Source organism: Gymnogyps californianus, chromosome 3 (genome assembly GCF_018139145.2).
Source record: "Gymnogyps californianus isolate 813 chromosome 3, ASM1813914v2, whole genome shotgun sequence".
NCBI lineage: Eukaryota > Metazoa > Chordata > Aves > Accipitriformes > Cathartidae > Gymnogyps > Gymnogyps californianus.
The window spans coordinates 118,145,464-118,217,552 of record NC_059473.1 but is presented as its reverse complement, the minus strand read 5'-3'; positions in this window follow the sequence as shown (position 1 = coordinate 118,217,552).

Here is a 72,089-nt window from a genome sequence, read left to right as displayed (position 1 = left end):
TGTACTGTTCAGGTTATTTGTCTGAATATTGACAAATTCTTGCTATGGTAGGAATTGGCATCTGAAGATTACCAAGGACAAAAACATCCAAGAACTTTTTTTTTTTTTAATTTGTAGTGGCCAATGAGGGAAGCTACTAAGAATAAAAAATAGACCTTGCACTTCTGAGGTAGTTTTTTATTGTCATTAATTATTGACTTGTCTATTTGCCATTTACGCATTGCCCTACCTTTCATGCATGCCTTTATTTGTATCTCTTTATTTTATCTCCTCAATTTTTCATTAACTCATGTCAAGTTTTTCTCCTCTATTTTGCATTCCAAGAATCACATCCCTATTCCAGATCATTAAGCTGTATGATCCTTTCTTAATCCAATTGCTACATGGAGACACAGTACCAGGAGCCTAGTGGCAACCAGGGGATGCAATAGGTTGTAAAATGACCTTTCAGTCACACCATGTAGCACAATGAGGCCAAAACCACTTAAATTGGAAAGAAGAAGCCACAAAGAAGAGCAGAACGAATAAGTAATTCATGAGTATCAATATATATCTGGAGTTTGTTTCACTATGCAAGTGGCAAGCTTTCAAGTGCCATGACTAGCTACAGAATATGTTTCTGTGTATCCAAATACTTAATAATTACCTCCTACTAAATAATGATAAGGAATATGCTACATGGTCTCTGTATTTGGCTGAAACAAATAGCTTTTGCCATTCTTGTGTGGCATATGGCTTGTGATGATTGTACTATCACCTGAACTCTTCATAACATATTTTCTATTTTAATTTTTTGTGATGCTAAGCAAAACCACTGAGTTACTCATCACAAGTGATGACCGACACTCCATCTGCAATGCAAATGTATGAGGATATCTATGAAAGAGAGCTTTTTCACAGCTTCATGAGCAAGCAAAGAAGCAACTGAACAACTGGAGACATACACTAACAGAAGGCATGGGCAGCAGCCAGGACAGCATCTCCAGACACTCCATATGTGGACTCTCTGTTGCCTACAGCAAATAAACTTTTGAAGCCAGCAGTGGTAGGAAAGCTGACAGAACGAATTAAAAAGTGGCAGCGGGGAGCCAAATACTGCTGTAACAGAGGTAACAGGGAACTCCCTGAACTCTGGGTAGGACAGGCAGTAAGAGGGTTGCCAGTGACAGAGAAAAGCAGCGGAGGACAGGGATGGGTATACAAAAGGTACTTTCAAGGTCAGACAAGGCAGAAGTAGAGGACAACTGTAATTACTACAACTGCCATTTCCAGGAAGCCATGAAGGAACAGCTTCCCTTCAGGGATGATGGAAATACAAATTCCTGCATGGAAGTAGGTCTGGAACGTTCAGGAGCTATCGAAGAACTGCCAGAAAATACATCAGAAGAGAAATCTCCAGAGAGTGAATGACAAGTGGAAATGAGGGTCCAACTGGACAAAATGTAAGCATGCTAAATTTGCTTAGAAATTCCTGAAATCCCATAGTCAGGTAACATTACTCATTTTCCAATAAAGGAATACAAATGTTTTGAGCATGCTCCAGATTTGTATTAAAAACTGATAGAAGAGGTGCCAATGCATGACAGTCACAAACCCTTATCAAAAATTCCAGCAGTGTACAACCAGCAAAACGCCTTGTTGTGCACCAGAAATGGCTTCCTGCGTGTAGTTTTTCCATACGTCATTCTTAACACCACTGTCTATTTTCTCATGTTTTATTATTTACCCTGTGAAGTGCAAATTTCTTCTTCTGTTCTGAAAGTCTTGTCACACGTATACAGACACTGTAAGATAAAGTGATAGCTTTCTACACAGTTCTATTATAAGAACTTGAACATCAGCCCAAATTACCTGTCATCAGCTGTTCAAGTCTTCTTTCCATTACTGACAAAACAAATGAACAGCTGCTTGCTCCACAAACCTGCGCACTGAAAAAAAGGCACGCTAATAAAAAAGGCTGTAAACAGCAAGCAAAATATGTATATAAAAGTTCTAGACATAATACCAAGTGGGTTAAGGCTGCCTGCATTCCCAGCCAGCTAAACAGAAGAGTCTCCTGTAAGATGCTATTTTATAAAATGGTCTTATTTATAAAAGCATTTCAGCAGCAGCTGCTGTATAAAGTGTAAAGAAACAACTTAATTCTTTGTGGATATAAGCCTATAGTAAATTTTTTTCTAAGTACTGGAAAAAAGGTAAAAGTACACAGGTATCATCAAAACCATTTAATCATTAAATACTAGGATGTGAGTTTCTAGTTATTTAGGACTGTTTATAAATTTTTCAAAGTTCATGAAGTTTTGAAAAAATGTCATTGCATCGTTTCATATCTTTTCTGTGTGTAATGTCATGAAGGAAAAGGAAAATGTGCTTTTCACTTAATTTCCAGCCAAAGAGTTTTTTTGTTAAAAAACTTAAAATATCCTTCCTTTTCTGGGCTTCTATTTCCAAACTTTTTTTTGTGAAAGAGGGAAGGTTAAAAAGAGAGAGAAAAAAAAGAAAAAGTGGTAGGTAAATAAAAATATATAAAAATAAAAAATACATCTATTTTTCCCAAAACTTAAAGAAATTAAATTGCAAATAAAGCAAAACATAAATTTTAAATTCAAAACCAAATTAAAATTATTTTAACCAAATGGATGGCAGCGGGAGTGAAAAGTCTATGTAATTATTTTTCATTTTCCCTCTTTATCATCTCCGTTGTTTTTCACCTTCCTTTTTGCCTTAGTTAATAATTTCTCCCAGGCCTTTTTGGAACTTGAAGCAACATTGATAAATGTACAATGCTTCTTTTCTACCCTATGAAAACAGGTTTTGAAATTCATAGGTTTCAAAGCCAGAATAAATAATCGTGAGTATTCAGTCTGTTGCTTGGTGCATCCCAGGCCACAGAATCTCACCAGGAATTTAACCAAGCTCATCTCTTCACTTTGCATGGTAGCACATCATTCAGATATGCACTCAAGGCAATGAGAAGCCTCTATGTCCTGAGATAAGCTTTTACAGTCACTAGCTGTGACAGTCACGCAGCTTCCTCCATACAGCTACCTCCGTTGTAAATAATGTGCACTTTAATTTCTGCACTTACTTTGTGCTACTTTAAGCTTTCAGCTGTTGGATGTTATGTTGGGGGGGAGTGGGGTTCCATTTTTCGGGTTTTTTTCTTTCTGGAAGATTAAAGAGCCTCCTACTATCAAATACTACTTCTTCAGATGTAATCATAGGTTGCAACCTCTTAACCTTTCCGGACAAACAAAATTGATTGTACTTCTTTAGTTCCACACTACAAAGCACCTTTTCCAAACCCTGAAATGCTTCAATAGATCTTTTCCAAACTCTTTCCAAATTGTCAATATTCTTTTTGCAGTGCATTGGGTTGATATAATCTAATTTCAGTTTCACTATCTTTCCCCATAGTTGATGGAGGGAAATTCAGCACCTTACAGTGATGTTTCACCTCACCCTAAGAAATGCATTTCAGCTAGGTCAGCTGAAGCACATGGGAAGGTGCCTATTTTCTCTGTTGACTTTAAAAGGAATCTAGTTCTAACTCAGGCATCTTAATTTTTGGATGCCTTTAGCGAGGCAGATGAATCCCACTCAGTGTGGGCACCAGGGGACAATCCAGCTGTCTAGACATAGAGGTTCTATGCAATTTCAGACACCTCAGGCATCACACCTGGCTGCTAGCTGACACTACGCCCATGGTTGCCATGTCACATCTGCCAGCTGCACGCGATGTCTCTGAAACTGTAGAACATCTAGGTATGTTCCATCAGGACAATTACTTTATGAAAATATTTTGCAATCTCATCAAGACACAGGATCATTTGAAAAAAAATTATTTTCCATAACATTGTATTGACTGGCATGAATTCTAATTTAAATCTTAGTTCAATTCATCCAAAAATTTTTTCCTAAGTAAGGTTTGGGCTAACTAGCAAATTGTTTTCAAGGCCAATGTATTTACTATTTGTTAATGTTGGGCCATGACTATTTTTTTCAGGCTTCTGGAAGTTCCTCAGAATATTTAGATTTGCTAAAAAATTGGATTAATTCAGGCAGCTCCACAGACAAGTAATCTTCTTGACTGTGAATTATCTAATTCTGTAGATTTAAAAAATATTTAGTGTTGCTGTTTAGCACTCTTTCTCAGAAGTGAGAGAAAATAAAATGTTTCATTCTTTTAGAAAACAAACGTATTTACTTAATTCTGCATTTTTTTCTACCAAGATTAACAATTTCACCATCCATAGTTCTGTAATAATGCAAGCATTTTGTTCCTGCCTAAAGAACTTCTTGTTATCTTTGCCCTATTACCCATACATTTTCAACTGATCCCTTTAGTTTTCTTTATCAGTTCTCTCCATTATCTAATGCTGATTTTATTCATTGCTATCAGGCTCCATATTTTTTCCATTATTTTTTATCATGGACTTCACCTCCCTCTTAGCCAGGATTGCTTTTTAACTGAAGAAAATACCTTTTGTCAGTGCAAAACTCAATTTCTTCAGGTATCCAACACAACTTTTAAAAACTACCCTCACCTATCAGCCATACTTCTTTCTTAAATAATTTTCCACTCAGTTTTGGTGCTAGTAGTTTTTCTTTTGGTGTGTCTGTTTTATAATTAAGGAATGAGGAAACTGGAACTAAGGTGTGTGTATAAAGTAAATTAATTTGTTTTGTTCTAAACAGCTCCTGAGTCTTGTAATAAACCACAAATCATCAACTTTCGGAGAAAGAATTTTTTTTTTTAATTCTAAATTTTCTAATTAGAATTTTAATGCTAAATTAACATGAAAACCTTTTGGCTCTTGAGGCTTTTTAAGGGCCACTGTAACAAATACGATAAAGGAGGGATACTCTAAGATTCTGCAGTCATGCATGGGATCCATCTTACTTGTCGCAGCTTTCTTAGACACCTATGTTTGTGCACCCTAGAGGTATTCATCATTCCCTGTCAATTCCAGGAGTGTAGCCAAATAACTTATACTGGGTGCCAAACTTGCAGATGACTAAAGTTACATAAGAAGAATCCATCTTGTGTTGAGATGTCTCTAAATGATCTCCTTTTCAAAGATCCCCAAATACTTCCTCGCCCTTTTCTTCACTAGACATCAGAACACAGTCATGTGGAATGGATGGGCGATCAGGGGGCGCTTAAAAGACTGACACTGTGAACTGATCAGTGAACTAAGGACAGATCACAGCATGGGTGGCCGTGATCACGCACTTAGACATCTAGAGCATTTGTAGAAAACTAAAAAAAGGTGTCTGAATTAGAATCTGAATCCCTACAGATACTAGATGACATAAACTCTGAGAAATTATTAAGTTAGGGACAGATTTAAAAAATATTGAAAACGGACCCATGGCAATGTCTGTTGTTATTGGTTGAGCCACAGAAACTCATGTAGAAATGAAGGAGATTTTAATTCAGTAAAAACAGAAGCCATGGGGCCAAAGCCTTAAACCAAGCTGAAATCAAGCAGTAGAGAAGTGTGCAAACACATTCATATTGCATCACATAGCTACTACTACATCATCAAATCACTATGTATGTCAAACGGATGACAATGATGAAGAAAACATAAAGATATAAAATGACATTACTGTGTTTCAAACTACCTCAGATATTAACCCTTCTTGCTTGCTTATAATTACTCTACCTCTGTCAATGATTGCTTAATTCTACAGTACCCAGAGGTGTTTCAGGAGCCATAAAATAGGGTAGAGGAAAACTAAAATATGAATAATTGTTTCATATTCACATTTGGAAATTAATTTATTTTTTTCTTTGGTTTGTTTCTTTACTAAAGTATTTTGTCCAGAAGTATAGTTCAAAAAGGTTTGGGAAGAGGCAATCAGGTTCACTTTTTTATAACATGGGGTGTACTAGAACGATATGGTTAAAAGAAAGGAGGCTAGAGGAGTTCAAGGCACTGTTTATTACTTCTGAACATTTCTGAATAAAGGGAGTGTTAGCTTTTCAGTGAGGAGAATGCAGCAGTCTCACTCTTGACTCTTCTGATTTGTAAGAGTGTTTCTCCCCTTAATCTTATTCTTTTCTCTTTAATCTGTATGTTTTATAAACCTTATCTTTTCTCTGACCCAACCTTTTCAGTTAATCCCTAGTGTCCTACACCTCTATGCCTGTCTAGGTCTATTCAGTCTTAAAAAGACACTTGTCATTTCCAGTAGCACCACAGGGATCAAGAATGTGCAGCTTTGATCCTAAGGTCTTTCCGTTGCCTCTTCAAAAACCCCATGTTCTGCATCCACAACCAAAAGGGTTAGCACTGACATATGTTGAATCTCTTGTGTTTCCTAAAAATTGAGATGAGAGACAGAGAAAGAGAAAGAAAGAGAAGGGAGGAGAGGGGAAGGGAGAGAGAAGGAAGGAAGGAAGGAAGGAAGGAAGGAAGGAAGGAAGGAAGGAAGGAAAAGAAAGAAGGAAGGAAAAGAAAGAAGGAAAGAAAGAAAGGGAGAAAATAAAATTTCTCATTAGTGAAATGACAAATTCAATTCAAACTAAGTTTCATTTATAGGAACATGTTAACAGCAACATTGGAAAAACTGGATGCAAAATACAATCAGACTCTGGAGGTTAAGGCTTCCTGGGCTCAGAGCATGAGAGTCGCTGCTTACATTTTTAGGCATACGTTAAATAACCAGGGCCTATAGCTACATTCTCATTTTGAAAATAAATGTGGGAAGTAGGCAAAAGTTTCATGAAATGTCACAATAACCTGCAAGAAGAATGATGGACAAGAGATAAAGAAAGCAGTTCTGTGCAAACCTGAATCAGACAGGCTTTTAGTTCAAGACTGGAACTGTGCTAGGATTTTGTCCGGTAAATAAGAGAATAGAACAGGCAAACCATGTTGCTAGAGTTCTTTCATAAACAAATTAATGAGGGGAAAGTTCTTCCCTCCTCATGTTTTTTTCTTAAGTTTTAAAAAGAAAGACTTTGCAAAACAAAATAGCAGAGTGGATTCTCAGGGCTGCACACAGTCTGAAATTTTCTTCAGGGCTAGGATCTTCTCAAGATGTTCTTTCAAAGAACTAAACAAGGTTCATTATTTCCCTAAAAAATGGAACTATTGAAGGATAAGATATTCCCAAACATAGCCACTTTTTTCCATAGTAGATTCACACAGAAGCTAGGGGGTTTGGGTTCCAGGCCTGTAAGACACAACTGTACAGTTGTTTTTCTACTTGTATATGAAAGGACTTCTAATGTCTTTGATACCATTATAAAAGAATGACAGAGATTCTCCTTGTGCAACTGCAAGCAATAACTGCAGTTGTGCCTTTTCTGGCCCGTGCCATGTCACATTCCCATGTGTGATTTCTGGCATGTGCCATTGCATTGGAAGGTGCATTTTTTTCACTTACCATCAAGTGGTCATCAGTTTTAATATGCAACTTGAAAAACTGAATACATAAACAGCCTTTCTGTTAACATACTTGTCTTATTATGGGAGATGACAGACAGCACAATATGGAAGATTGAGATTCAGAAACATGAAATTGGTAGGAAAAAAAAATTTCTTAGCTGATTGCAATCTGATTCGTATCATAGCTTTTTTTTTTTCCTAGCTTGCTGTCTTGTCCTGATCTGTTTTTCCTCCTTGTCTTTCCATTTATATACTGCTGTCTTGAAGACATTCTGGAGAACAAAGACACAAGTGCAGAGCATCAGATTGAATACAGTGTAAAAACATTCCCCCCCACCCCCCCAGTCTTTTGAACTTTTCAACTTTCTTCTCTTATGAAAAAAAAAAAAAAATCCTCCCCCTGGCTCTGTTCCACGAATCTGTGGAACATATTAGTGTTATTATATTCTGTGAATAGGACTACTGAGTTGAAGTGGGCACAGTAGTTTACCATACTAATCAATTTTCAGTAAGTGTGAAGGCAAAGGGGGCATTTGTAAATATGCTGGCAGAACATAACCTTTCCACAAAGACACTCATCAGTGAAATAGAGCACAGATCCAGAACATGTCAAGGAGATGAGCTGTGGAGCAAATATTGCCATCTGTACTGCTCATGATGTTCTTGGACCAAAGTATCAGAAAGATGTAAATGAATGCCACATTTATGTTCCCAGAATACAGCCATGATTGATAATAAGCTACCAATATCAGTGGGATTTTTTTAATACAGTGGAAGACAAACAATTTTGGATGAGAAACTTTCATGTGCGTTATCTGAAAATGAACAGTAGTCTGCAGAGTCACTCAACATGTAACCTTCCATTATGCAACATATCACCAATGGAAAAGAAAATAAATATTTACAGATGACTTCAGTAAATTCCTCAGTTTAGAAATTTGTTGTAGTCACTGTTTGCAGGTGAAGATTTTTCAGGAAATATGTCATGAGAGGCCAATTTTAATCTCATCAGGAGGATTTGGGACATCCGACAAGTATCTCTCAGATATTTCAATTGCTGAGAGAATCCAATTCCACATTTTCAAAAGCAAAGCCACTACAACTTAACGCATGTCCATTGTACAATTTATTCTGGATTAAGGGTATGAAAGATTAATGGGCGTGACTGTGAGCACACTTGTTGCATTGATAGGGAAAAGCTAACAAAGTCTGCCTGGATCTCCATGCCATGGCCACTCAAGGCATGAGGTTCACTTCTTTGAATTTCTATGGTGATGTAATTTGAAGCATTACAATAAAATAGACAATTACTAACTTCAAAAGATGATGATTTACTTAGAAGCTACTCAATATTTCAGTGTTTTCATATCAAAATACATTGTCCATTTTTTTGACCTCAATGAAGGCATTAAGATAAACTTAATACAGACCATGTTACTCATAGTATAGTCACCTCCTACTTAAATTGCTAGGAATCTTTCTATTGACCTGAAAGAGAAAAAGGTTAGGCCTGTAGTCCAGGCAATTATTATCCTGAACAATTACCAAAATAAATCCTAGTAGTCATTGCTTCAAAATGAAATTAATCAACTGTTTCTGATAATCTCACAATTGGGACTCTTTCCATTTTTTTCCATAGATTCAGCAATACCATACAATAAAAAGTTTATTTGCCCTGATTCTACTGGGGATCAACTAAGTTGTCTGTAAATGACTGTTTTCCACAGAATTTTATCCCTCTTTTTTTAAGGCTGATCCAGACTTATTATTGAGAAGAGCTGGAAAAGAACAGTGAAGTCAAAGAAAATTGTAAGGGGAGAAGTAAGACAAAGACCAAATAATTAAAACAGGCAGTCCAGGATTTTTCAAAGTGAAAGTGCCCATCTGTAAATGTATTCATCATCACCAGACAAACACTATATGCGGCATTTTTAAGTCTCTACACTGTTGATTTTAGTCTGTTACAATTGTTTATTTTGCTTTTCATAATGTGCTTCTCCAAATCATCATCCTCCTTCTATTTCTCCTTGTTCTTCTCTCCTTAAACTTATCCATCTTAGAAATGGTGGGAAGAGGTAAGGATCCCCAGGAAAGTAGCAACTAGTAAATAGACATATTTCTGTAAATAAATTTCCTCATATATGTATCAGTATGAGCTACCTTTTTAATAAGCATTCATATCAACAAAAACTGAAATGGATGGTTACAGATCAGCAAACAAAGGAGATGTTAATACAGCTGAACTTAAAAACAAAGGAATTCAGCAAAATGTTTGCATATAACGTTTCCAGTTCTAGTATGGGTTAAAGCTTTGGTCTAATATTTATACCTCTGTGAGACACAAAAAAATATTTCATGCTTTACAGAGCCAACAGATAGCTTCTGACTGAAAAAAGACTTCGGTAAAAGGGACAACTTTCTTAGTAAACTTGTACTCCAACTTGCAATATGAGGGAGTCACCATCAAGAAAAAGCAAATGTGTATTCAGTTAGTATATAAAAACTTTCAAAAGCAAGAGGTGAGGTTCAAAGACATTTCAGTTCAGGGTTTTTTTTTATAAATACATGAAAACATGGGAATCCCTCAAAAACCCTGCCACCAAATTAGTTGAAAATTAATAATTTGCTTTAAAAACTTTTTTATAGTGGTGTGCTTAAAATCCTGAAAATTAAGGAAGAAAGCTTACTGCTTACTGGAAATAATCAGTACATTTTCCAATTAAGAACATAGTCATACAAAAAATAACAAGACAAATTTTGTTTTTACTGATTACCCACAAGGAAATTCTTCACAGCATTTGTGAAAACTAGAAGAATGGTCTCTGTGATGTAGACAGCACACTCAAATTCTTTTAAAATTAAATCATGAAAACCTGCTCAGGCAGGAGGAATATTGGTTGAGGCAGAAGAACCAAAGAGCAGAGATGTCCATTCATACGTCTGCACCTTTGTGAAGGTTGCTTTTATCTGCTGTGGAAGATACAGGTGCTGGCTGATGGAAATTTTTTTCCCAGACCCATTTCATTTAGAGAGAAAACAGAAGAAATCCAGTAGTAACTCTTCTGAGTCTTGCTAAGTACTCTTTCAAACTAGTAAGTACTTTAACAACATAATGAAATGAAGCACCGGTGGATATGATTGTATCTATGCTCTTTGCATTGCTAGGGAAAAGCTACCCAGGTAGGTCTGCCTGGATGTACAAGCCACCATTACTCTGGGCCTGCTTATTTCTCATCCCTGACTGCAGTGACAGCTCAAATGAGTAGGCTATATAGATGCCTAACTAGTAGACAGCTGAAACCAGAAAAATTGAATCCCAGCTTGTGCCTACATCTCACCAATGCAGCATTCTTCTTGTTGGTATATCCACCAAAAATTCAATTCTGTTTTGATAAACTCAGGGTATATAAGGTATTATTAACAAGCAAAGATTCCTATTCTGTTTGTTTTTCTGGATACTGTGAAACAAGTTGTCGTGGTTTAACCCCAGTCAGCAGCCAAGCACCACACAGCCGCTCCCTCACTGCCCCCCCCCCCCCGCCCCCACTCCCAATGGGATGGGGAGAAGAATCAGGAAAGAAGGTAGAAATCGTGGGTTGAGATAAGAACAGTTTAATAACTAAAGTAAAATATAATACTAACAATAATAATAATAATAATAATAATAATGAAAAGGAATATAACAAAAAAAAAGAAGAGGGAAAAAAAGGAGAAAAAAACCCAGTGATGCACAATGCAATTGCTCACCACCCGCTGACTGATGCCAGAGCTGCGATCCGCACCTCCCGGCCAACTCCCCCCAGTTTATATACTGGGCATGAGGTTCCATGGTATGGCATACCCCTTTGGCTAGTTCAGGTCAGCTGCCCTGGCTCTGCTCCCTCCCAGCTTCTTGCACACCTGCTTGCTGGCAGAGCATGGGAAACTGAAAAATCCTTGGCTTAAGATAAGCGCTACTTAGCAACAACTAAAACATCAGACTGTTATCAACATTATTCTCACACTAAATCCAAAACACAGCACTGTACCAGCTACTAAGAAGAGAGTTAACTCTGTCCCAGCCGAAACCAGGACACAAGAATACATCATCTCAATGAATAGTGTTTTCAAGGATGCTGATTCATTAGCGTTCAACAGTGATGCTATAGAATTACAAATGGAGATCATAGAAATACAGAAAAATAAAACATTGTCTGGAACATCAAGTATGGAAGGAAATTATTCTTTTTTGGCTTAAAAAGATCAATATCTTGTCCTGACAATTCTGATTACAGTATTCTACCAACAGGCACTAATTTATTATAATGTCTTTTAAAGGAATCACTCATTTCAGAGTCAGATGTGCAGATGATGAGGCTCAAAGATACTTTTGTGGTCACCTAGAACAGTTTCTTCCAGAAGTCAGACTTTATTCCTGTGTGAATTCTTGATTCAGATTAAAAAATATATCTCAACAGGAAGACAGCTTTTAGAAAACAAAACCCAATCCTGATTTTAAATTTACCACTGATGAAGAATCCCTTGGTAAGCTGCATTAAAAGCAAACAATTCTTGTTTCAAAGACATGTTCACGTTTCCAGTCTTAGTTTGTCTAATTTCAAGTCCTAGATGAAGATTCAAGTTTTATTTTCCTGGTCAGATTGAAGAATGCACTATTGCAGCTTGCTCACCAAACAGACATTGACTCTCTAATCTTCTCTTTGATAAACTAAATACATGGAACTAATTTAGTCCTTCAGTATAACATGTTTTCCAGTTCATTAATCATTCTCATAGCTCTTCTCTAAATCTTCTCCCATTTTATAACACTCTTCACCAGATATCAGAAATGATCCTAATACAGAGGGGTCAGTGCAGAACCCAACAATACAGTAATTTAATCTCTCTATAATTTCTCATATCCTCTTGTGAATTCATGTAGTGGTCTCATTAACCTTTTTGCCACAGCGTTATCTTTAGCAGCTCATTTTCATCAGATTAACTCCCATGACCTACATGGGAGTCCCTTTCACACTCCCTGCTCCCGAGAACATATTTCCAATCCTGTATGTATAACCGACATTTTTTTCTTCCCCTGTGACTATGTATTGGACAATACTGGGAAATAATTTGCCTGTGCCACAGTTCCAAGCAATCAAGGTGCCTACATTTTAGTAACCTATTTTCTTCATTTCTTCCCCTATATTTTTCTCAATCACAAGCTTTAGCAGCACAATACTGTATTTTCCAAATTGTGATAATGCACGTGTAGTGAAGAATAGACCCTACTGGGGCTTCCCTGAAAGGATGGCTGCTTCCTAATAATTCCCTTTTACAACTTGTGGTGGGTTGACCTTGGCTGGTGACAGGTGTCCACCAAGCCACTCTCTCACTCCTTCTCCTCAGCAGGACAGAGGGAAAAAGTAAGATGAAAAACTCGTGGGTTGAGATAAAGACAGTTTAATGACAGAAAGCAAAGGCCGCATGTGGAAGCAAAGCAAAAAAAAAGAAGATTTATTTTCTACTTCCCATCGGCAGGAAGTGTTCAGCCACTTCCTGGGAAGCAGGGCCTCAGTACGCAGTGTTGCTTCAGAAGACAAAAGCTTCAGTAATGAATGCTCCCTACCTCCTTCCTCTCAGCTTTTATTGCTGAGCATGACGTCATGTGATATGGAATATCCCTTTGGTCAGTTTGGGTCAGCCTGTCCCAGCTGTGTCCCCTCCAACCTCTCGCCCACCCCAAGACTACTGGCCTTTGGTGGGGGAGGGTGGAAAGACAGCCTTGATGCTTTGCCAGCACTTCTCAGCAGTAGCGAAAACATTGGTGTGTTATCAACACCCTTCTACCTACAAATACAAAGCATAGCACTATGAGGGCTGTTATGGGGAAAGTTAACTCCATCCCAGCCAGACTCAATACACAACTGTATTTTGAAGCTCATGAACTACTTTTTTTCCATAATTATTAATCCATTGAATGATTTTGCACCATTCTTCCTACTTAATGAAATATTGTTCTGTACCAAATCAAACACCTTGGAGATGTCTAACTATATTAAATAGATTTCTCAGTCAAACTTGTAATCTCATAAAAATGTAGCAAGCTAGGTCAACAAATCCTATTAGCATATACTGATGTTGATTGGCAATAATTAAAGCAACCTCTTTTAACTCTTTATTAATTTGAACTGCATCAACCATTTCACTATTGTTCCTGAGCAAACAGGCAAACAGGCTCATAATTATCACTGTTGTCCTCTGTAACTTTCCCAAATATTGCTGCATTTATTTTCTTCCAAACCTCTTTTGGGTTTTTTTCAGGCTAAGGTTTCCAAGACTAGTGGAAAACAAGCGAAAGGACTCCAGAGAGGCATCTAGCCAGCTCTTTCAAAACTCTTCAGTGGGAATAGTTAAATCCAGCTGAAGAAAAAGTATGTAACTTATGTCTTGTATACATCAGCTTTCCTGTTGAAAAACAAAATTTGTTGGTACAGAATAATATAATAATATGGTACGATACGAATGAGCCATTCCACTTTTTCCCAGAGAGTGCAGAAATATTTATATAACTCATCATAACCAATGTCCTGCATTCAGCCAGGATTATGTGTGAAGGGAGAAAAAGAAGCACATTTTTGTCTTAATCTGTGTGAGGATCTAGCAATAAGAACTCTTTTCCAACTCTGCCTAACAAGGATGGAAAGATGAGAAAAGTTTTTGACTCTGTGTCTACCTTACATGTCCGCAGAGCAGTATATTTCCCATTAATGTCAAGAAGGATTACAAAAACATATGTGGGGGTGACTGTCGGTAAGTAAAGCAATTGTCATTCATCTGTGCATAAATTTCAGAACATAGGTGATTTAGCTTGCATTAGTTATCCAGCCTGCAACGCAGGATACTCACACTTATTTTCTGAAAGAAACAGAAAATTATTTGCTGGCACAAATCCTTCTCCATTAGGGCTGGAGCTAGACTATCTATTCTCGCTTACTGCTTCTGAGTCACTATCAGATTCTGTTACTGTGGAAGAATTTTAATGATTGTTTATTTGCTCTTGAGTTATAGACACCACTAGTAGCATTACTTTCTGCAAGTTTTCTAATTACTGAAAGGTTTGGGTGTTTGTATGTTGATTAATAGAACTGAATTGGCAGCTATATCTTCTGCAATCTACTACTAATATATGTTCTCTCTAGGTTTACTAGAAGGATGCAATCCACCAAATGTGCATTTACCTTCCCAATTCCCACAATACCATGCCAATAAGCATGGGAATAAGCACTGCCAGGTTGCCTGACACCACCATGTATCTGTTCCACTTAGACTGGGGCTACAACTATTCTTGGCAATACCCATGAACCTGTCTCAGCTGCCCAGTCTACAGAAGGGATATAAAACTATTTCTCTTTTGGCTACAGACACTTTCTTTTCAGCTCAAGCTGCAGAGACGTTCCTGGGCTAAATCTCAAATGACAACTAAAATGGCAGCTGTCACCCTGTTACCACGCCAGCTGAGTCTGAGGCAGTGATTCTCACACTAACAATGGGGGAGCACAACATGATTAAGCCACATTGAGCTTCCACTGACACCAAGTCCATGTTAGTAGAAGTATGGACCATAGGTGTCTGCCACCACCTCTGTCTCTGAGCACAGACACTGCCCATCACCTCTTCCAACAAGGGATAATTTGTACGCTGGGGAAGGGATCAGTTTTAAACATTCTATTGTACAGAATATATCTAGACAAAGTGATGGGTTGTATCTGAGAACTAGTGAATTAAGGCAGGTGCACATTGGTATAAAACATGCAGCATGTTCCAGGGCTTTGCCATGTATCTATGCTTTGTCTAATAACTGTAGCAAAATTGTGAGTTATTCTGCAAGAAAACCCTCTGACCCCATAACACTGAGCCAAAAAGCAATTTGTGTTTAAAGGTAGCCTCGACTGCTGTGAGAGGGACCAGTACATTTATTCCAGTTTTGTAAATGGACTCATCTTATTCCACATAGGAAACCACCCATCACCATGCTTGAAACAGGTCTTATAGTAACAGAACATGGGGTAGAAAGCAGAGCATTTAATTTTTTAGCTATGTCCCCATAGTTGCAGGAAAACTAAACTTAAATCTGTCCTACAAGGTGCTTCTTCCAACTTGCTCTTCAAATCACCAATGATAAAGATATTGGACACATTGCACTAATATAATGCATATGCAAATTCACAACTATGTCAAACTACAATCTGAAGGGGGAACTTTTTTCCTGTGTTGATAAGGATTCCAGTTCAAATACAATCAGAAAAATAAATATAATTCAATATAACCTTGAAAGCTGACACCAAGTAGTTACTTAGCAAATTGAAATAAATTATGTGAAAAATGAAAGAAGAAATTCAACAGAAAAAATCTCTAAAGATGTCCTATATTTCAGTCATAGAAATGTAGTCTTCTTTAAGTCATTTGCCAAGGACTAACACTCAGCTACTGTCCCCATTTCAGAGATCAGAAAATTGCTGCAGAGCAGTTAAGTTATTTGCACTAAGCTGTAGAGAAAAGAAATTTCATGCAATGTTTTTCTGGCTCCTGTTCCTGTGCTTTGGCAAAGTCTTTCTAATCTACTTCATCTGCATTATAAATATAAAAATATTACACCATCCTTATATGCAGTATCTTATTACTGGCGTGTAGAGTAAAAACTATATACTTATGGTCATTTTATATCAGTAATATACATGATACTTATATGATGTCATCAATAATAAAAAAGATTAACATAAACTATGATTACGTATGGCTGCTTAATAAAGGTATATCAGTTCACTACAAGAACATTTTGAATATCTTTAAAATTATGTGAACCAAAAGGAGGAAATACTGTGCAGTTCCTTTCTGCTTTGTTTTTTTTATTCATCTGTTCAGTCACTCCTATTCCGCTGCCTTCTTTGCAGGGACAGGCTGAAATAGATGGAATTTATTAGGACTCACACAAAAAATACAGAAATGAGCTCACCAGCCCAGAAGGAAATCTGTGGCTAAGATCCCTCCCTTACAGACATTCCAGAAACTAGTTCTGCCAATTCTTACCGTCATGTCAGAGGAAAAGTGTCCTCCTCTGAAACACTGATAAGGAACTACACAGAAGCGAACAGATAACAGCCTTGTTATTATACTATATCATGTTCAAAATAAACCCCAAATATTTAAATTCATAAGCCTGCACAAGTTGCATGTGGGATACATCAGTTGGTGAGATGAGATAAGCAGAAACATATAAATAGGTATTGTGCAAATTGAGAGTGGGGAGAGACAGAGTGAGTACAATACAAAGAGACTTTTCAACACTACCAAGAACCTCACCCTAAACCCCTTCTCCACATAACAGTGGCATCAGGGGAGCAGATGACAAAGTGCTAATGTAATAAGGAGCATAGCACAAACCTCAGGAAGCTGGGGCAGGAATCTGCATTATAGTCAGATTATTGTGACAGTTCATATGAAACACCAAGGTATGTGCCAGACTTTATCAAGTGAAGGGTAATCATTCGAATTGGCATAAAAGGAAAACCTCCTTTGTTTTTATTTTTTCAGGAACCTATCGCACATGTGTGTGTCCGTGCATACACACACACACACAGACACGCACACACACTGACACACACAGTCATATTATATTGTAGCCAAGCTGAGCAGAGACTTGCATAATGCACAGTGCATACATCAAATTCTAGTCAGGTGCAGGAAAAGAAAGGGAAGAAAGATGTAGATTCTACAAAGAAAAAATAGTTCATGATGTCACATCAAAAAAAAGACCTGAAGGAAACTCAAGCAATACTAAACATTTAAAGATGACTGAAGTGTTACTGTATGCTTTGACCAACATACAATATGATTGGTTTTCTTGGCATCCATCATGAAGCAAATATATGACAGCAATTCACAGTTCTGTGTGCATCATGCCTCTAGGGACATGTAGGGGAAGACATGGTCTTTAAGAGGATGGAGATGGACTGAGTGCCAGAATAAACAAGCCCCCAAAAGTGGGGAAACTGAGGCACTAAGTTTGGACTGTTTGACTACACTGGTGATACAAAAAAGATTTAGCCCTGTAAAACAGACTGGGGCTTCAGCTAGGTCACCACACTGGTTACATGATAGTAAGTCAAGCTGCCTTAAATTGATATCATGCTATAAGCTGAACTATTTCAAAAATCATCTTTTGGAAGCCATTTTAAAACTGGCTAAAATATAACCTTTTCCTAGACTTGAAAGTTATTTTGGAAGATAGAAGAAGAAGTGGGCTGTAGCCAGTTTCTGGCTGCTGGTAACTGCATTTCTTGCACAGAAACAGATTATTTTGACCAATATATATACACTCATGAATAATTCCTGCATAACTGAGATTGCCAACAAAAAAATAGTAAAAGCAGTGGTGTGTCAAACATAATGCTGTGCACAAAATCAAACGTTTTGAGAATCAGAACATAAATTGTGATTAACTTTTGTAAATATGGGGCTAAGGCAATGCAGTTTTAAAGCTTACGATGTAACTGGAACAAAACCTGGCCATTTGCTCATGGTGATGTGCTTGCCATCAAATGTAATAAAGACTTCCCAAGTGCTAAGTCCTCACCAAACTGCAGTCCCCAATGTCTGCTCACATTGGTATCATCATCATGTGTTCTTGACAGGTCGGGTTTCATCTAACACAGGTATCTGGAAAGCGAGCAGAAACCCTGATCCTTGAAGCGACTTTCTATCTTCCATTGACTACAGAGGGACACTTGAAGAGCATGTTTAAACTAGATATCAAAATTTTTTATTGATCAAAATGAGTGTGATGAATCTCATATATGTGTCTGGCCCAAATTAGACTCTTCACTTCCTTCTGAGGTCAAAAATTAGTTTAAATATGAACAGTGCTTTCTTCCTCTTTCCTTATTCTACCACTATACAAAGCAGAGATTATCAAAACATTTCATAGGTTCATAAGTACGACAGGGCTCAATGGTGCACAGATGGCCAAAGAGTAGAATGTAGGTTTTTTCTTTCAGTCTTCACTTGATACAGTGGCTGTGATTAGATGTCTAACACAATTAGCATCAATGACAAAACGGTAAGAACTCGGAATGGAAAAGGTAAAGCACAGGTTTAATTCTACTTTGAGAAGCTGGATGTTTTTAAACTGGCTGGTCCTGATGAAATCACCTGAGAGTACTTAAGAGAACTGGATGAAGTGATCTCAGAGCCCTTAGCAATTATTTTGAGAATGGAGTGAGGACGGGTAAAGTTTCAGAAAACAGAAAAAGGCAATCGTAGTTCTTATCTTTAAAAAACTGAAAAGAAGTGTAGATCAGTCAATCTAATTTCATTTACCAAAAAACAAAAAAAACTGGTTCAAGTATTCAAACATCTGGATGGTAACAAGGGGATATGAATCAGCCAACGTGGATTTGTCAAGAATAAATCACGTCAAAGCAACCTAGTTTTCTCCTATGACATGGTGACAGGCCTGTGTATTGAAAAGAAAAATACCTTTACTTTAGTAAAGCTTTTGACAGTGTCTTTTATGACATTTTTCTATGCAATCCAGGGTCTTCCTGAAACTGCCATAAGGTAGGAACACAACTGATTGGGATACTATGCATAAAGAGGAACTGTTCAGCTGGAAACATGTAACAGTGACGTCCACTGGGGCCTGATTTGAAGTCTAGGTCTATGGAACACTTCCAATAATAAAAACTGCATGATGGAGTAGGGAATATACTTGCTATATTTGCAGATGATTCAAAGCAGGGAGAGGCTGAAAAAGTATGTGGATGACAAGGTTAGAATTCAAACTGATTATTATAAATTGGACAAATGGTCTGAAGTGACTGGGATGCAATTTAATAAGGGCAAAAAATCAAAAGTTCTCCACTTTGGTAAGAGTAACCGTCTGCACAATTATAGGATGAGGAATAATAGTTCTTCTGAAAAAGGATGCATGGGCTATAGTGGATCATAAATTGAGCATGAGTCAGCAATGCTAGGCTATTTCAAAGACAAAAGGGAAGCTTCATCCTGGAAGGTATAAACAAGAGAATCATATAGAAGACAAAGGAAATAAACTTTCTGTTTATTTCACTCATCTCAAGTGCTTTGTCTAGATTTAGGATATCTTCAGGAAAGATGCTGACCAACTAAAGAGACAAGAATCATCAAAGGGTTATAAAACATGACTTTTGAGGACAAACCAAAATTAGTTGGGTTGTTTAGTGTAGATAAGTGGCATTTGAAGAGCATTTTGATGGTCTTCAGACATTTTAAAAGATTACTGCATAGAGGACAGGAGCAAATTCAAATAGGAAAGGAACAAATCAACTAGCCTAAAATGAAGCAATGGAGATCTAAGTTAGATATTAGAGGAAAGAATGGTAAATATTGTTAAACACTTGAATAAATTGCCTAGAGAAAATATGGACTTTTCAACACTGGAGATTTTTAAGATTCGGTAAGCTGAACATCTGTCAGGCATGGTTTAGGAAGAGTTGAACATGCCTTGGGGCAAGAGTATGTACTGGATAACCTCTCAAGATCTCTTCCAGAAATGTGATTTCTCTATGATTTTTAATGTGTTTGACTCCTGTGACAACACAGACACGTGGAACATGACAAGGGAATTTTTCTAGTAATATGTATGGCAGATCTAGTTTACTTATATGAAAGTAGTACCTCTGGAAAATATTTATTGGTGTGACTGTCTACACCTCTTTGTCACACTTCGTATTTTACAATGTCTCCAAAACTGTCTCCATTTAAGTCAAGAAAGAGTTCACTGGAATTCCTGAAATGAAGTGACAAAACTTGCCACAGGCACATGTAAAAGAGAGAACGACACCATGGAAGACCTGGAAGAGTTCTCTAAATTGCCTTAATGGGTTGAGGTAGACAAGTATCTCAAATCAAACTGGTAGTATGCATGCATTTGCCAGTAGCTGTCACTATCTCAAAAAAAGAGAGGGAGGGGGAAGTAACAGCTCTAGTTGCTCTTGACATGGTTTCATCTAACTTGCTAGGTCTCTGACCTTTCAATGTTGGTGGAAATAGAAGTGAAAATGTAACACTGAGGGGGAAAAATTCATGCAAATAATAACCTTTAAAACCACCAAGTGAGTCTTTTATTTTAAAGGAGAGAAATCTGATGATCCAATTATGCAAGTCATTAGGAAAACAATGCTGAAATTTTGTGGCTAATGGGATTTTAAGTTATATTGACAATGAAAACCAATTATACTTTCAAAACTTTTTTTCTCTATCTGCAATTGCATTATTTTAATGAAATGGCATGCTAAACCTCAAGTAGCCAAATGAATGTTAATTATGGAAATAGTTGAGTTAACAAGAGAACCCCTCTGTTTCCATGACCTCATAATTTCACAAGTCTGAATAGAAGCATAAAGTCGTTCATTTTGCCTGTAAATTGTTTGATGTTGTAAATATAGCAATCTTCAAACTCTTCAGAACTCCTACTTTAGAATAAAATTTAGATTACTTTTCTTAAGAAGTACAGTAGAATCAGAGCTCAACCACACGATGAAAGCAATTCCAAGACTTGGGAATATTTAGACACTGACCCAATTCTTCCAGGTCAGAACCAATTCTAGTTTAACACATTAAAACTTTTCTGCTTTAATTGATTTTTCCACTATCTATTTATCTTTCTAATTGGATAGTAAAGTACCAGGTAAAAAAAATCTGCGAAATCCAACCAGTTCATGTAAGCAATTTCAATAAGTGAAACAGATGATGGGAAATTTTGCAAGGTTACTAAATAATTAATAGAAGTCACAAAATTAAAACAAGTTTTTGTCAGTTGCTAGTGTCATCAAGCTAACGGCAGAATAAATCTGTGATTTCCTAAAAGATATTCATAGAATCATAGAATCATAGAATGGTTTGGGTTGGAAGGGACCTTAAAGATCATCTCGTTCCAACTCCCCTGCCATGGGCAGGGACACCTTCCACTAGACCAGCTTGCTCAAAGCCCCATCCAACCTGGCCTTGAACACTTCCAGGGATGGGGCAGCCACAACCTCTCTGGGCAACCTGTTCCAGTGCCTCACCACCCTCACAGTGAAGAACTTCTTCCTTACATCTCATCTAAATCTACCCTCTTTCCGTTTAAAGCCATTACTCCTTGTCCTATCACTACATGCCCTTGTAAAAAGTCCCTCTTCAGCTTTCTGGTAGGCCCCCTTCAGGTACTGGAAGGCTGCTAGAAGGTCTCCCTGGAGCCTTCTCTTCTCCAGGCTGAACAACCCCAACTCTCTCAGCCTGTCTTCATAGGAGAGGTGGTCCAGCCCTCTGATCATCTTTGTGGCCCTCCTCTGGACTCGCTCCAACAGGTCCATGTCCTTCTTATGTTGGGGGCCCCAGAGCTGAACGCAGTACTCCAGGGGGGGTCTCACGAGAGCGAAGCAGAGGGGGAGAATCACCTCCCTCAACCTGCTGGTCACATTTCTTTTGATGCAGTGCAGGATACAGTTGGCTTTCTGGGCTGCAAGCTCTCACTGCTGGGTCATGTTGAGCTTCTCGTCAACCAACACCCCCAAGCCCTTCTCCGCAGGGCTGCTCTCAATCCATTCTCTGCCCAGCCTGTATGTGTGCTTGGGATTGCCCCGACCCATGTGCAGGACCTTGCACTTGGCCCTGTTGAACTTCAGGAGGTTCGCATGGGCCCACCTCTCAAGCCTGTCAAGGTCCCTCTGGATGGCATCCCTTCCCTCCAGCGTGTCAACCGCACCACACAGCTTGGTGTCGTCGGCAAACTTGCCGAGGGTGCACTCAATCCCACTGTCTATGTTGCTGGCAAAGATGTTAAACAGCGCCAGTCCCAATACCGACCCCTGAGGAACGTCACTCGTCACTGCTCTCCACTTGGACTTCGAGCCGTTGACCGCAACTCTTTGAGTGTGGGCATCCAGCCAATGCCTTATCCACTGAGTGGTCCATCCATCAAATCCATGTCTCTCCAATTTAGAGACAAGGACGTCATGCAGGACAGTGTCAAATGCTTTGCACAAGTCCAGGTAGATGACATCCATTGCTCTTCCCTCATCCACCAATACTGTAACCCCGTTGTAGAAGGCCACCAAATTTGTCAGGCACAATTTGCCCTTAATGAAGCCCTGGTGGCTGTCACCAATCACCTCCTTATTTTCCATGTGCCTTAGTATAGTATCCAGGAGGATCCGCTCCATGATCTTGCTGGGCACAGAGGTAAGACTGACTGGCTTGTAGTTCTCCGGATCTTCCTTTTCTCCCTTTTTAAAAATGGGGGTTATGTTTCCCCTTTTCCAGTCAGTGGGAACTTCCCCGAACTGCCATGACTTCTCACATATGATGGATAGTGGCTTAGCCACTTCATCCACCAGTTCCCTCAGGACTCGCCGATGCATCTCATCAGGTCCCATGGACTTGTGCACCTTCAGGTTCCTTAGATGGTCTCGAACCTGATCTTCTCCTACAGTGGGCAGTTCTTCATTCTCCCAGTCCCTGCCTTTGCCTTCTGCGACATGGGCGGTGGGGCTGAAGCACTTGCCGGAGAAGACTGAGGCAAAAAAGTCATTGAGTACCTCAGCCTTCTCCATATCCTGGGTAACCAGGTCTCTTGTTTCCTTCTAGAGAGGGCCCACATTTTCCCTAGTCTTTCTTTTATCACTGACGTACCTATAGAAGCTTTTCTTGTTGTCCTTGACAACCCTAGCCAGATTTAATTCTATTAGGAAAGCTTTAGCTTTCCTAACCTGATCCCTGGCTGCTCGGACAATTTCTCTGTATTCCTCCCAGGCTACCTGTCCTTGCTTCCACCCTCTGTAGGCTTCCTTTTTGTGTTTGAGTTTGTCCAGGAGATCCTTATTCATCCATGCGGCCTCCTGGCATTTTTGCCTGACTTCCTCTTTGTTGGGATGCATTGCTCCTGAGCTTGGAGGAGGTGATCCTTGAATATTAACCAGCTTTCTTGGGCCCCTCTTCCCTCCAGGGCTTTATCCCATGGTACTCTACCAAGCAGATCCCTCAAGAGGCCAAAGTCTGCTCTCCTGGAGTCCAGGGTAGTGAGCTTGCTGTGCACCTTCCTCGCTGCCCTAAGGATCTTGAACTCCACCATTTCATGGTCACTGCAGCCAAGGCTGCCCTTGAGCTTCATATTCCCCACCAGCCCCTCCTTGTTGGTGAGAACAAGGTCCAGCATAGCACCTCTCCTCGTTGGCTCCTCTGTCACCCAGAGAACAAAGTTATCATCAACGCATGATGATCCTGGATTGCTTATGCCCTGCTGTGTTGTCCCTCCAACAGATATCAGGGTGGTTGAAGTCCCCCATGAGGCCCAGGGCTTGTGAATGTGAGCCTGCTCCTATCTGTTTACAGAGGGCCTCATCCGCTCGGTCTTCCTGGTTGGGTGGCCCATAGCAGATCCCCACTGTAATGTCACCTGTCCCTGTCCTCCCTTTAATCCTGACCCATAAGCTCTCAGTCAGCTCCCCATCCATCCTTAGGCCGAGCTCCACACACTCCAGCTGGTCATTGACATAGAGGGCGACACCCCCTCCTCGTCTCCCCTACTTGTCCTTCCTAAAGAGCCTGTATCCTGCCATTCCAACACTCCAGTCATAGAAGCCATCCCACCACATCTCCGTGATGCCAATAAGATCATAGCCCTGCAGGCGTGCAACAAGCAATTTTAGGTTTTATTGAGTTGAATATGCAGACAATAAAAAATCATAGAATAGTAGAAGTGTCTGAGTGGGAATGAACCTTTGGAGATTATCTGGTCCAACCTTCTACTGAAAGCAGACCTTACCCTGGTTTATCGAGGGCCCTGTTAATCCAAGTCTTGAATATTTCCAGCAAGAGAGATTCCACCACTTCTCTGTGCAAACTACTCCAATATTAAATTGTCCCCATGATGAAGAATTTGCTTCTTATATCCTTACAGAATTTCCCCTAAAGCAACTTGTGCCCGTTGCTTCTTGTCCTGTCACCATGCATCCTTGTGAAGTGAGTGCCTCCATCTTCCACGTAACTACATTTTAGGTATTGGGAGACCATGATTAGATTCTCCTGGAGCCTCCTCTTCTCTGGGCTGAACCCTATTCCTTCAGTCTTTCTTCATATGTCAGGTTCACCAGCCCTCTAATCCTCTTGCTGGCCCTTTACTAGATCTGCTTTACTTTTTTGGAGTCTCTCTTGAACTGGGGAAACTCCAACTAGACATGATAGTTCAGGTATGGCCTAACAAGTGTGAAATGGGATAATCGCATCCCTTGATCTTCAGGATATACTCTTGCTAATGCCGCCCAGGACACAGTTTGCCTTCGTTGCTGCAAGGGAATGTGTCATGGGAGCATTACAACCTTGCCTTGATCAAGAGCTGAGTGCCTGAATATAATGAGCTGCAGACAGCAGGGCAGTGCAAACAAGACCTGAGTGTGATGAGGCTCGATACAGGCATGGATCAGCAAGTGGCAGGAGAACAATATCTGAAACTGCTGGAAAGGTATATCATGATATCAACATGGGCTGACTTGATTGGCAGCCTGTGCCAACATCTGGCTATAGACACACACACACACACACACACACACACCCCCTTCCAGGTAATAAAGATCATGGAGAAACATTTTTACGAGGACATCTGACACCACATAGAAGCAGGGGATGCCAGGTGGAACCATTACAGATCAGTGCTGAAACACCTGCCAGTCAGTCTCCTGCCTGTATTGCTGCTCCTGCCCCAGGTGCTGGACTTCCATTTGTCTATATATAGACTATGTCAGGAAGGAGATGGGTTTAAGTGGTCTGACTGATCTTTTCTTAACTTAACAATGTTCAAGAATCTAAAAATCTTGCCAATTTGCCTTCATCAGTTCTATCACACATGAGTGAAAGAAGAGGTGTAGGCTTCCCTTCAGTGCAATTGCAATTCATTTCTTTTGCCAAACAAAAACTTTCCTCTTAAAATGTGCCTAGGTCTGCAACAGTATCAGAGAGCTTACAGTCTACTGTTTGGCATATAATTTTGGCTGTGAAAGTAGTCATTTGGCTTCAAAAATATTTTTAGGGCTAAATTTATTTGGAGGCAAAATAGTCAGGAGTGAACACAGATTACAGAACAGTATCCATGCATTAGAAAAAATGTTTCCACCTTGGCCATAGAGCTTTTCTATGAATGTGTACAAATTATTCATAGTTTTGTATGGTTGTTCTCCCCATCACCCTTGAGTTGTTTATTATAATGAAGTGCTTTGGAGCTGGCGTTATCTTTTAAAAAAAATAAGAGATAGTGCTGCTGCAGTGATCGTAACTAGGTTCTGAAACACAAATGACAAAGTGTAAATGGACCCAGACATCTTGCAGAGGTCATAAAATCTTCTTCCTTATTTTTAAGAAAAGTATACAGAGAAACAAGTATTCTGCCAACCCACTGATACTGAAAAAATTATAGGCTCGTAGACAATTTATGTTGGAAGTGACTTCCAGAGGTCACCGGGTCCAACTCTCCCTTTCTTCTTATTGCACTATTTGTGGCAAACTGCTCTCCTGTGTTAATAGACAAGTTCCTTACAGCACCATTTAATTTTTGCTCTTGTTCTGAAAGCTGTATCACATCAGAGACTTAGAAGATCTAAAAATGAATGAGAACTTACTAGATCCCTGTGCCCAAGCCTGCTTGCAATGTACTTCCTCCAGTAGCTGTAAGATACTAAAGATGGTTTGCCTTTGACATGAAAAAAGGCACTTTTAACTGTGTCTGGAGAGAATTCCACTTGCAAAGCCAGATTTTGAGACACTTGGTAGATCACATGCATTTTAGATTTTTGTACTAATTAATCTGCCTCCAAAATTTACCATAATCATCTTGCATGCTAGATACTGCTGTCCCCATGTGCAGATATGACACCTCATTTATGATGTGAGAAAGAGACAGCCAGGAGAACACATAAGAAGTGAGGCTTCCCGAAAGTGGAGGGATTTGCTGAAATGATAAGGACTTGCCACCTGCAACAACCCAAGGGAAGACCAAGAAGAAAATCAAACCAAACTATACGTGACAGATATTAGTTATGTCTCGTAATGCACAACTGGAAGGTGCTCAGAAATTATGGTGATCAGGACAGGATCTGAAGTAGTATTGAGGGTAATGGGAACAAAGCCCAAACACACTCAGAGAACCTGGTAAACAGCTCACTTGAAATAGAATAAAAGCCAGAGGCTGACTGAACATCCCAGATTAAAAGGGCAACCTATCTGGTGTTCATGCTTGGGAAGGCTTCATTGAACACTGATGTACTGATGTACTAAACCTAGGACTAATCAGATTCTTCTGAAAGTGGGGTTTCCCAGTGTACTAGGAAAGGAGCTGTGTGTCTTCAACAATGATGTCTGCAATTCATCACAAAAAAATGCCTTGTTATTGATATGTTTTTGTATATAGATTGCTCACTGGATGCAACACATCAGGGATTCTCCTTTCTGCCAGACTCTACCTACCTGCCATTTCTTCCTAGCAGCCAAATAAAATACACTTTTTTTTTTTTGTAGTTGAAACACATATTTAAATTATCCTTATTATTCTTTGCTTTACACATACAAAGACTTATTTCTTCATTCCAGCCTAGAATATTGACCTAGCTTTCATAGCAAAAGCTACTTAAAATTCATACATTTTGATGGAAAAAAATAGGTGACAGCTACTTTTAATATTCTTTTTAAGAGCATCTATAACAACAGCTAGAGAATCAAGGTAATTCTGTTAGCCAAGAGAAGTAGATCGGGTTGCTTATTTCAGTCTCATCAATTTCATCTTGGATTTTAATAAGATCTTTTGAAATGGTTGATTTTCCCTGGAAAGCTTGCAGTAACCCAGCTTAGTCTAGGTGTCCTCAATTCCTATTGAAATCAAAAGAATCCAGACATCTTCTAGAAAGTTTCAGTGATTAAGACTCCAAACAGATATTTTTTGTATCACGTATTTACTGAGATCCAGACCCTAGACTCCTTGCCCAAGACCATAGTCCAGGAGAAGAGTAACATGAGCAAAGTATGCAAGATCTGAGATGTAAGCAATATTGCCTTTTTCCAAATGCAAAGCCAATTTAAATTTCCATTTTATGCTAAAAAGTCAAATCAATTTAATACTGCCTTAAAAATGATATTATTTTTTTCCAGGACACTTGAAAATCTCATTAAGAAAATTTAAAGGAAACAAACAAACAAAAACAAACAAGCCCAGAATTTCTAAATCTGCCTGCAGCTTTACATCAAGCAGCATGACAGGATATATAAGTTCAGTGCTACTAACATCAACTCAGTTGCTCCCAATTTGTGTTAATTTAACTGCGCGGTGAATTTAAGCCCCACTGCCCAGCCAATGGCAGAATGAGCCCTTAACAGGACTGCGTGTGACTGTGTGGAAGAGAGAGGACAATATCTCTCCAGAGCAGCAATAAACACTGATCAAGTTGAATCCACAAGGGGAAAAAAGATTAGCATGGGGGCAAATTTTCTACCAACTAGTTTCCATGCTTTGTGCCTGCCTTTACACATGAGAGATAGAAGCAGCTTTGCACCCAAAGAGCAGAATTTAACAAAGAGGGCAGATGTATTTATTCTTTCATCTGTAATAGTATCCTGCCAATAGATTAAAGAGGTCTGTAGCTGGCTTTTTTCAGCACATCCATCGACAGGCAATAGCTGTGCTTCCACATTCAGCAACAACGCTGCTTGTGCAGAACCTGTCTCTGGCAGCTCAGTCCAAGCCCTTGGGAAAGCAATCCAAATAATGTTTTTTAGTAACCTGTGTCAGTTCCCCAAGACAGCATTGCAGAGAGCACAGTGCAGATGCAGGCATCAGCCAGAAAAGAAAGGGTTAGGAGTGGGTACCCTGGCACTGCCATTGGAGAAACAGGGGATGAGATGGGCAAGGGTGCCAGAGCAACCGCTGCCTGCATCTCACCTTCCACCTACTCCCCCTCAGGTTTTTCTGTGCTACAGAACACCACCACCAATGTCATCAGGAGCATAATGAAGGGCTGTACAAGCAGTGTTGTGTAATAAGTAACAACTCACTTCACTACTTTTTTTCTTCTGAACTTTAACTCTTTTCTGAAGATCTGTGTTTTCATAAAACATTATTAACCTTAGACCATCTATGTAAAAACTCGTAAGCAGTTATCAGTAACTCCAGCAAGCTTTCAAAGAAAGTACCTTATAGTCTTTGAGTGAAACTCATTTCTATTCCCTAAACAAAGGAGAACATACAGTATTCAGAATAATACTCTTAGCAGACAAATTTAAAGATGCTGTTCAAGCAATAGTCTGTATTTATTGCTACTACATAGCTATCCTCAAATGAAGGACTTCAGCACAATCACTGCAGGTTAGTGCATCTCTTCCCTTACCTCTGTCTAGGCTCACTTGAACAGCACCTCTGGTCGGTGTTGAAAGCTTGGCAGTTAATTTACAGAAAACATTCTGTGGCCGCTTAAGGCCATGGGACCACCTGCCTCTAACTCCTATATTTGACCTTCACTCCAAAGCCTGGTCAATAACTGAATTTTTCATGGTATCAACAGCACAGAAAGTTACTGTGGCAGCAGGCACAGTTACAAAACTTAGCCCTGGGATCATTGAGTTTTCAGGGATGATGGGTTGTGATGACTCTCTCTTTCTCCTTAATAAGTCCTTCCTCTAACCTAATGGAGACCCGATTTGGTCTTGTTAGGGGAACTATTCCCTGTTCCCAGAGGATGTCACTGGACTGTTCAAGTTTCACCACAAGGTGACAGGAAGGTCTCGTCTCCTCTTCCACCACTGGGGCAGAGGATGCAGGTGGGGACTCAGCTTATCTACAGTCACTTATTCCCAGTGCTGAAGCAGAGAGACTGTGCCATAGCTTGAACTCCACAGAGAGGTATAAAGCAGAAGGTAGAGAAGGAGGCACAGAGGATTTGCACAGCAGAAAGAAGGTCCTGCTTCAGTAGGATGGGACGTAACAGAGTATCATCAGAACATGAGTGGTGTTCGACACTAGCCCTGGTAGATCTCAATACTTCCAGATCTTTAGACTGAAAGTCCTCATCTCCTGTACTAGAAACACAGACTATCCCAGGGAATACCACAACTTCTTCGCCTCTGCTGCTTTCTCCTTCTCCAGGATAAAAACCAGTCTAATGTTCAAAGAAAATGTACGTGGGTTTCATGTACACGTTCAATTTGTGGCATATATACTCCCTGTATAAAATGCAGCTTTGCCACACGAGAACTATACCAAGTGAAATAGGAACTTCTAATAACCTTAAAAATAAAACAAGAAGAGTTATCGTTTTGTTTGTCGATACAGAAACAAAGAACTAAATGTCTGCATGTGGGAAAGGCTTTTTTCTTTCCCAAGCAGGAGGGAAGTCTGCCTGCAACTCCACAGGGTCGAAGCACAGCCCTTGTGCTGGGTGGCAGGGATGTACATTCTATATACTGCAGCGCCATCTAGCCCAAGGAAATAAAATACCACATTGGACAATGGTTGCTGAAGGACACCTTTTAGTGCTAAATGTTAAGTTCATAAATAATTTCTGACCCTGTATGAAACTTAGCTTTTGGCTTATTGTATGACATTTTAAGCTTTTTTTTTCTACACCATAAATGCAGCTAAGCAATATATAGGCTCCTCTGAGAGCCATCTGCTACAGGAAATAACTGACATATGCTATTTTCATTATTTCTCATCCAAACTGAAACTTGAGATAACCTGAAATAATGAAATAAATGAAAACCCAGGGCATGTACATTTTTGTGGGTGTTTTGGTAGAAAACTGAGAACTTCAATAACAGAAGAAAGGAAAATTAAAAAATTCTAATAACAAAAGAAAGTTCTTGCCAGTTTTGCCAGTGTGGAATTTTGTTATAAGGGGAAAAAAATCTATAGTGCATTATATGATTTCTTTTTTATTTCTAGAAATGTCAAATGAATTCCTTAGCTATTCCATACAAAGTTCAATTCACTTGTACCAGTTTGAAGTTTATCTAAATTAAATATCTGGGTTTGGATACAAGTGAGTTTAAATCCACCAGGGAAAAAAAGAAAGGCTTTCAAAAGTCTAGATAGCTTCTTCATGATGATGTTCACTTTAGTCAATTCAAAATGTGATCACAGGTCTTCTAAAATGTAAGTTTTCAAAGACAGCATTGCTGATATTGTTCCACTATTTTTCCTTCACAGTCCATATTCTGTAATTTTTTGAGGATTTCTAGTTATGTTCATAGCAAGTGAGAATTAATTTTAATATGAAGTAAAGGCACATCTACCTTTGAAATTTATCACAGAATGAATCGTCCTCTCTATTGATTATGAGGGAGCCTACATAACCAGTTTAGCTTCCACTGTGTACACCTCGGTTTTACTAGGACAGACCTGTTTCTTCAAAGAGTGTACTTGAGCCCCAAGATTACTGGAGGTATTTTATTTTTTTCATTTCTATGAGAACAAAATTTTCATAATTATTTTTTTTTTAGCTTCAGGCATGTCTTTCCACACAAAGGATAACCTAAATCCAAATACTAGATGCATACCATAGCAGTGTTACAAAGTGGTACTCAGCTAGCCCTGAGAAAGCCAGCTCAGGAGTCAGAAAGCATGTAGATCCACTAAAAAGGGTTCTTTGAGAGTCTAATACACCCTGTTCCTCAGCTAATTACACAGCTAATTCAGAGCTTGTGTATCACCACAAAGCACTGTAGTGTGCCATGAAGACATATTCTAACTATTAAGTTAATGGAAAAAAGCCTCTCCTCCAAGAAAAAATACCCGTGTTGCTGCTGAATAAGAAGTTGACAGTAACCACACCCACATGAATTTTAAATAGCACATTTCTAGTTTTTTCATAATAATATTAAAAACATGCTGGTGCACAAGTGGCCCAGCACTTTTTAAAAAGACTGGTCAGAAGAGGAAAAAACATTAGGAAGACTTGCAGCCACTAAGAAAGCCAAATATGCGTCAATGGAAGGGTCAAGATTTCCTTGATGATCTACAAGCCCACACCAACTGGAGACTGTGCTAACCCACGAGAGCTTTGCACAAATGGAGCTTCCCTGGGCATGAATTCTGATCCAGGAACCCACTGTGGAGCAACAGTACCATGGTGTTTCACAACTATCCAAACATGTTTGTAAGCTTTTTTCTCCACAGTGCACGTACTATCCTACTTGAGGACCTTTATCACATATTATCTAGCAATCCACAGATTACTTCTCCCTTTTCATGATACTATCATTACTAAATAATTTCAGTTAATTAAAAGATAATTATCAAATTTACTAACAGGCAACCTTTATTTGATGGTCAACTTCTCTCTCTTTCAAGCTAGAAGCTCTTAAGATGTGTGTATGTGCGCATATACATGTGCATGTTTATGTTTGTATTGAATTGCAGAGCAAACCCATAGTCAAAATAAGTCATATAAATCTTCTTGTATAATGTGTTATATTGCTGTGCCTTTGCTTCCCTCCAGCAAAAAGCAGATTTTATTATAAATCATCATATATGCACCAGTTAAGAAGTGCAAGTTAATCTTCTTAGTATTTTTTGTTATTGTTACTTACAATTATATCAAATAATTACATTAAAATAGGGTCATATTTTTCCATCAAAAATTATCAATTTTAAATACAAAGTCTTTATACTATCACTTATTAATTAGAAGTGCTACATTCATACGTAGTACCACTGTACCATTATTTGTGTATATAACGTTACGTTGGATAGGAAAGGAAGGAGGAGCTCTATTTTGCATATACTCAATGTCTAATTAGGTTTCATATTTAGGCTTTTGAGCCTGCATTCAGCTGGGAGCCTGAATTAGCAATTGAATTTCTGTTGGCCTGGTGACCCTATTTGCAGTGTCAAAGTCTGAGCTAGGAGAAACAGTTCTTTGGGAACCCTTGGCTCGCAGTTACATGTTCTCCTTGTACTCACTACGACTCCCTGGGAGACTCAATTAGGGTAGGATCAAGTTCATCTTTCTTGCACCAAACTTGCTCCTAAATTTCAGAGGCCTAATGAGGCAGACCTTCAAAAATAAGTTTCATAAAACTAGCAAGGAGAGATAGGTGATCATAAAGGCTTTCCAGGGAGAGAAGTCATCTATGTAATTCGGTACCTAACATGAGACTGGCAGATTCTCCCTCTGGAGTCCTTTAGAAGCATCTGCTCTGTCTACTGACCACACAGGCAATTTAGACATTTACCTTAGGAAGACTTACTGGTAAGGCACATAAAACATATTAGCAAGTGAGATGCCTATGTGTGGTGGGCTTGAGCCTAGCTTTTTTACCATATTTTAATTCCTATCTCCTATAGGCTACAAGCATATACATTTCACCAATTTTGACATATTTACTTATTGAAAAAACAGGCATAAATAGGTGGAAAAGAGAGAAGAGATAAGATGAGGCCTGAATTTAAATGACTGTCATGTATGAAAAATCGAACTTACATTCCCAATGGCATCACCTCTGAATTTTGCCCTTAAAATTTACATTTTATCATCCTCATCAAGATCCAAAAAATGCTTTCCTTCTCTTCCCTTCCAAAACAACTCTAAACCTTGCAGCATAAAATATAGCATAGCCACCCAGGCACCAAGCATAATAAAATCTAGCAACAATAACTCAAATATGTGTCTCCTTGTCTGAGTCACTTTAGAGACAACCAGAAACATAAATATATGTTTTCCCTGAAAGGTAACAGTTTTCTTCCTTTTAATCTGAAATAAAATTCTGTCCCCATCTCCCAGGGAACTAAAGGTGACAATAAGAGCTTGACAATGTTCAGGAGATGTGCTTTTCACATTAACATTGCCAACAGCTGCACCATAAATACTGGGTATACGGAAAGTGCATTTAATCATTATAGGAGGTGCAATTTAAAATCTGAAATTCACTCAAATAAATCAGTAGAAAAGAGTTAAGGGATCAAAGTCTCCAAAACCTAAAATGCACCACTTCTGTGTTCCAGCTTTATTTGCAAGGAATTCTAAAATCTACTGGAACAAAATATTCCCCTTAACGTTCTGTAAACTGCTTACGAAATATCAAGCTTTGTTCCATTCATTTTTCCTTTTCCTGTGCTACCCCCTTGCCAGACGTCAAGGAGCTCATGCCAGATGTCTGCGAATTCACGGCTTATGAAGGGCAGGATTGGATGACTGAAGGAAAATCATGCACAAAAGACAAATGTATTACCCTCCCCCAACCTCCTCTCCTTTATCATCACCGACACACAGTTAAACAAGTTTCACACAGAGAGCTGGGAGCCAATATGAGCATCTTGTAATTATTTGAGATATAGCACATGCTGTCGAACCTCCTACATTCAGCCCTGAAGGTCCTCCATTCTGTTCCTGAGGATATTTGATATGATGGCATTGACTGCATGCTCTCAGCTAGGTTTGCTCTGCACATTAAAGACCGTAAAGAAGGGGCTACAAGGATGCTGATAGTAGCCCTTGCCAAAGACACCCTGTCAGTGAAACAATGCTTGTGCCCTGCTGGTATACACAGAAAGTGCCCAAAAATCTGGACGGGTGCCATGAACTGCAGTAGTGATTCAGGTCAATATTCTTTCTATCCTTACAGACCCAGATACTTGGTGAAAGAGTTATAAGGAACAGAGCAAATATAGGATGCAAAACCTTTCAAAAAGCCAACAGTGAAAACATTGGAGAGTCCTGAGCCAGTTTGTATCCAGGACACATGTTTGACAGAGCACAGCAAGCCAGCTGACATTTCTGAGGTAGACCTGGTGACTATTTCATGAGCAGATGGGAAATATTCCTTAACGGACTGTTAACAAGAAAACAGCCTGAGACAACACTGAAATTATTATTCACTCTCTAAATTTCATAAAAGGAGTCTGATCTGTACCACAGATATTAAAACTTCTATTGATTTATCAATTCTACACATAAGACTTTTTGCTTTAGCGTCCCCATTCTTGAATGTCTCATCCAAGATAATTGAGGTAATTTCCTAGTATCTCCTTTTAACAAAATTAGTTCCATTAAAAAGTGAAGATAAAGTTGGGGGAACAGAGGAAGATATAGAAACTGCTATAAAACATAACTGATTGATTTATAGTCTCTTTAATAGACTGATCTAATGTGTCTAATATGTCTATGTCTAATTCCAGCCTCATTTGAAAGAAAAAAAAAATGCATTGCCAAAGGATAGCCAATTTTTATAAGCCAGAAATTTCAAGAATAACAACAGTTTCCTCACACACATCTTATAGGCTGTTCTTATCAATAACCACCATGGGAAGTTCAAGAAAAAGTGTACAAGAACCAGGTGAAGTACAGAATAAAACCCCCAGCCTCCAGTGGTCCCACAGCATCAGGAACATCTATCCTGCAGTCATCGCTCCATTCTCTTCACACTTGTAAAAGATATCATTAAGTTACATATTTATAAATCTAGAACAAGTCCTATTTCTTCAAAAACCAGTCCCAGACTTTAAAAGTCACCCTGATGACTCTCCTGGATCACTGCAAACAGGGGTAAGGATTAAAGCAGGATGAAAACATATTACAGATTGCCTCAGAAAGCAGTCCTTGGGGAAGTGCATTTGTAAATAAAAGCAAAGTATGAGGAATTTCTAATTCTGAATCTCCCATTCAGTTTTCCCCTTTATTGCAAATAGTGTATCAAAACACACAAACTGCCTCTGCAGCCTGACATTCTCTTTCAGTCTCTCGGTGCTACTGGAAAGGAACGGTCTTTTGATTTATTTTGCCCTTCAGAGCCTATTACTCTTATCCATCTAAAGTACACCTGTTTCTTCTTTCCAGTATACAGAAATGTCTCTTGTTTCCAAAAAATATTCGTTTTTTTAATGATACCCTACTTTTCACAATATTTTCTATTTCTTAAGCAATTCTAAATGAATGACATGAAAAACAGGCATATATAGGAAATTTAGAGTGCTTTCAACATAGCATACAACCTACTGTATTGTAAATGACCATTTTATAAAATGATGCAGTCCTGTTTGATTTCAATTGCAGTTAAAAGTAAAATAAAGCCATTTCCTGGTTGATTTCAGTTGGAATTGGAGATAGTTTTTCAATATGACCCTCAGCAGTGCTTAAAAAAGTGGGGGAAAGAGGCAGATAAGGCACTGAATGAAATAAATGGATCCAATCTGAACCCAGTTACTTCAGAAGTTGATAGCATATTGGAAAGGCAATGCGCAACCAGCAACCTCAGCCATAAGAAACTTAATGATGGATGAAAATGAAAAACGTCAGGATGCCTATTTATCTGTGAGAATTAGAATCCTTTAAACAAGTTATGAGTGAAAAAGCTGTAGCTAAACCAGATTTTAAGCCAATTAGAAATGAATGAAAAATCTAATTTAAATGGACATCATCTTTCACTAATATTAGAAAAACAATACTTTCTACATTTTATTGGAGGTGATAAATTTATTGTGACACTTGAACAGGACAGCTATTTCATACTACAAGACAGCTTCTGCTTAACAAATAGCCAAAACTAACCCTCATTTTTGAATTTTATTTCCTGGTAGTGAATCATTCATAATTGTAAATTATTTCTATTACTTTTACCTATAATGGATGGGTTAAAACCAAGCTTTTATTGACATAATCAACAAAAATAGTTTGGACTTTACTGCATCATTGTATCATTATATCTAGGACAATTCTGTCCAATAATCCAAAAGTTAAGCTGTTAGTCGGCACGATGCACGCTATTTATAAGGTACTGGATTCTAGTCCCCTCTGTAAGTCTGAAAAGTTATGTATCTTTACATTCATAGCAATGTAACCAAGATCAGATTTGGTCTACTACATCCAATGTTTTAGATGTTACAACATGTTACAACATGTTTTTGACATCAATTGGCCATTATATTGTGCATAGCAATCTTATGAGTTATATTGCCATATATTATCCTCTAAACAGCCACAGGCGAGACAAAGTTCAGGTTATGAACTCCCTTTTCTCCCTTCCTACACATATACATGCAGAGTACAGTAGAGAGAAGCAAGAGAACCTGCAAGGTCAAAGACTTTATCATCTCCTGGCCTGCCCACAGAGGTGGCTGCTGCCTTCAAGGGCTGGCAAGAAGATGCATGGTGAGGAAATGTACATGTTTTTGAACCAGGAGGGGAGGAAATCTTTAGGGCTTTATACTGCAGCCACCATGGACAACAGTGAAGAAACAAGCCCTTAAAGCTTTGCTGATCCAAAGGTTGGAGCTCAGTGCAGAACATCAAATACAGAGGTAACAGGCAATCTTCTCTCTTATTCTCTCTGTAGATAATAGATGAACTACATATGGAAGATATCTCACAAGAAGCAGCAACGTGATTGCAGAGACATACTTTCCTATCATCTAATGCAGTTCAAGCCTACTGATTTCATGGGGCTTTCTGTGACATAAATGAGAGCAGAGAAATGCCCTTCTGTATCAGAATTAATATGCTGCTTTCTTTGGAAGTTGTTATTGTACATCGCAAGCAAAAATGGTGCCAGACGATAAGCAATGATACTTCCAATCCACAAATAAATAGGGTGTTTAGTATTGCTGTGGTCTATGGTGTATCACTACACTGAATTGTTTTAAGGTCAAACAGATACTGTAAGATTATTTTAAAAATGGATACATATGAAATGGATCTGACCATAGGGTTTTTTTCCAAAAAGCTATTATAATAAACATAATCTTTCTTTCCTCCATTGGCTCTGATCTGATACAATTTTAATGTACACAGAAAGACTTAGATTATGCTATCCTCAGTATCTAGGATATCACTTAACAGAAAAACAGGTGAATCTGCTCGACAGTAAATAGGAAAATCATTATTTTTCTTAAATATGCATTCCAAAGTATAGCCATTAAACTGATAAAATTAAAATTTTTAGCTTGAACAATTTACGCTGTCACCCAAAGCAAAATTTCGTATTCCCAACTCTCAGTCATTACCAAACTTTTCCTTAGAAAATTAAAAAAATATATATTTGCCTTCTGAAAGGAAATACAAAAGCAAAAGATTACAAGAATACTGCCATTTGAGTAATTGTACAAAAATTGGTTTTCCCATCCATAATATAAGCTTACTTTAGCACTGAATGGAAGTCTTCAATTGGAATGCCACAGTGTGTTACTTTAATTCCAGATATGTAGCTCTTCACTATTGTCACTTTGCTAGTATGACATTTTCTTGTTTTCTACTGAGGACATCTAACTCAATGCTAGGAGCACTTGCCTGGAAAAATTACAAAGACTTCTAGTCCTTGAAGAAGCTCTACAGGAGGAAAAAAGAGAATTAAAAAAAAAAACTAAACAAACTGAAAATGTCCCAGAAAGTGCTTATTCTCTAAAAGTTAGCCATTGTTTCCATACTCCAGATTTTTGGAATAATGTTGCATGAACAGATGTTCCCCTATACAGCCTCTTAATATGCTGAACATTCGTAACTTTTTAAAAAGGCCTTTGAAAGAGCACTACTTATACAGCTTTCATTACCAGCATCCAAGTCTCATAGTTTTCAGTACTTTCCTCCCCACAAGAGAAGGTGAGCAGGGCTGGTCTGTGGGACGTGGACAACTGCTGGAGGTCCAGGCTACAGAGCGCCCCTGGGCTCGGAGGCACAGCTGGGTGGTAAGAGGGTGCAAGAAGGGGAACGGACAGGCCAAAATCTAGCTTTTATTGATAGCCTTCAAGACCATAATGGTGGCTCTGTCAACTAGTAGGGAAAACTGTATGAAAACCTTTGTTCTGTGGAGCTCTGAAGATAACAGAAGGAAGGAAACACCTCAGGGGTAGAGAGACCAGGATCCTCACAGCAGAGAAAGGTGACATTTTTCAACCCATCTAAATGATTCAGGCTCCTATCAGCATTTGAAAACAAACAAACAAAAAAAAAATCAAGGGACAAAGAGAAAAAGCAAAAAGCTTGGAATATACAAAGAAGGTCCTCTGATGTATTACTCAGAGTCATGCTTAGTGCTGTCACGTGCCATAGACTGGCTGTTGGCAACTTCTGAAAAAAAGTCCTTCTAATTGCTGTTATATGCAGGACCATAATCCAGGTGTTTTTAGATGAGCTTGGGACATTCAGCTGATGCAAAATTTCCTTATAGAGAATTTCACTATCTACCCGTTGCAAACTCACAGGAAGGGACATATGGAAGCTCTTGTGTGGTGGGTTGACCCTGGCTGGATGCCAGGTGCCCACCAATGCTCCTCTATCACTCCCCCTCCTCAACTGGACACGGGGAGAAAATATAACAAAAGGCTCATAGGTCAAGATAAGGGCAGCTTAATAAAGCAGAAGCAAAGGTCGCACGCGAAAGCAAAGGAAAACAAAAGATTTTATTTTCTACTTCCCATCAGCAGGCAATGTTCGGCCACTTCACGGGAAGCAGGGCTTCAGTACGCGTAGTGGTTGCTCTGGAAGACAAACGTAAATAAACGAATGCCTGCTGTTCCTCCTCCTTCCCCTAGCTTTTATACTGAGCAGACAGCATATGGTATGGAATACCCCTTTGGTCAGTTTGGGTCAGCTGTCCTGGCTATGTCTCCTCCCAAGATCTTGCCCACCCCCAGCCTACTGGTGAGGGGGGAATGTTGGAGAGACAGCCTTGATGCTGTGGGAGCACTGCTCAGCAGTAGCCAAAACACTGGTGTGTTATCTACACCATTCTAGCTCCCAATACAGAGCACAGCACTATGAGGGCTGCTATGGGGAAAATTAACTCATCTCAGCCAGACCCAATACATCTTGCAATGTCTTGCAAATGGTAGATTAAGTAAGTCATGGCTGGATGAAAGGTACTTGCTTTCCTTGGCAGTTACAGACCACTACAGTAACATCTCCAGTCCTTAAGCTCTTTATTAATTTGAAACTGCTCTAGGATCACAGTTGGGAGGTAGTACACCGCACAACCAGAAAAAGGACTATGGAAAAATGGCTCTGCAATTTTCCTTCTTGAGCAGCACTGATACCACTTACGTTACTATTGAGCTGTATTTCTAACCCCATCAGGAGTTTTAAACCATCCTCCTGATCACCAATTCTGTTGCACTGAGCACTGCAGAATACACTTAGCATATGCAAGGCTAATTAAAACAAAATTCTAATTAGTACCTTTCTGGTTTTGAATCCATACAGCATCATATATTGAGAATTAATTAAAAAATAAAATTAATTATGCATTAGTATTTGTCTCGGGTTATCAGCAGACAATCTATATAAAATATGATATCTGGTTAAAGATAGGTCACCTATTAATTAAGAACATTGTGACCAAACTAATGGATGGAGGTCTTAGTAACTCATAATAATGGCATTAATGAGAGCCATGACTTGCATTTAAAAGATATTAATGTGTACTTTGAAGAAATAATGGTATCAGAGCAGCATCCGTTTACTCTCATCAAGCCCAAGCCTTGTCATAAACACAGGTTATTCTCTTTTGAAGACAACATATTACCAGGTACATTCTCTTATTGATGCATAAAGATCTACACTCTCAGCCTGGCACCTTTTGAGGAGAGACCATGCCCTGTTTTATTTCTCAAGTTCTATTAATTATGTTTGTTTGTAGAGGATGGGACAAAAGTATTTAAAAAGCAGTGAGTGCAATCCTGTTCACATTCTTCAGTGTTGAGAATGATGTCAATGTAATCAGCATTCTTAATTATGTCCTTGAAATGTGAGAAGTTTGCAAATCACTTAGATGTTAAAAACAGAAGAAGAAAAAGAGGCAAGGGGTCATCTGAAATAAGAATCCATTCCTTAGAAAGAAACCCTAATTTACAGAAGGTCCTGATTACTGTTGCTTTACCAAGACCTTGCTGAAACAGAGAAATGATTTATTTGTGGCATGACCTTGACAAAGCTACTCCCTTCTGCAAGGAGAAAATTGAAAAGTAATAGCTGGCAATGACACATTAGCACTGAAACTCAAATCTGTGTATTTGGATTCCTGTCATTGTGTTTTTTCTTTTTTTCTGGAGCAGGAAGAAAATGTCTCTTGAATTTCATTCATTTAAGATTCAAACCTCTCAGGTACAGAGCAGTGCTGGAAGATGCTGAGTACAATGAATTTTTCCCACCATCACCACAACCATCCCCTTTGGGAGATGAAGCAGCATTGGCCCAGCTTCCTGCAGGATCACATCTTTAGCAATTAGTTACTTGATTCAGCTCTCTATGAAGTCAATGGGAATCTTTCTCTTGATTTCAGTAGAACTGTACTGAGCTTTCAGTAAGTTCAGTGTGAGTTTCCTCTGCATAAAGACTGTGGGGTTTGCCATTAGATTAATTGATATCTTTTGAGGGGCCAGATTTTGCAAACTGAAGAATTCTCTAAGCTCTTGCTGAAATCAATGGGATTCACAGGAGGTGCTAAGCTGTAAGTTCAACACCCCATCTGTATCCTGCCTTTTGCAGCAGCCATAAAATTATGCTAGGAGACTGGATGATGACAGTCTTGTGCAAGCAGATATGCTTAATGACTCTTTTAGCTAATCTGCACAATTGCCTCAGTACATAGGACATGGTTCTTAAAAATACTTGCCAGTGTGCACAGCAAATGCTTTAAAAGTTAAAAATCTCTAATTAAATACATGAAACAGGGCTTTAGGGGAAACAAAGAGCCCAGCATACAATTAGCATCCTCTAAAAGTCTGAGGTAGAGCAAGATCATCATATTCTGCCCCAAGGTAGCTCACATATTTCTACCATTTTACACGTCTCATATTAATAGGCCAACTGAGTGAGAAATAAAGTAACAGTGGCCAAATCACAGATAAAACTCCAGGAGAATTTCTGACAGATTGCAACATAATTCCACCCTTTTCATTTATTTGTTTGTTTGTATTTTAGTCGCCAGGCACTTTCACAGATCCATTTTTAATGCAGAAATTTATTATTTGTTCCTTTAATGGTTTCATAAAATATTTACCATAGTCTGTTTAAATAAAGGAATGACATCATGCATAAAAAATGAAAAATAATGTGTCTGTAATAAGCTAGAGGTTACATTTAATGAAACAATGCCCATAAATGAAATTTCATTGTGAGTGCTGATGATGCTCATTTCAGATGAATGCACTTTGTATTTATTAGTTTTAAGCGTGTTCATCCTCAGCTTCTGTAATCAGAATTACAATATCCACTCAGATGAGAAAAGTAATTAAATCATTAAGACACACTTTCTTAGGGCTGGGTGATTCTATGGATATGCAACAGTTGGCGGGCTCTTGCCCTAAGCCCCTAGTGCAATAGATTAATTGTTTTCTCATTATTTTCCAGGGGGTATCTATCCTCATAACAATATGCATGTTCAGTCTAAGTAAAGGCTATGTGCCCTGTGCACACTCCAGCAACATGTGGGCTGCTGGCACAAAAGGCAGCAGATTCCTTGTATGAATAGCTATGGAGAATTACGTGCCACGTCACGCTTGAGGCAAGACTCATGAATGGCAGAGAGACGGCTATTGGACATTGTCAAGGTTTGGTGGACATTGGACTCTGACTGTATTTGTTTAACCTATATTCAGTGAATTAGATGCAAAGCTGTACATATAGAATTCACTTTACATATACAATTTCAGTAGAACCCACTCCACAGAAGGATAAATTATGAAGCCTGCATTCATATATTCAATTACTCTGTTCTTATGTGTTGCAAGTTTTCCAGCAAATGCCATGGAAAAGTTCAGGAGATTTATAGTCCTTTAAGGTTTGCACAAATATTATAAATGAGTCGAAGGCCTTCTGCCTAGGATGGACCGTGCCTATTGAGAATATTATCATGCGGTGCCCTCACAGTATCAGCCTTGTGCCACAACAGAAGAAAGTTTCAATACCCCTCACTGGTGCCCATCTCCTACATCTCAGTCCCATGCTGTTTGCATTGCCAGTGTACAGAGTATGAAAAACAACACTGCCGAGGTAGGAATCAGATAATGTCACCATCATAGCTGGGTAACAGGAGTTGATGGAAGAGTTAAAAGCTTTCTAGCATTCCTTATAAATACACTCTTATTTTGGTGCTTCAATCAGTCCTTAGAGAGGGAATTTCCAGAGGTTGTCCTCCCAGAGTTAAGCTCGTAAGTGTTATTTGCATGTATCCTTGATTCACGTATGCACCTGTAAAGTCCCCAGTACTGGTGCCTGAAGTTATCTAATATTAGATGTATACAGTGAAGGTACCTACATCTCAGCTAGTTACCTCATGTTCTATTTATAGTCAATGAAAAGAAATAACACAGAGCTGTGGTTCGTGTATGCAGGGAGAAGACACAAAAGGCCAAAGCTCAATTAGAGTTGAAACTGGCCAGTGTTGTGTCAGATAACAAGAAGGGCTTTTTAAAGTATGTTAATAGCAAGAGAAGATCTAAAGAAAACATTGGACCGATACTTGTTGAAGGCGGTCATCTGACTAATAGGGATGAAGAAAAAGCATAGGCATTCAATGCGTTTTTTGCCTCAGTCTTTAATAATACTGATAGACCTTGGGCTGCCCGGTCCTCTGAGTCAGAGGACCATGAGTGTGGAAACAGTGACTTTCCATTTGTGGACACTGAAATTGTAGGGGACCAGCTGCATCAGCTGAATGTTCACAAGTCCACGGGGCCTGACAGGATTCATCCCAGAGTTCTAAAGGAGCTAGCGGATGTTATGGCAGGACCCCTCTCAATGGGAGAGTTTGGGGAGGTCCATGCTGACGGGAAGCTAGCCAATGTTATTCCAACTTACAAGAAGGGCGTAAGGTAAGACCCAGGAAACTACAGACTTGTTAGTCTAACCTCAGTTCCTCGAAAAAATATGGAGGAGGTTATACTGGGTACTATTGAAAGGCATTTAAAGAATAATGCAATCATCAGGCACAGTCATCATGGGTTCACAAAGGCAAAGTCCTGTCTAACTAATTTGATATCCTTCTATAATAAGGTCACCCGCCTAGTGGATGAAGGGAAGGCGGTGGATGTAGTTCTTCCGGATTTTAGTAAGGCTTTTGATACTGTCCCTCACAGCATCCTTCTGGACAAGCTGTCCAGCTGTGGGATGAACAGATACGCAGTGCGCTGGGTGAAGAACTGGCTGAACAGCAGGGCTTCAACGGTTGTACTGAATGTGGCTACATCTGGCTGGTGACCGGTTACCAGCGGTGTTCCTCAGGGTTCAATTCTAGGGCCAGTTCTGTTCGATATATTTAGCAATGATCTGGATGTAGGAGCTGAATGCACCATTAGCAAGTGTGCTGATGATACCAAACTGGGAGGTGCTGTTGACATTCTTGAGGGACAAGGTGCCTTGCAGAGGGATCTAGACAGTCTGGAGCATTGGACAATCATTAATGGGATGAAATTTAGCAAGAACAAATGCTGGATTCTGCACCTAGAACAGAGTAACGCCAGGCACAAGTATAAATTGGGAGAGGAGTGGCTGGAGAGCAGCCCTGCAGAAAGGGATCTGGGGGTGTGTATTGGGTTTGCGTGGCAAGGTTTTGGTAGTGGGGGGGCTACAGGGGCGGCTTCTGTGAGAAGATGCTAGAAGCTTCCCCTATGTCCGATAAAGTTAATGCCAGCCAGCTCCAAGACAGACCTGCCACTGGCCAAGGCTGAGCCCATCAGCAACAGTGGTAGCACCTCTGGGATAACATATTTAAGAAGGGGGAAAAGTTACTGCACAGCAGCAGTTGCAGCTGGAGAGAGGAGTGGGAATAGGTGAGAGAAACAACTCTGCAGACATCAAGGTCAGTGAAGAAGGAGGGGGAGGAGGTGCTCCAGGCGCCAGAGCAGAGATTCCCCTCCAGCCCGTGGGGAAGACCATGGTGAGGCAGGCTGTCCCCCTGCAGCCCATGGAGGTCCACGGTGGAGCAGATATCCACCTGCAGCCACGTGAGGACCCCACGCCGGAGCAGGTGGATGCCCAAAGGAGGCTGTGACCCCGTGGGAAGCCCACGCTGGAGCAGGCTCCTGGCAGGGCCTGTGGCCTTGTGGAGAGAGGAGCCCACGCTGGAGCAGTCTGTTCCTGAAGGACTGCACCCCGTGGAAAGGACCCATGCTGGAGCAGTTCGTGAAGAATGGCAGCCCATGGGCAGGACTCATGTTGGAGAAGTTCATGGAGGACTGTCTCCTGTGGGAGGGACCCCATGCTGGAGCAGGGGAAGAGTGTGAGGAGTCCTTCCCCTGAGGAGGAAGGAGCAGCAGAAACAATGTGTGATGAACTGACTGCAACCCCCATTCCTCGTCCCCCTGCGCCACTGGGGCGGAGGAGGTACAAAATTTGGGAGTAAAGTTAAGCCTGGGAAGAAGGGAGGGGTGGGGGAAGGTGTTTTTTAAGATTTGGTTTTATCTCTCATTATCCTACTCTGATTTGACTGGTAATAAATTAAATGATTTTTTTTCCCCAAGTTGAGTCTGTTTTGCCCATGACAGTAATTGGTGAGTGATCTCCCTGTCCTTATCTCAGACTGTGTCAGGAGGGGTTCAGAATTGACATTAGGAAACATTTCTTTACAGAGAGGGTGGTGAAACAGTGGAACAGGCTTCCTAGAGAGGTGGTCGATGCCCCAAGCCTGTCAGTGTTCAAGAGGCATTTGGACAATGCCCTTAATAACATGCTTTAACTTTTGGTCAGCCCTGGAGTGGTCAGGCAGTTGGACTAGATGATCTTTGTAGGTCTCTTCCAAATGAAATATTCTATTCTATTCTAAATAACACAGGAAGTGATTCATCTGATCCTAAAACACACCTCTAAAATGGGTCAATGCTCCATAGATGTCCACCTTGTCAGATTAATCCTATGCCAAGTATTATCATCTCCTAAATGTAAACCTACTCTCTACACCATAATAATAATTTTTCCAGTGGTGATTAACTTCTATTGAAAATGTATGAGACTTATAACGCTAAGGTGCTTTAAAGTTTACTATTCTACATGACGGTAGAGAGTGAAAAAAAGAAAAAAAAATGGTCTTAATATGATGTTAAGGTGCCAGAAGTAATATTAATGCAGACACCATGCATATTCTGTAATTTTTCTTTTAAGTGCTGGGCTGGAAACTGTTTTCCTGTCCAACAGAATATTTCCACATTTTTAATATTCCAACTCCGTATGAGGACAAGATAAAATTATGTGAGGAAGAGAGAGGAGAGAGAAAGGACTAGCAGACGCCCACTCAAGCAAGACAGTAAGACTAATGATTAGGCCTTTATCTTAGATGAATATGCTCCCATCCACACCAGAAGCTTGAACCATGCATGGTGAAGACTTGAAACTGCATACTCTTCAGTTGTCCAGGCTATTGGCTATTCTGTGCAGTCAGTCTCTCCTTTGGATGAGAGACTCCCTTCTGAGCCTAAGAAACCATTTTCCAATAAAAGATTAATCAAAATTTTATTTGATTCCCAAAACAGCTCTACTTGCTACATTTTGCAACTTAAAGCAGTAATAATCTACATACTTCACTAGGAAAAAAAACGGAAGTTGGAACAGTTATGAGAAACTTTCTTTTGTATTATATTTTGACATTTCAGTGGTGAGGAACTTAGAAGTTAATAGCAGCAGATTACCAAGTATTTTGTTCCTCTGCTAAGAAAAAGAAAGGAGAGGGGGAAGAGCCCTTGCATAATAAGTTGATTTTTAAATGTTGCAGTTAGACTTTGAAGTTCTTCATTCACTGAGTTGAATGTTAGTGAGTAAATTTACATTTTCTGTGAGCTTTGTGTTAAGCTAGGCAAGTAAAAAACGCTTTTTCAGTCATGTATGACTCTTTATTTTTATTTTTCCCTCAAACAAAAAAAAGCACTGATTTCTTATATAAAAGAATCTATGTGTGAAGATCTGAGTTTCAAGCTTCAAACATTTTGCTGCAGTTCTGTTCAAGATAAAAAAATTGTAGTTATATGTATTTTTAAACAATAGAACAAGTGTTCTTTCAACACAAACCTATAACTCAAAAATAGCTGAAGGAATTGTATCTCAACGATTGTATCAACTTCTCAAATACACTATTTTCTCAGATACAGACAAGCATGAAAAACTTCAAGCTCCTAAATGAGTGTTTCAGAAAGACATCCAATTTTTTAGGCCCTCAATTACTACATATATGACCAGTGGCTGCTATTAAAGAGCAAGAGTAAGCCGCTGGTCAAAATAATTGCATGATAGAGTATACCATATTTTTAGTCATCATTTTGACATCTGATAGATACAAGGCATTGATTTGACAGTGAAACTATAAATTCAGACCATTAGAACTTCATTTCTAACATTAAAACAAGAAAATCACATTGTTATGAGGACAGAATAAGTCCTCTGATCAATATGCACCTGAAAGATGTTCTTCCAGAGATGAAAAATAATTGAAAAGCAATTTTGCTAAGATATCTGTATGCTACTTTGTCTTTATTAACTCACATATTTAAATCTCTTAATATGGAGATTAACCTTAAGAATTGTGTAACTTGCAAGTACTTTGTCTCTGAGTTTTTAAAAACTGCTAACTAAACAATACCACCTTTTGTCAGGCATAGATATAACTGACTTTTTTGATCATTTTGAAATTTGACAAGAATATTTTTACATTTTGGGAGAGAGTTAATAACTTATATTGTGTAGACAAACAGTTTTAAGATTGGCCACTATTTTAAATGCTGTGTAATTCTTCATGATTCACAACTGTGAAAATTCTTCATGATCTTTTGCAATGTTTTTGAGCTGCTGTGGTGAAGCTGTTACCCTTGCAAGGTAAGAAAAGTTGCAGCAGGAACAAAGGAACACACAAGAATTTAAATATCTACAAAGGGTGAGCTACAAAAATGTGGTGATCAAAAGCAATAACAAACACAGATGTTAAAGGGTTAAAAAGGAAAAGAACCCAAGGAAAATTGCATGTTGTTGAAGGCTTGCACAATAAAGAACTTAATACAGCAAGAAAATCAAATTGCTATTAGGAAAACAAACCTGCATCTATCCTTTAGCATGACTGAGGAATTCTGAGAGTTCCTCAGTAGAGAGTTCCTCTGCAGCTGCAACTGCAAGAATAAAAAATAAAGCAGGTTTGGAACTTGTCATAGGAAAAATTTTCTAACATTTTTCCTTTAGGAAAAATCAAAGTGATGGCTCCCCAGATGCCAGTCTGGAAGGTTCCCATCCATTTCCCTTTCTCCCAACTGACAAAATGCTTCCATGGCCATAGCTGGAAAGCTGAAAAATTCCACTGCAGTTTTCTGAAACGGAATTTTCCATCAATTCTTAACCACAAAAATTTTGGGGACTTGCCTTCTCATGTTGATTAAGGTTTATTTTTTTAACAATTTTTTCAAGGGAAATAATTTCCATTTTCTCATCAGTCTTAATAAACATCCTGTCTCTTTAAAAGTGCTTTTTCTTTCTCATTAATCTCTACAACATGAAAGTGAGCATTTTCAATAATTCTTGTATCTTTCTACTAATATAAATCCAGACAGAAACAAAGGAAATCTGAAAATACTGAGATCTTAAGTGAAGGAGAAACCACTGTGTTTGGTGTGAAAATACCATTTTATATAATAGTGGTAGGAGTGTCTCCAAGGTTTGTGGGAACTATTTGCTGAGAGGCCTTTATAAGGCTATACTTATACAGCTATGTCAAAATTCCATTTACGTGTAATCTGAACTGCATCTAGATATACACGACAGGTAACACAATATTTTTATATTTCTCTTTCAATTTTAAAGAGAAACATTACATTCATGTTGAAGAAACAATAACTGAAATATTTGCTCAACAAATTATTAATTCAATAAATTTTGCTTTTATGCCCACTTATGAAGTGGTCAGAAAGATTACAGATGACTTTATTCATACTTCCTCAATACAACAGCTGAATGAGACCAAGCCCTAATAGCTCTATTTTAATTATTTTATTTATAATTTGGTAACATTTTGGTACAGGAAAAACAGAAAGCGTTCTCCAGATTTTGAGAAGTAATTTACCTGAAAATTTAGAGGCATTACTTCCAAAAGGTGTTTGAGCTGTATCTATTTGCAATTGCTGGCTACATCAGCCTGAAAGCTAAGACTTCACTACTGGAGCTTCATGAATAGTTATCCAAATCATGCAATAAATAGCATTGCTGTTTCCTGACTATGTGACCTAATTGTGTGAAACTACTTTCCACATTGGCACAAATACAGCATTGATTAAATAAACCTTTTGTGAAGGTTTACAATTCACCAGCTCCAAAGAAAGTTTTACTTGTACAAATGTTCACAGACAATAATGGGAGAACATGCTGAACTGAAATCTATTTGGACAATTTTTCAGCAGCAGATTTCCATACTACCCAGTCATCCCTGTTAGTTTGTGGCGCACAGTGTCTGACAACTGAAAAATATGTCAATTGCTCTATACTTGTTATGAACACTCCTCCAGATTTTGTTCAAAAGCTGTAACAGACTGGGCTGCTCAGCATAATTTTTTGAAGCATTTGCAAAGCTGGTACCAGATCCTGCCCTCTTTCCATATGTATACCCCTCATTTGATTTCCATGGCAGAAACGCCCATTTAGCTACATGAAGAAAGTCATTTAACCTCAACTCCATTTCCCTCAACTCTATTTTCCTCCCATTATACACACACACTACACAGAAATTTTCAGTCTTGGTTATTATTTATGGAGAGCTTTCAGGATTACCTTTTACAGCTGATTTATAAAAGTAATCACCTGCCTCAGACCAAAATGTAGCACTTGAACTTAAAATGCTGCTTCTGATTTGAAAGATGTCATCTGCTTGAATAAAATCCTTCATTTGAACCACAGAGAATCTTTTTGTGATAGAAAAAAAATCCCAAATTAATTTAAAGTTCAGAATAATCTTTTTACTGAAACCACTTGAATATGTATGCAGCTTGCATTGGATAAATATTGTATATTTAATTAATTGTATAATGAGATGTGTGCATTGTGAAAACATATATGCACATATTATTTCATTAACAGCCATTTGAACCAGTAATACTCAGGGTTCAAAGCAGATTCTGTTCTTTATGTGCATCCTTATGAGAAGCCTAGATTCCATTTTAAAGAGAAACATTACACTAAACAAAATTGATTCAAGCAATGTCAAAAACACACTCAAAATCTGTCTCTCAGATATACAGGGCAGCTTTGAGATCTTGCACAGAGTTCTGCTCTGATGCTCTCTGCTCTACATAGGACCCTCTACAGCCCCGTCAGCAGTATAAACTGACTGCCTGGTAGAAGGAATAAAACATGCCACCTCTGAAACAGGGAACTTTTGATGTTCACTCCCAGCTTTTTAGTCACTCCTGGCTTTTTAGTTGGTACCTTGACCTGCGAAACCTCTGGGAATGTTCCAGTGGCCACACCATAACTTTTACTTTATTGGTGTCCAATGCGTTGGGATCTGGAGAACCATCCAAATGGCAGAACAGACCCTTTTGTCTTAAATTAAATAGCCAGTTCAACTGTACGAATTTTACATGTGGTTTATTTTTCTTCTCTATAGATGAGCTTGTGTTTATTATATAACAGAAGGTGGCATTCCAGATTGTTTGCATGATGTAGACACAAGGGTTTCATTTTTAGCACACTTCGTAAGTATTTTGCATAGACAGATGAAGATGCACAACACACTGTAAGCAAAAGCAACATTTCATGCCTTCATTTCATAATTAGGCTTAGCTCTTAACAAGTCACATTCTAATTCCCACCAAGCAAGCATGAAGAGGGCATCCGATCTCAAATACCTTATTCATGCAAAGAATAGGTTCAGCTAAAGTGCAACAATGAATAAAATATGGGAAACGTATTTCTGAAAGGTTATTTTACTGTGTCACCAAGTTAATTCTGGCACAAGATGACTCAAACCATCTGCAGCTTGAACAAGAAGAATTAAACATTTTGACAGGCCTGAAACCTCATACTTTGATTTTCCATTTTTTAAAATCACAGTTTAATTCCACCTCACTCCTCCCTTTTTCTAATGCACTCCTTGCCATTATCTCTCCATTAAATCCAAGTACTGAAAACCCCCCACTGTTTGACACTCTTAACCATAGGTTGCTAAGGTTGAAATGAAGTACATGTTAGTTGTTTGAAAACAGTCACCTTGCTCAGAATGCAGACTCCAGAACTTTTTGCAAGGCTGACTTAGAGCAACCTTAACATATTACCCACAGTTTGTGTCAGTTTGAAATGCAAATGTTTACTTTCTACTGTAACATAAACATGATTTGCTATGCAGGGCACTGACACTTCTTATCATACCTCTAAGAAATGGTATAACTGCCACTCTTAAACACATTTCTTAACACAAGGATGCTTGAAATTTATACTTTGGATAACAACAACGTATAACAGTGAATGCATAAACTAATATACACTGACCCTCATTTGAAAATTTAGGCTCTAATTCAGGAAAAAATCTGTGGCATATTCTTCTGTTTAAGAAAGCATTTAAATATTGTTCTCTATGAGGATGGAATTCTTAATGTACTTATAATGTTACAGAGTGTCACTGCATCCCATCCTTATGTATTTTCTTTCTTCCCCTGCCCCTTTTCCTTGCCATCTGCCTTTCAGTGTTAATTACATTTATCTATGTAAAATTTTGCCACATGCTGCATTTTTTATTGAGCCAAATGATATAGTGCACATGCATTTTACTGGCAAATTTATGGCTAGAGGGCTCTCTTTTTTCTGTCCTTTATGGAGAAGAACAGTTCTAGTTTTAATGCTTCGGCAAATAAGCTTTAATAGCATCCATGCATCTGCTCCTGAGCTCCTCACTTAAGCTCCCTGTGTATCATCCAAGACGGAAGCTATAATGCAAAAAGAACATTTCTCATCACTCCATTTTCACACTTGCTTCTCAATACTTTTCATTACTTCTGAACACCTAGTCCTAAAACCTGAAAGATAAGTGAAGATACACGAACAGTACACACAGGCCAATCAGTCTCACCTCTGTGCCTGGCACGATCATGGAGCAGATCCTCCTGGAAACTATGCTAAGGCACATGGAAGATAAGGAAGTGATTGGTGACAGCCACCATGGCTTCACTAAGGGCAAATTGTGCCTGACAAATTTGGTGGCCTTCTACGACAGGGTTACAGCGTTGGTGGATAAGGGAAGAGCAATGGATGTCATCTACCTGGACTTGTGCAAAGCATTTGACACTGTCTCACATGACATCCTTGTCTCTAAATTGGAGAGACATGGATTTGATGGATGGACCACTCAGTGGATAAGGCATTGGCTGAATGCCCACACTCAAAGAGTTGCGGTCAACGGCTCGAAGTCCAAGTGGAGAGCAGTGACGAGTGATGTTCCTCAGGGGTCGGTATTGGGACTGGCGCTGTTTAACATCTTTGTCAGCAACATGGACAGTGGGATTGAGTGCACCCTCGGCAAGTTTGCCGACGACACCAAGCTGTGTGGTGCGGTTGACACGCTGGAGGGAAGGGATGCCATCCAGAGGGACCTTGACAGGCTTGAGAGGTGGGCCCATGCGAACCTCCTGAAGTTCAACAGGGCCAAGTGCAAGGTCCTGCACATGGGTCGGGGCAATCCCAAGCACACATACAGGCTGGGCAGAGAATGGATTGAGAGCAGCCCTGCGGAGAAGGGCTTGGGGGTGTTGGTTGACGAGAAGCTCAACAAGACCCAGCAATGGGCGCTTGCAGCCCAGAAAGCCAACTGTATCCTGGGCTGCATCAAAAGAAACGTGACCAGCAGGTTGAGGGAGGTGATTCTCCCCCTCTGCTTCGCTCTCGTGAGACCCCCCCTGGAGTACTGCGTTCAGCTCTGGGGCCCCCAACATAAGAAGGACATGGACCTGTTGGAGCGAGTCCAGAGGAGGGCCATGAACATGATCGGAGGGCTGGAGCACCTCTCCTATGAAGACAGGCTGAGAGAGCTGGGCTTGTTCAGCCTGGAGAAGAGAAAGCTCCAGGGAGAACTTCTAGCAGCCTTCCAGTACCTAAAGGGGGCCTACAAGACAGCTAGAGAGGGACTTGTTGCAAGGGCATGTAGTGATAGGACAAGGAGTAATGGCTTTAAACGGAAAGAGGGTAGATTTAGATGAGATGTAAGGAAGAAGTTCTTCACTGTGAGGGTGGTGAGGCACTGGAACAGGTTGCCCAGAGAAGCTGTGGCTGCCCCATCCCTGGAAGTGTTCAAGGCCAGGCTGGATGGGGCTTTGAGCAACCTGGTCTAGTGGAAGGTGTCCCTGCCCATGGCAGGGGGGTTGGAACTAGATGATCTTTAAGGTCCCTTCCAACCCAAACCATTCTATGATTCTATGATTCTACGAAAAGAAGGCTTCTCCCTCAATAAAAAGCCTCAAGCTTTCAAAGAGTGAGATGAAGCTAGGCTCCCAGAGGCTGTCCCACCCAAACTTCATGTCTGCTTTAGAAGTCTTAGCCTTTCCTACCATTGAGTTTCTGGACTCTGCATGTGTGAAATGATTTTTTTCTGCTACTCTACTTTCAACCTTTAAATGCCAAAAGTATACATATGAAGGGAAAATAGGAACAGCGCTAGCCAAACAATTATGGGCAAATAATTTTGTTTTTCCATTAAAATCTGAATTGCATTCCTCTAGGATTTATTTTGGGGTTTATTATTTTTGTGATTGTTGCTTAATTTGTAGCTGATAGATCCAAAATGGTTTTCCAAATTGGATGCAATTTCTACACTAAATAAAAAGGCAGTCCACAGTTTTAAGAACATTCCTTCAAAGTATGGGCTGCTCCAATAATAAGTTTTAAGGAACAAAGCCATTAACATTTTGTAACGTCGACCAGTTCTTTTTTTGTAAACACATTATATACTTCTGTTTGAATTTAATCACTTACTAAGCAGCTAAATAATTATTTCAAGCTAATGAGAATTAGTTTTGAAGTTGTTAGTATTAATGAGAAATCACCATATCCATATTAGTGTTGCATAGTACTAAATAATTGATACCTCAGTTCACATTACTGCTTGGAGGATACTAGCAGCAAACAAAATTATTAGTTTCATTTTGTCAGATAAAGCACAATTTTTTTATGGTTTTTAAAAGCAAGTATTTTGAAATGAAAATAAAACTATACTTCATTACGACAAAAAAATAACAGCCTCCAGATTTAGAAGCACTATGTTGTATGCTTGTTTTAAAGATACAAGACAAGGAAGGACAGAATCATAAGAATTCAGTGGGAGTCTGGAGCACTCAACACTTCCTAGGAGATTTTCAGCTCCTTTTAGGAATAAGCCCTAGAGAAACTCTTTCTTTCTTTCTTTCAAAATCTGCCCTACTCTCTTCCAATGAAAGCAATGCATGTTTTGCACCTCTCAAGATTGGGCTCATTGTTCCCTGTTTATTGGAATTTTAAATCAGTTTCTATTTTGTTGGTTTTGTGAAGTATTCTGTGTGGTCAAGCAGCTTTTCCATTTAGCTAACAGGAGTGATAGATGGCACTTCCCAGGCTGCCAACTATTTCACAATCCATAGTATCTTAAAATTCAGGAAAACATGAGTATTACTGTTTCTGGTCCAAACAGTGTTACAAGGACAGCATGGGAACACAAACAGCGAGCCAAGTTCTCCTCTGTTTATAAATCACCAGAATTCTCACTGCAAAAGAAATCTGCTGATTTACACCAGGTGAGAATGTCTGTAGAAGGGATATAATTACCTTCTGATAACATGGTATCATTTTTCTTTTAATGTTCTATGACTTAATGATAAATACATTCTCATCTCTTAATCTTTCTATGCAATCTGCAGTAGTTTATCCCTCAGTATCAAATGTCTCTCTCTATACAACCTAATGATATTAACAATATTTTTTCTTGTGATCCAGACAACATGCTTGGGAGTACTACTGCTCTAGGTTTTGTAACTTTCTGAGGTTCTGCTTATTCACCTCTATCTTTCTCACGTCTTCTTATGAATGTACCATACTAACTGTCTCTGGCAGTTCTAGACAAGCTTCTCAGGGCAGTATTTTCCAGGCAGTATAGTTTTTAGTCCTTTTTCAGTTTAGTTGTTGTTGTTGTGGGCTAACCCTGGCCAGCAGCTAAGCACCACACAGCTGCTCCCTCACTCCCTCACAGTCGGATGGGGGAGAGAATCAGAAGGATAAAAGTGAGAAAACTTGTGGGTTGAGATAAAGACAGTTTAGGGGGGGGGGCAAAAAGAAGGGAAGAAAAACAAAACCAAGAAAAACAAGTGATGCAAAAACCCCAGTCACTCACCACCAGCCGACCGATGCTCAGCCAGTTCCCAAGCAATGGCAGCCCTGACAAAATCACCCCCCTCTGGTTTTATTGCTGAGCATGACATCATATGGTATGGAATATCCCTTTGGTCAGTTGGGGTCAGCTGTCCTGGCTGTGTCCCCTCCCAGCTTCTGGTGCACCCCCAGCCTCCTCACTGGGGGAGCACAGTGAGAAGCAGAAAAGGCCTTGATGCTATGTAAGTGCTGTTCACTAATAACTAAAACATCCCTGTGTTATCAGCACTGTTTTCATCAGAAATCAAAAACATAGCACCATACGAGCTACTATGAAGAAAATTAATGCAATCCCAGCCAAAAACAGTACAGTTGTACAATCTGTAGTTGGCATAGCTTTCTCCGCTTTCCCTGAAAAACTATTTCATGGTCTATTCAAACTCATTGTAAGGAAGCTTTTCTTTGCTGTATTTTTCCTCTAGTAATTCTATTGCCTTTGGAAAAAAGTCTATTCTTTAAAATTCTTGATGTCTTTCCATCCATCAGTCTATCACCCCTAGTCCCACGTAACCAAAACTTTACGTAGTTGGCACTTTTATCTGCAATCACACTTCCTGTAGCCCCACAACTATTTTGTTCTTTTGACAGAAACACTTATTACCGTGATATTATTTGCGAACATGAGCTCATCGTTCTATCTGACCTCATCATGTTTTCGACACCACCCTTAGCTACCCAGTCATTTTACACCTACTTGTTTCTATGGGTAGGCACACAACAATTTATCTGAGACAAACTCCCTGTCTTCTAGCTTTCTAGCACAGGATACTATGGCTCTTTCTATATTAATGAACTAACCCTTGGCAATCCTCTCCATGCCCACACTAGAAACCCCCTTTGCTCTCCAACGCAAGGGCCACATTTAAACCGCCAACAAGGAATGCTCCCGGGCACAAGTTTACTCCTGGACCATGCCTAGACAGAGCCTGGAAGAGCACTGGTTAGCTCAGGTCAGAGGCATGCCAAAAATCCTTGTAACCATGCAACAGTACAGACAGTCAAAGTTACAACACCCAGGCCCTTGACCTTGATTTGTTCAAGTACTTGGATAGTCTTACCATAAATCCCACAGTCCAAAATTATTTCTTCAGGGTGAAAAGGTGTCTCCGCTCTTCTGCTTTCAGGGGTCTCAAAAATTATAGGCTTTCATGAAGAAAAAAGTATATTAGGAAATGTTTATTCACACAAGATGTACCTGAACAAGGAATACCGATCATGAGAATTAGTTAGCAGGTACCGGTTTTCTTCACATAAAATTAGAGAGGGTCACATTCAGAATCATATTGCTAGACTGAGGCCTGGAAACAATGTTTTTTAGAAAATTTTTGCAATACAACATGATACTAAACTCCCAAAATCCTGTCTAAAAGGAAACAATTTAAATCTTCTGTGTTCCTCATACCATGGTGAACTTACTATGTTTATACTTAAAAAGGTCTTTCAAAAACACTCGGTTATGATCATAAGAGTTGCCGAATTAGATGAAGGGAATGGTCTCTGTGGTTCAATAAACAGATGCCAGCACAGATTAGCTTTAAAAATATATAAGAAAAAACAAAAGAAGGCAATCATGATATACTTTCTCTTTTGAAATAGTGTAACCTTCTTGGGCTATGCTTTGAAATGCATCTTCTAGATCACTTTAATCACTGGTGTACTGAATGCTCTCATTACACATTTCCATGTCCGGTCTGTGTCTGAATCAAACAAAATTTAGGGTTTTTTAATACTAAATAAAGATAATTACAGGTTGTCAAAAAAAATCCCAGTGAAAAATACGTTTCTTTAGAAACATTTTTCAATAGTAAATTTTCAGTTCTTTCAAAATATTGCTTTTTAAACAAAACTAAAATGTTTCCTTTTATTTTGCACAGTAACATTTCATTCTGCACCTTTTATCATTTCTGCTTTTTTATTTCTCATTTAATCTTTTTGAAGTAAAACACATATATTAACAAAATAAATTTTAATGGAGATTTTGAAAAAAGTTATTTATTGCTATTTGATAAAAGGAATGGAAAATTTTCAATTCCTATCTCTTAATGCCTTCCTTTATCATTAGGTTCCTTTACCATTATTTGAGATGTGTCTTGCTGGGAAAATTTTTAGAGACTATGTAGAGTATTGGCACACTGTGATGTTTTTTATGGGAATGGATTGCTCTTCAGGGAAAAGAAATGTTTGAGAGAGCAGGGAGCCTTCACAGAAGAAGAAATATTAAAGGGAACTAAAATTTCAATACAGTTCTAAGAAAAGTTTTGCCTGATTAAAGACTTCATGTTTCAACCAATTTTTAACAGGAACAAAGGACTGGAAGGGGTCACCTGTGCTACTGAATGTAGCTTCTGCAATGGGGCACTAGATGAAAGATCCATTGCACATTTACTTCAGTTGTCCGCACACAAAGGTTCACCAATTCCTTTCCTACAACATAAAAGAACCTCATGACTTGCAGTAGAAAACCGAAAGCTACAACTACAGTGTGGGGAATGCCTCTGAAGGGAATTTGAAGAGACTGAGGGTGTTACCAATGTCCTACAGCACTATTGTTATTTAACATTTATTAAATAAAGATTTACTGTGACTCAAGCTCAATCTCTGCTGTCTACCTACTCTCATATTAACTCATCTTGCATAAGCACAGATGAACCATATGAATCGAGAAAGCAGACCACATCCTACAATGTGGAAGAGTGGGTCAAAACTAGTACCTGCCAGTCTGAGCTGTAGATTCCTGTTGTAGTCTCTTGAACATGTAATGGCTCCAGGAAAACTGGGAGCAGCTATTACTCCTTTTGCACAAAGGTCAGGGGAAGGCAACTTTCCTCATGCAATCTCCAGTAGTCATCTATGGATCAGCAGCGTAAAATCTACCTTCCCTCCCCCAAGCAACCAGAAAGATGTCATTAATATACAGTGTAATCAAGTGACTTACTCTTGTTTAAAAGACATCAAATGTCCAAGGACTTGTATCACACTTAATTTCCAGTCTCCTTAAATTCCCCTATTTTGATATGCAATCCCTTTCAGTAGCTTACCAAGCTTGATCTTAAAACAATTTTGATTCCTTCCACAGTTGGCTATTTGGAAGACCGTTCCAATAATTCACGCTTTTTTTTCCTAAACTTGCTGAAGACCAATTTTGATCTTTTAACTTCAGAACTTTTTTCCTGTTTGATATTTGTTCTCCAAAAGTATTTGCAGAAAGTTATCCCTTTTGACACTCAGTTGGTTAGGTTAAAAAGGCAAAATCTTTTAATCTGCCAAATAAGTTTTAACCATTGCCTTTTACAATGGAAAACACCTGAAGCCAAGTAAAGTCTTTGGCAGTTCATAGCCATCTTCCAGCTAAGGAATTATCTTTTTTGTCTTCCAATTTAGAAATCCTCTATTTACAGCAAAATTTTTTATGACTGGTTTCTGAGTGCCCAGTATTGTAATTTGAAACTCTCAAGTTCCATCTCACACTTTTCATTTCAGTTGCCTGAGTCATCTGATCCCCTCTGCCTTCTTTTAATGAATGATTCCCTCCCCATCCCTGTTTCAGCATTACGTCTCAGCTTTATGCCCAGCTCTGAATTTCAGAATCACATATTTAGTTCTCTACATTTGGGTCATTAATGAATACATTAAACAGGATCTGTCACAGATTGATCCCTTGAGGATACTAGCAGTAACCTTTCTCCATCATGGTATCCCCTTCTGCATATTCTCCCTTTCCAACAGCTCTTCAATCCACCCCACATTCTCTATTAATTGCCATCATCTCCACCTACAGTACCAAATTCCTACGCAGCGTTGTAGAAAGTGCTTTTCTGAAATCTAAAGAGATAAAGCCACTGTATTACCTTACACAAGAAAAAATAAAATAAATAGGCTAATCTGACAAAAAAAATTACCTTTGATAAAACTCTCCAGTAATTTATCCAATTTTCCATTTGCTTTCATTCCTTAATTGTATTTTCTTTCAAAATCTCTTCTAATACTTTGCCTACTAACTGGCAAAGCAGTTAGTTAACCAAAGGGCTGGTTTTAGCTATAGACTTTGGAGGCAGATACCAAGGGTAGCCACGGTTTTGTCTGCTTACCTTGCCCTCACTTTCTCTGTGTCTTGTTCCTGCTTCCCTGACAACACTGGGAGCAGGAGCCGAGAGACGGGAGAAGAAATATGTGTCATCTCCAGCCCTTTCCTTCACTGTCTGCCCAGCTCCTGCTCTCAGTGCCAGTTGAGGAGTGGAGGTAGAGGAAAGCAGACAGAATGGGAAGACTGGGACAGGGTAACACCTGTGAGGGTTGCTGGGTGCCCGGTGTGGAGACTGGAGCAGATCCTCCTCCTGCCATGAGGGAAAGAACAAGAAGGTGGTCTCAGAGGAAGAGTAGGAGGCTGTGTCCTGTGCTGTTATGGACTGGAGAATGAGGAGCTGACCCAGAAGAAGGGCACCCTATGGAAATAAATCTTATCCTGGAGGAAGGTAAAGGGATACATGAAGGAAGTGTGGTGGGTTGACCCTGGCTGGATACCAGGTGCCCACCAAAGCCACTCTATCACTCCCCCTCCTCAACTGGACATGGGGAGAAAATAAAATGAAAGGCTCATAGGTCAAGATAGGGTCAGTTTAATAAAGCAGAAGCAAAGGTCGCACGTGAAAGCAAAGGAAAACAAAAGATTTTATTTTCTACTTCCCATCAGCAGGCAATGTTCGGCCACTTCCCGGGAAGCAGGGCTTCAGTACGCGTAGTGGTTGCTCTGGAAGACAAACGTAAATAAACGAATGCCTGCTGTTCCTCCTCCTCCCCCTAGCTTTTATACTGAGCAGACAGCATATGGTATGGAATACCCCTTTGGTCAGTTTGGGTCAGCTGTCCTGGCTCTGTCTCCTCCCAAGATCTTGCCCACCCCCAGCCTACTGGTGAGGGGGGAATGTTGGAGAGACAGCCTTGATGCTGTGGGAGCACTGCTCAGCAGTAGCCAAAACACTGGTGTGTTATCTACACCATTCTAGCTACCAATACAGAGCACAGCACTATGAGGGCTGCTATGGGGAAAATTAACTCATCTCAGCTAGACCCAATACAGAAAGAAAGGGATACATGAAAGGGTAGAGACACAGGAATAAATTTTTTTATGAATGGGCTCTGTGGAAAAAAGAAGAGGCTTTAGGGAGTTGAGAAGCCTGGGAGCTATAGTCCTTACTTCTCACACTCAGAAAAGTAGGCTCTGTATGTCCTGAGCACATGGTCCATGCTGAGCCTGCGCCAGCATCCTTTCTATGGGGTGAAGGCTCTCTCTGGAAGAGACCAGAGATTTGATTGGCAGGGTAGGGACAGAGGGGAAAGCACCTCAGTCTCTTCCAGTTGTCCCTATTTCATCAGAACTTTAAAAATTTCTTCAAGCCCCTTATTGCCTACTCTGTCCTCCCAAAACCCTTCTTTGCTCCATCACAAAACTGAAATGTCACCACAAACAATGAGGACAAAATAAATATCCCTGATGCTTACCCATGCAGTGGCAAAATTCAGTTTTGCTCACACAGTTAAGAAGCCCTGAGTTGGCCCTGGTGAGAAGTAAGAGAGCAGAAGACTGTGGGAGAGGAGGGGGAGTTATTTTTAAAAGATTGTTACTGGGTTTGGTGTTCTATAATCATACAATCCTACTGTACCAAAAATGTTCACTAAAAATCTTTGCTGCTGGACTTGGTACTTCCTGCACTAGTTCCTTCAGTAATCTAGAATGGAGATTATCTGGATTCTGTCATGCTGAGCAACCTAAGCTTTGCTTCTTAGAGCTACATTTTGCTGCTTCTGCTTTGCTTAGAGCTACTGCATGTAGTGCAGTTACAATGACTGATTTATAATTGTGTCAGAGATAGTGTACAATATACAAAACAAAGGGTTAACATGCTAATCTTCTTGCATTCAAACAGAAACACCCCAGTGGAGCCAGTTACTGAGATAATGAAATTATAGCTCAACAGGAAGATCCTGAGAAAGGAGTGTAATGGTTTTAATAAACAAGGATTGCTGATGTTGGGGAGGGAGGCTTTCTAGAGGCTTAATTAATCAAAACAGCTCGGGAACACCTAAGCAACCACTATAAATAGTGCAAGTAATTGTTCTTTATGCGAGTACTTTACCAAGCCAGGATGTAACTTCCTAATTTAGCTGTGGAATGATACAGAGAGTGCAGAGTGTATACAACGTCCATACGTTCATAAAATCACAGATATGTTTTAAATCATTTAACAAAATGTTGATTGGCTAGGAAATGTGGTTAGTAAAGCATAGTCTATCATCTAAAATGCGATGTCTGTTGTATCATTTTCCTGTAAGGGACTTTACAGTAAGAAACCGTATCTGGAGGTTGCATCCAAGGCACTTCGTAATAGCTTGGACAGTGTCTTGGACAGTGTCTTTTCTTTTAAGTTTAATAATATGTGATTGTTATATCCTACAGAAGGAAGGAGTCATTCAGGCGAATACCTGGTTCAGAGCAGCATTTCTTCCCTGTACCCATGCGCTCTCCATGAGAAATGTATCACTCTAACAACACTTTTTATGACATCCCGGCGTCAGCAGAACCAGCTGTCGAGGCTAATGGAAGTACACAATCTTCCTGATGATTTCTGGAATAATCCAAAGGAGAAGATGATGACAATTACCTTTGAGACACCTGCCTCTAAAATGGCACATGCTCATTTTAAATAGCCTGTAATCTCACCTTGAGTGACTGCCAGGCTTCATTTGGATCCTTCATGTTTAATATATTATTTAGATTGCATGGTTTTAGGCCTGAAAGGAAGCAATTTAAATTGAAATTAGCAATAGAGTGTGGAATTATGCTGACAGGCAGCGGAAGTTTAGATAGTTATTTCAAAAATATCACTCTCCGCTCTACATGTGCCTCTATGGCACTAAAAATGTTTAGAGAATGTTAAGACATCACTGTTAAGTGCTCAGAAATAACAATTCTTAAGTTAAGGTGTCAGGCTCTGGTTTTGCTCGTTTCTTTGTTTCCCAGTGCATTACTAGCACCGGAACATCACACACACCTCTGGCTGTTGCCCATGATCAAACTGGGAGAAACGCAGGGAAGATCTGTAAGGCTGATCGAGGGAAAGGAGAACTTACTTTATGAGAAGTAAGTGAAGGAAGGCTTGTTGGCTTGTTTGGTCTAGTCAAATGAAACTTGAGTGGGAAGAGGAAGCTGATTAGAGATACATCAGAGATGATACAACAAGAAAGGAAGAACTATTTAAATAATAATGTTGGTATGAGAACAAAATAGTATAAATCTGCCACAAATAATTTGAGTCGAGAGACTGGAAGAAATGTCCTCTTAGAACAGCCTCTTGATGACAGACATAACAGCAAAAACCTTGCTAAATTTTATCTTTCTAATTGCAGTAGTCTTAATACTAACACTGTAAAACACTGACTGGCTTCTCATGCAACCCTATGTCTCTTAAGTCTAGATATGGGAAGAGTTGTGATGATTATCTCCTTTTTATTTTTTTCCTGCAGACAAATGGGTCAGAAAACTTTCAGCCAAACTGTTGAAAGTTTCTGAAAGTAGAAGGTAATATCAGGAGCACTTTGACATCCAGAAATATATCTGCTAATGGTGTTCACTATGTGTCATGATATATGGAATTGCCATTCATCTTAAACAGCAGGCAGTTACTCAAGGAAACTACAATTTGCAGACACTGACAAGCTCTCATGCATGAGTTCTAGCTTCATTTCTTTCGCTTCCTGGGGACCACATACCAAAACCAGACCCCTATAAATCAGTTACATTAGTCTAATCTTGAGGTGATACAGGCATGGGCATGCGCGGTGGGACTTGTACAGAAAAGAAGCAGGCAGACTTGCTAGTCAACATTGGTTTTAGTTGCTTGTCTTACTCTAGCAACATTATGTTTGTTTTATCAAAATGCAGCCAAATGGCATTTATCATTTAACCATCCATCCATGTTTTTTAGAATGGCACTCACATTATTATCTATGCACCAATTTTAGTTATACCCCCCATCTGCAACTTTATATTGTATAGTTAAGTTCTACAGAGACTGGAGAAAAAATTTCACTTACCAACATGTTCTAATTTACTTTTTTTTTTAAGACATACAGCAGCTTCTACAGCTTTTTTATTTTAGACAACATATCTTTTCTTTTCAATCCAGCCAGTCTTCAGTGGCAGTGTATATTTTTAGGAAGCTGTACAGCCATCTGGAAAGGTTTTATTTTTTTGTTATGTTTATCCTTTGCACTTTTCAGATTTCTGTCAACGTCCATGGTAACAGCTGCTATAATACTCTCCATTCTTGTGTGGTTTGAGAGCTGCACAATCCAATGTGGTTTGCAGTCTAGACTTCAAGCAACCACCAATTTGTAAGACCAATAGTTGGGGTTTTTTTTGCCTTTGGATACTATTACATAGATGCCATAGGTGTCATTTCTGTGTCCTTTTTGCTCATGGTTTATTTCAAGGGTGGTTGATCAGAAGACTATGCATTAGTTTTTCATACATGTATATGCATACATATATATTTTAAAAAATTCTGAAAATGTTGACTTTTGCATTACAGGTTTTGTGGCTTTTTTTTTCTCTCTACTCCTATCATCCACCTCATAAATTAAATTATTTTCCTTGTTTGGGAGAGCAGAAACTCTGGTTTTGCAGTTCATGTACAGCTGTATTTTATTTTTCATGAACAGTAATAACTTGCATAGGCATAACATTATTCAACCCACAGAATTAAAAAAAGCGATATCAATCACCTCCAGGTACAGACATGATAACTGTTTCAACAAGGTAAAAGCAGTAAATAAAGCAAAAATTTAAAAAAGTATCTGAACCTGAGGGAGATGTTTGTGCAGGTGAATTGTATTAACCTGAGCTGAAATTTGAGATGCCTTGACTGTTAAAAGCAAAAAGTGCCAAAAATTACCTAACGATTGCCTATTTTGAAAGATGCTGCATAAACATTTATGGTAATTACTGGAAGGAAAAATATTCCAATAATTTGCTATCCTGGATTCAGGAGTCTTATCGTATGTGATTCACAGATGAACTTACTTGCCTAACTTTTAGGGGCCTACATCCCAGAGAGCATCAGTAGCTCTGAGAAGGGTGTCTTGAGTATTCACAGCAGCCAGCAAGCTGACCAAAGAGCTACCTGCATAACCAACAGCAAATACCAAGGTGGGATTTGTGCCTGAAAACATGTCTCCTGGGAGCTTAGATGTTTAGACCTAAGTTTATCTCATGCATCTTTAGAGGAATGCAAGTCAGGTACCTAGTCTAATCTGGAAGCTGATGCTTCCTTTCTAGTCAGTGGAGAATATGCAGAGAGTGATTCATCCCACCCTAAGACCTGAACAAGCATTTAAGGAAACTTCACTGGCAAAAACCTGTATACCTGTATACCACAAAGGTCTGTGGACTGGTCTCAGAGCCCTATCTGTCCAGCAAGGATACCAATATATCCCTTTCTTTCACACGGCAAGTTTAGGAGGAGAAATATATTTCTGTGAGTTATTCAGATTTTGCAGCAATGGGCCATGTAGGTACCTAAGAGAGATACTTTACATCAAAGGAAAACTGAGATTCTTACTTGGAACCTGCCTTCCAGCTAACCAGCTCTTCAGTTCACCAGTGAGGACTTTACCCTTCCTTTACACCAGCTAAACAGAAAAGCCAAATTGCGGCTAGCAAATTTTCATGACCTTATTCTACCTCTGTATCACACTATCATGGCAGTGCCTCTGAAAAATAGCATGGATCTACTAAGCCAGATCCTCCTTAAAACATTCAACTTTCTGCAAAGTTTGACCAGCCTTAAGGAACAACAGAGGGAGAAAAAAAGCCTCGTGAATTGCTACCCAGTACAGTGTGTTGAACTGTAGGCCCAGCAACATCAGCATATCAAGGAAAACAGCTCTAGGGAACTATAAACATCATCCAGCAGAGAGAAATTTTGTATACAATGTAAATATTGGACTGCCTGTCTTTCTATATTGCTATTGCTAAGCTCTTTACTGTTTAACCTGTGTGGTACAGTACCTGTCAGTCTCTGTTGTACCTGAAAGTTCCTGTAAACAAACAGCATTATGATAAATTTCTTGAGTTTCCCTGAGGCATTTTTGCTGCTGCTGGAAGCCTGAGGTCACTGTGCAGTCAGTCCTGCAAATATCCCCCTTGACTATCAACTAAGAGGGCACAAGTCTGGATGCTGTGACGCTGGAACACTTTAATAAAAACTCGCAATACAGAGCTTCAGGAATCGGCATCTTTAGCAAGTTTGAGAAATCTTTTCTTTTCTTCTAAGGATCAGGAAAAAAAATCATGTCTGTCAAACTGTCAATGTGCAAAAGAAATTGTCCCTGAGCATATGCTGTTAGTGAGCAGACAGATCTAGCAGTGAGAGTCCTGCTACTTTATCGTGATCCACTGACAATTCACATGAAGGTGCTTGCCTCCTCCAAGGCTCAAGCTACAAGGAAACTAATTACCAGTTTGGATTAAATAGATAAATGAATAAAATTGAACATCTTTTTTTCACTGATAGAGGCTGGAGGTCAGACTCAAACAACCTAAGGCATGCTAACACCTAAAAACGAGATGCTTACATTTAGCGTGGTGACTCAGAAAATCTGAGTTAGTCATCTTAGGCTCTTAATGTAGAGCTACTTCTGAAGAGCAGCCCTCGTAGCCTGCACACTGACTGTGGAGCCTTCTAGAGCTGGACAGTGACTAACTGTCCTGTCTAACTCAGGGCTATATGCTAGAGATAGGATACAACTACCCTAACTTTAGGCACCTAAAAGTCAAGTTTTCTGTCTCTAGGCTACCTCTGTAGTCCACACAGGAAAGCAGGATGGTTAAATCACCTTCCAAGAGACCTGCTCCATGAGATGAAGTATTTCCCTAGATGTGCCTATTTGTCTCCACTGACTTAGGCTTACACAGATAACTTTTGAATGTGCATGTTTCAGAGAGATGAAAGTCATCGTAGCCGGCTTAACCCATTTCCCACCGTTACATAACTGCATATATACACATACTACTATGAGAAAGATGTCACTTACTTGCACTGACTGGACCATTACGGGTATTACTAGTGTTCTCTATTTGTCTATTTATTTATCTGTGTCTGGTTGTTTTGTTTTTTTTTTAACATGAACCAAAAGAAACATCCTGTGGTTTGCTCAGTTGTCAATGAAGTTCTGTGTTCCTCAAAGTATGTCACCCTAAGAGAAATCCTGACATTCCTGAGATCACAACTCATGAGAGATTTCTAACTTGAGCAGGCAAAAAATAAGTATTTGCTTATGTGAAGCACATGACTTTATCCCAGTGGCAAGTTTAAGTCAACACTTGAATGGCTATGCTGTGGCTCTGTTCCCTTCTTCCCCTCCACCTCACCCAAATCAAGATCCCTACTGGAAGCCAGAACACTGTCTTGCAGCTTAGTTTTCAAAACTATCTTATGTCACAGAATGACTCACCTTTCCTATTTTACAATTTATGTGTATGACAAGTAATATTATATCATACATCATTACACATATGAAAACATGAATATGTTCTACTTACAAATCTTAACCATGAAATGTGAAACCACTGTTATCCTAGTTTCCATTTCTGAGACAGGCAATAGAGAAAACCTCATTCCATGTGAACTACTTAGACATGTGTGTAAACAAAATAATATTGGTTTATATGCAGAAGACCCCTGAAAAGCTTCCAAGGACCTCAAAAAAAAGTCTTACTTCTAGTTACATTAGATCTTATGGGAACAGGAAGAAGAGAAGACTTTGCTTGTGCCATTATGAGAACATCAGCAAGATCAATGTAAAAATGTTCCCATTTCTTTGGATGACTTAAAACAGCCAGAAGATGAATTTCATGATCAAGGAAGGCTCATTCAGTCCATGTTTGCAGGCTAGCCTGGCACAGAATGAAATATGGAATCTGCTCTGAAACTCTGAAATCTCCCAGGGAGGATTTGCAACACTCCATCGCCCATCCATCTCTGTGTCCTTGCTCCCATCAGTAAGGCCTCCTCAGGCAACTACCTGGGAAGCGATGTAGAGACCTATATAAACTGGTTATATAGCCAATATTTTTTATTACCTCTGCTAATAAAAATTTACACAGACCCAAGCCCTTCTCCTATGCTCACATTTTTCTACGACTGCTCACTGCGGACCATGTGGGATGCACTTACACTGAATGCTATCACAAGCTGTATGAAATCTCGAGGCCCCTGTGATCTATCCCAAAATGTCCACAGTGTCCTTATAAGCAGTATACATTTGCAGTCACTCAGGAAGCCCAAACAGGCAGCTGAAGATCTCCTACATGCTTGCAAGAACCCCTGGCCGTCTTTGCGGCTACAACACAGAACAACTAAAAGGTTTGTTACCCAAAGGCACTTCTATCAACAACTAATGTAGACGGGCAATTCTTACCACCCAGAAGCTGCCTGCTTGCCAAGTATGATGCAGCCAAGCGCCTCTCTTCAGCCAAGCTCTTTGGGGTGGTCAAGAAGTGTCTGAGGAACAACGAACTCATATACAAAACACCCTCTGCATGCACAGATGCTGTTGTTCACATCTCATGCCTAATAACAGGGGTATCTTGTTCTTTACGATCCAAGAAGAAAAAAAAAATATGGACACAAATGAAGCATATATGTGTGTCTTTGTAAATATAGATCAGAATATCCTTTATGTGTGAGTCAAGTTTTGTCCTGTAATATAGGAAATAAGAGCCTTCCCAGAAAATGGTGTCATGCAGATTTCTAATATTTATTATCCCAGGTGAGCTGACGAAGTTACTTTTGTTCTCCACACAAAAGCAGGTGCAGTGAAAATTGTGTGTGAGTTGCCAGTACATTTGTGTTTTGAAGAGTTATTGATGTGAATAGCAGGTGAAGTGTAAAGAAAAGGCTCCAGTTGTTTCTTGTTTTGAATTCTTCCTTGGTGCAAGCACCAAGAGTAAATACTAGAATGGGAAAAGTTAAACTTATAAGTGTCCCAGTTACACTGAAAGAGAAAAGAATTAAAACCCTTTTTTGTTGGTGTGCTATGCAGTTCTGCAACATTGATTTTAGTCACACATAGTGCACAGCTGTTTATTGAGTCTGACCCTTGAGGGGACACCGAAGAAACACTGGAAATGAAACCACTCAGAAAAAGACAGTTTTCCTTTCCTGTTTACTTGATAGATGTTTCATATTTAAAAAAAAAAAAAAAAAAACCAACAGAAAAAGAAGGAAGCATTTCTTATATAACAGTGACTTGCAAATCATTGTTTCAACTATTAGCATAATTACTTCAATACTTCTGATGTTTTCCCCATCTTATTCTCCAGAACAGTTGCTTTCACTAAAAATGAAAATAGTGCAAAAGCTACTGTTGTTATTGTTCAAGAAACCGTAAAATAAAACTAAGCAATGCTGTCCTTTATTAGAATGATTTAGTAACCAGACCATCTCACTTTTTTCTACCACCTTAAATGCTACTATAACCAGCCTTAAATATGTTATTCCTATTCTGTTTGATTGTTTTGTCAGAATAAGAAATACAAAATACATAATGGTTTCAAATAAAGAGAGATTGAAATGTGGTGAGCACATTCAAATCCCTGCAGATCCAATTTTGTGGGTAGGGAGGATGCCTGGGAAGTTGTTGCCTGAGCACTTTTAGCTAGACTCCTGCAGAACCTCCCTTACTTGACACAAGTCTTTTTGAATCGAACAGTACTATTACTGGAATATAAACATTTAAATAAAAATGTGAGCCATCATTTTGCAACTGGAACTTTTCTTTAAATCAATAATACTGAAGACAATAAATGTACAAAAAATTATGCCATCAACCCCCCTTTCTCCTTAGGTGCCTCTAACCTGCCAGTGGCAAGACATGCACAGCTGAAAGCAATTTCCACAGCCACCAATTCTGTATTCAGTGCTGGGCAATTCATCACAAGAGAAAGGTAAATTCTATCAACTTGAAATGGCAGATGTCTATACTTTGAGACTTTTGGGGGGATTCAGATTTAAGAATTCCTTTTCCTTTAGTTTACTTTATATTGCTATAGACTCAGTTCTAGTATATATGTCAAAAATTGAAATTCTAAGTCTTTGAGTAAAGAGACATGAGTGGTCTAGTGAATGAAGAAAAAAAAGCAATGTTCTTCTGAAGGACGGCGTGAAAAAATCATAAACTACTGTCAGGATGCTACCAGGAAAACTAGTGTTTGAACCTCTGGAAGGTTTAAAGAGCCAGGTCAAGGGGACTTGACAGAACACAGAATCCAAGATACAACCAGAGACAGAGCTGTCAAGAGCTCTGAAGACAGTTCAAACTCAGTGTTGCTTAAAGAAAGAGCCAGTGGAAGATCTGAATGATGGAACGACTGATACATCAGAAAAGCAATTTCTAGATCTTTGGATTAAGAATGCTGAATAAATGCAAAACATTATTACTTTCCAACAGGATGGTCAGTTGGCCATCAGAGGAGTGGTACAAGAAATGCCAATTTTAATTAAAAAAAAATAATAATTGGCATATCCAGTTCAGAGTTAGTGAGAAATGTTTCCCAGTGCGTTAACTTTCAGATTACTGCACCAAGACAAATGGGTACAGGTTTTTCTTCCTCCTTTTTAAGCCATCTAAGCTGGAGGTCAAATGTTTGGATAAAAGTAAGTCTATGCAAATTTGCCTTTTGTTGTATGTAGACTATCTTTTCCTATTATATTATTTCTGAGTTTTATGTTAAAGTTATAATGCTCTTAATCTTCTCCCCTGTGATATCTACAGGAACAAGGGCAATGGTGGAAACTTTCAGCCTGAATAGCTCAGCAGCTTAGGCCAGCACATGCATTGATCAAATGCAAATAATGTCCATGACAGTCTATGTTATTCTGATTTATTTCAACAAATCTCAAAAGCTGTATTTAAAAAAAAATAATCTCAATAAGGGGTTTAATATTTTGCTGCAATTAATGCTCCTTTGGCTTAAGCATACTGTCCAATCATTAAATAAGCTCTACCAACCTCACTGCCCTTTAAAGAATCTCTTGAAAGTCTTTTCCTCTGAAATACACAGAAGAAAATAGTGTAAATGTAAAAAGAAAGGAAAAGATTAAGCTACCCATTTAAACCTGTAGATTATGTAACAGTCCCCTTTTATAAATCAAATCTCAGTACTATAAGTCAAAATCTCACCTTGAACAACTGTGGATTGCATCATCATAGAACATCTAATGTAGGTAAGAGGATGAACCCTACAGATGTGAGCAGAAGCTTTCACCCACTCAGTATTTCACACTAACACTGGTGCCAAATGAACTGCTTTTCACATACAGTAGTATAAAGGACTTCAGGCAATTTTCAGATCTTATTTTAAGGGCTAGATTCTCCTCCTTCTAACCATGCTGAACTATGTTTTACTGCACAAGTGGTCCACTCTAAGATATTGATAAAGTATAATAAAAGCAGGAGAACCTGCCCTTAGAGTGTTACGTATCACTCATGTACAAACAGCACTAAAGCACATGGTTTTATCATTAACTACATAGCTCTGTTTTTATTTCAAAAATCTTTGGTTATTTTTCTAGTGATTCATAACTAACGCCTTAGAAAGCCAAACTGCCAAGCACCAAAGACCACCAATGGCTGGAAGTTAAAAAAGGCAAACTCATAATAAAACTAAAGATGCATATTTCTAATGACAAATGGTCAATTAGCCATAGTGAATGATGTCATGTGATAACTTCAAATTAAGATGGAATACCTTTCCGAAATTTGTTCTGTATCTTAAGCAAAAATCAGAAGATTGATGTGGATAACAGAGAAAAAAGTCCTTAGTCCTGTACTGAAAACTGAAAGCCCATCCAGACCTAGCTGGCCTAAGGTACTCCAGCTCTTTTCAACAGCATGCAAGGGGTGAATGTGACCTAGCATCATATTTAGATGCAGTAGTAAGCCCAGCAGAACTCACTGGTACCTATTCACAGCTTAATAAGTAACTGCAGATTTCATACCAAATCTAGAGCAAATAAAAATCTGTAGCAAATTCCTTAACTGCCCGGCTACCATGCACTAGAAATCTAACTACTTGATCATAAAAGTCCTTTGGGATCTTTAAAACTGATTTTCTAGTATTTATTTATTTAACTTTCATTTTCCTTCTTTTGAAACACTGCCAGTTGCCATTTTTCTACCAGAGCATCTCCTTCCATTCCACAATCCCCTCTCACTGATACAGACAAATATTGTGTTTGTCCCCAGGCCCAAAGCGGATATCACTGGCCCTGGCTTGAGCCTTAACTCCACTTACTCTTTCTTTCAAATGAACAGTTTTTAAATGTATCTGCTGATGGGATATGCCAGAAGAAGCAATAGAGTTGGTATCCCTTCTTTTGCCCAAAGCCCTTCAGGATGAAAATCAGGGAATAAACTAAGCATATTAAAGTGCAGAATAGCAGAATAATGCTGAAATCCCTATGAGACCCCTCTGCTCCCCATTCCCACTACAGCCTCATTCCTGACCTGCCTGCAGCTTTTATTGCTCTGTCACCCAATACTCTCACATTCACCCTTTTAAACCATCTCTATATGGATTTTTTTACCTATCCAAGATCACCTCATCCTCCTTTTTTTGGCTAAGCTTCTGCACAAACTAAATCATCTGATTCACAGTTTCAGACTTTCATTCCCTTTATTCACTTACAACTCAGCACCCACATTTACTCACTTAGCATCCCTTTCCAACTAACTAGTCTGTAGCTGAAAAATGGTATTATTGCTGATCAGACAGGAACAGAACGGTTTTATGTTCCTGCCCTATTACTGAAATTCTGCAGCCAGATTAGTTACAGGGCAATGGGTCCTCACCTCTTTCTGCGTCCTCTTTATTGCATAAAAATGAAAAGAAAGATGGTGGAGCTCCAATTTAATATTATTCTCCTCCATATTAATAAATAGCTAGCCTGGAAAACCAATTTCCTCCATAAATTTGCAGATTGTTATAGATGACACTGCCTATTAGTATTTCCATTTAGGGACTTCCACTTACAGAAAAGCATGCAATTATGTCTTTGCTATTAACTATGCTACACAAAGATAAATGTTATTTAAACCTGCTACAAATTCGAAAGGCCAAAGAGTTTTTATAACTAGGTCATTTCTAATGACAATAATTCGAGATTGGTCAATTCCCTGCCACTTAAAAAGAAGAATCAGGCAGATGGAACATACTTAACTTCAGCAAATTCCATCATTTCATGAAACAATTCAGCATTATGTTGCT